This window comes from Hipposideros armiger, unplaced genomic scaffold (genome assembly GCF_001890085.2).
Source record: "Hipposideros armiger isolate ML-2016 unplaced genomic scaffold, ASM189008v1 scaffold_494, whole genome shotgun sequence".
NCBI lineage: Eukaryota > Metazoa > Chordata > Mammalia > Chiroptera > Hipposideridae > Hipposideros > Hipposideros armiger.
This window is the reverse complement of record NW_017731844.1, coordinates 1,109,225-1,178,399: the sequence shown is the minus strand read 5'-3', so window position 1 is coordinate 1,178,399 and position 69,175 is coordinate 1,109,225. Positions and strand designations below refer to the sequence as shown.

The following is a 69,175-nucleotide window of genomic DNA, read 5'->3' as shown; positions in this document are numbered from 1 at the left end:
CCGGCCCAGCTGTCCACCCTGCCCTTCATCCTCATTCCATCGCCTGTGTCTCACCCACCACCCTCCTTTTCTTCCCCATGTGCCGCTCTGCCCCACTGGTGGGTTGGGGCTGCAGCACCCCCACGGGGTGGGCCCGCTCTCCCGGCCCTGGGAGCCGGGTGGCTGGGCGGTTAGGCTGGTTCCTCAGCCTCAAGGTCTCCACCTCAGAGCAGGGCAGCGCTGACAGGGAAACAGGCTGGCGAAGGACAGAGCTTGTCCAGGGAGGCAAGCTGCCCAGAGGGCTCCTGTGCCTGCAGCCGCCCACAGCAGGGGCCCTTGTTGGCCCTGACCTATTTAGCCCTGTACCCAGATCCATGTCTCTGGAGACTCTGGGGGGCCCACTGTGGGACCCAAAGCCATCTCCCGTGCCCTTCTTCAGGGAGCCTGTACCTGGGGAGCCCAATCTGGGACCCTAGCCCATCCCTGGGCCCCATCGCCAGGCCTCTCCCATGGGTCTCCCTGTGCTCCAGCCTTTCCCAGCATGCTCCTCCCATACTGGGTGCTGTTGTCCAGCGAGCTCAGTCCTAGAGCCACCATAGGGGGTGGGTGGAAGCAGCGGCCCTCAGGCACCAGGACAAGAGACCTGGTGGCCATCTGGCCCAGGGAGGGGAGGCGGAGAGGACACATCCACCTTAGACAGGCCTTAGTGACAGCCCTGGGGGAGCAGCCCCCGCCCTGCTCCCTCCCCCACACCAGCCCGCTGCCAGTACCAACAGTCCCAGGCCCAGCCGCGGGTGGCAGAGGGTCAGAAGGGTGCAGCAGAGGCAGGGTGAGGACAAGTAGGTGGCCAGCACAGACCATGGCCAGAGCCCTGGGCTTCTCAGCTTCAGAGCGTGTGTCCTGAGCCCAGGCCCGGACACAGCAGAGGGAGGACCGGACAGGCTCAGGGCGCCCAGAGGGCTGGCTGGTTTACTGCACAGGAGGCCTCCACTTGATGCCTGCATCCTGAGCCCCGCCCACTCCAGGCTCCACCCTCAGATGAGCCCCGCCCCACGTTTGACTCCGCCCTCTGCTCTGAGCCCCACCCCACTCCAGGCCCCACCCTCTGTTGAGCTCCGCCCCATTCCAGGCTCTGCCCTTCTAAACTCCCCATTACACTCCAGGCTCCAGTCCCTGCCCTGAGCCACAGGCTCCGCCCCTCCGGGCCCCGCCCCACTCTGGGCTCCGCCCCTCCCCTGTTGAGGGCCTGGCCGTGTGGCAGTGCCCAGCTGAGGTCCTAGAGGTCCTAGCGGGAAGCCTTTTTCACACGTCTCCCTCCCTCTCTCCGTTCTGTGCTCCAGACACCACTAACTGTATGGAAATGATGACGGGGAGGCTTTCCAAATGTGGTAAGAACCCCTCAAGATCACCTGGGCCCTCAGCCTATCACCCCAACCTGTGACTTGCTCCCGGCCGGGTGCTGCTCCGCTGCCCCTGGGGCTGTCCTGGGGTCCCTGTGTAGCTTGGGGCCCAGACACACACAGGGGACCCAGCATAGGCTCCTCACAAGTCCAGCCACGCATCTCTGCCAGGAGCAGCCTCTGTCACTCACCCACCAGGGCAGGCACAGGCCTGGCCCTAGGATTAGGGCAGGCCAGGGAGGGACCCCAGTGCTCAGAGCAGGAAAAGGTCCCCGTGCCCCGAGGCCAGTAAGGGTCGCGGGTGCGGGCTCTGGCCTGGGGTTAGGGTGGATTCTAGTCCTGGACCAGGAAGCCCTCACCAGGCCCTCTGTCCACTGGAGGGGTGCGAGTGGGGGGGACGTTCCTGCGGAGGCCTCGCAAGCACTCCCCTTCCCCTGTACCTGGCAGGGAGAGGAGGGGCCCCACATGCTCCGAGCTCAGGTGGAGCTCAGGCTTAGGAAACAGCTGAGGTGGCCCCTAGCAGTGCACCTGGGCCGCGAGCACTGGGCCCCCAGGTTCCTGCCCTCTTCCTCCTGACCTCAGGACATTCCCCACTCTGGCTGCCTGTCCCCAGCCCCCCCATACCCGAGCCCTCCATGCCTGTCCACCCACCCATCCATCCATCTGTCTGTCTGCTGCTGACCTCCATGTCCACACTCGGGGCTAGCCAGGGGGGGAGTGTGGCGGGCACGCTGGCTCCAGCCTCCCCAGGCCAGAGCAGGCCCCGTGGCCTTGTGCGGTCGGCCGCCAGTCCTCGGGTCCTGCTCAGCCCCGGGGCTCGCGGCAGGGGTCCTGATGCCTTGGTCGGCACTGTTGGGCTTAGCAGCCAGCAAGGCCCCCGGTGCCGGAGCTCAGCGCGTGGCTGAGGTGCAGGGGGGGGCGGGGCCTGGTGCCGGAGCTCAGGGCGTGGCTGAGGTGCAGGGGGGCGGGGCCTGGGCCGGGCCGGCGAGGGAGGCGGGTCTTCCTCCGCCCTGGGCTCCGCCCCTCAGCTCAGAGGCCTCGCGGTCCCCGCTTCTGGTCCCCGCAGCGCCGCTCCCGCCCGCCAGCCCTGGCGCCCAGGGACCCCCGCCGGCCGCCTGCCCACCCTGCTTGCTGTCGCCTGTCCCCGCGCCCCTGCCCATCTCAGACCTCACCTCGTTGGGTTTTTCTTTCTCTAGTCGAGGCCCTTTTGTTCATTTGTTTGTTTGTTCTTTCTCTCTCCTTCCCTCCCTTCCTCTTTCTCTCCCTTTTTTTTCTTTTTTCTTTTCTTTTTTTTCTTTTGTCTTCTGTTCTGTGTACCCAGGCAGCCCATTGAGTAACTTCTTTGACGTAATTAAACAACTTTTTTCAGACGAGAAGAACGGGCAGGCGGCCCAGGCCCCCAGCACGCCCGCCAAGCGGAGTGCCCACAGCCCACTCGGTGACTCGGCCGCTGGCCCTGGCCCTGGAGGGGATGCCGAGTGCCCACCGGGCAAGGACACGGCCAAGACGGGGCCACCCGCCGCCCGCCGCGAGCAGCCTTAGACACATAGCCCCCCCCAGCACGGCCCTGACAGTGGCCGCCAAGGCCGCCTCGCCACCCGCCCGCCTCCCGCCCTGAGTGGACCCAGGGCCGCGCCCGTCTGTCCATCTAGACTGTTGCGAAGCCGGGGAGGAAAGGAAAGGGGGCGCCAGGGCCACTGCCTGCGGCTGGACCTGCCCGTGCCCGCTCTCTCTTTCTCTCGCTGTCTCTCTCTCTGCCTGTCTCTTACAACGTCACTGTTTCCACTCTGATACCAGGAATTATCCCGAAAAGTTAACATGTCACCTCCACGAGGCCATCCCCCGGGCTCCGCGCCAGACACCGGCCGACTGAAGGCAGCTGCTGTGGACCTGCCCTCTGCCCTCCTGCTGCGGCCCGCCGGCCGCAGGCCCCGCCCACCTACCGCCGGTCCCGCCCGCCGGCTCCGCCCACCCGCCCTCGAGACGGCGCTGTCCGGTCTCCGCTCCGCATGGCCACCCGGAGGAGGACCTGGCTTCGAGGGGAAGCCGCCTCCGGCCCCGCCGACCGGACTCGCAGTGACCAGAGCCCTCGGCCGGTGCAGCCCGCTCAGGCCGGCCTGCAGGGCGGGCCCGTGGCGGGCGAAGCGGCCGCTCCTCGGCCGTGTCCCCCCTGCCCACAGCCCCCCCTCGTCCCGCAGTCGGCGCGGCCCCGTCTGCTACTCGTGGCACCCCGCTCCGCAGCTCGCGGCGCGCAGCGCTCCGGGCCCGGACCTGGAGGCAGCCACCCGCCCCCGGCTGGCCGCGGAGATCAGTATTATTTATTTGCTGTTTTAACTTATTGCGTTTCTTTACTTCTCTGTTCAGGGAAGGGGCGGCGGCAGCGTCCTCCTGCCGTCTGTCTGTGTCTCGGGCTGGGTGGGGCCCCGGTGCCCGGAGGCGGAGCCGTGGGGGCGGCGGGGGCAGGCCGGTGGGTGCAGCGCCGGCAAGCTACTGTAAACTTTAAAGAATTCCTGCAAGATATTTTTATAAACTTTTTTTTCTCAGTTGTTTTTGGAAAGGGGTGTGGGGGTGGGGGAGCCGCTGGGCAGGGTAGGTTCGTGTTGGGCTCTTGCTTTGGTTCTTTCTATACACACACACATATATATATTTAAAGAAAGGCGCGGTCCGCTCCGTCCCGGGCTCCGTCCCGTTACTGGGGAGAAGCAACTCCAGTCCTGTGGGGCGCGGGGTGGCCCCTGTGTGCCAGCGGGACGTCACCGCCGGGCCCCTCCGCCAGGCCCGGGATGGAGACCGTCTTGTTTTGTGTCTCAGAGCGGGGGTGGGAGGAAGGCCTCGAGCTGGCTCCCACCCACTCACAGGACAGCAGGGGCACCGCGGGGTTTTTGTACTAAAATGGCAAAAAGTAAAAAAAAAAAAAATACATAACCAAGGACAAAGTCAGCGGCGTCCTCCGCAGTGTGTGTTCTGTACAGCGAGGTCGCCTCGCTTTGTCTCCGTCCCCAGCTTCTGCTTGTGTTTCTTTCTGTGGGTGTGGCCCGGCGCAGCCCCGCCCAGGCTGGCCCAGGCCCCGCCCACAGTGTCCAGGGCGCCGGCACCTGCAGCCCGGAGGCTGGGGGCAGGGCGGTTCTGATTGCATGCCTTTGCTGTAACGAGTCCACTTTGCTTTTGGTGTCTCGCCCGCCCTGCCGCCCCTCCCGTCGCAAATAGATTTTAACGCTTCTGTTACACTGACCCCACCCCACAGGCTGGGATTTCCATACATAAGAAAAAAAATTAAACACCTATAACAGCAAAAGCCACGCGGTACAAGCGGGAGGGGCTGCTCTAGAGGCAGAGGACACCGAAAGCAATACCTCTTGTTAGCCTTCCTCTTTTGTACTTGGGACACACGCAGACGTCACGGAAACGGACAAGCCCCACCCAGTGTACCCCTGTCAAATAACTGTGAGCAACTCTAGTTCTGGAACAATAAATTCCTTCCGTAAAGACACCGACGCCGGTCTCCATCCAGGCGGGTGGGCAGGGCGGGGGTGTGGGACAAGCTGGGACCGGCCCTCGACCCGAAGTGGGATGTGCGCTGCTCTGGGCTCTGCCACATGTGGATGGCGCCACCTTCTGCCCCAGCCGAAGAGGACAGAACCCCACAGGCTGCCGGCCCCCACCTCCGCCCCCCCCCCAGCCAGGACCACCTGTGGGGCTGGGCTGGGTTGGGGAGGAGAGGCCCAGGGAGGGGCCCAGGGGAGCACCCCAGAGTTGGACAAGACGCACTGCCCCTGCCACTCTGCTGCCACCGAGACCTCGTGGGGTCACTCCGGCAACTGGGCTTTTCCCTCAAAGATGAACCTTCTTTCCAACCCTTTCCTGGGAAGAGGTGGATGGGTCGCTGTGGTCCAGCCCTGGAAGCGATGGGCCAAGGCCGGCAGGGAGCGCCCCTGGAGACCACAGGCTGGCCTCGCACGACGGGGGAACAGTCCCAGCCGTGCCCACCACGCCCGCCAGCCAGGGGTGTAGGCACCTCGACCACACACCAGCCAGCCGCCTCCTGCAGCTCCAGTGTGAAGGATGGGCCCAGCCACGAGCGCCACCAGGCCACCCAACCCCATGCGGTGAGGGCAGCATTTGGGAGCCCACCACATAGCTTGAGGACAGGCAGCAGCAATCCTCGACCAGGGGCCTGGGCAGAGGCCACGGTGCCCAGGAGGTGGCCTGCAACGCGGCATGCAGGCCCCGTACGGGAAGACCGGGCACAGCGTGGCCACTGTCTCCAGAGCAGAGTTCTGCCATGCCGGGTAGCTGGCTGTGGTGGGGTGTCCTGAGCACTGTCCTGGTCTCCACCCACCCCTGCGTGACAATCACATCTGCTCCCAGACAGTGCCACGTGTCCTCTGGGGGCAGAATCCGCCCTCGAGTCTGCGCCACCTCTGCTGGAGAGCCAGGCGTGCCCCGTGCTGGCCTCTCTGGCTCAGTGGGCAGCTCAGGGACTCTGCTCGAGGCCCAGGACGTGACTCTGCTGACACAGAGCTGGGTCTGCCTCCTCTGCCCGGCCCTGCAACCTCGCCCTGCCTTTGGGGGACGTGGGTGCCCAGAAGGCACTTTGGAGAAAACTGAGGGGACCAGGCTCTACTGCACTTGCAGGCCTGCAGAGCGTCCTGTCAACTTTGGCTTCAAAAACGGTGGAAGAAATTCGGCTGCTACGGTTCAGCAAAGGTTCAGGGCGAGTGGCCCTCGGGGTCCCAGATGGCTGGCCACAGAGAAGCGTCCCTGACCTGTGGTTCTGCCTTTGCCTTACTGGAAGTGCTGCTGATGCACGCAGGCCTCGTCCTCCCCTATGTGGGCCTCTAAACGTTTGTAGCCCACAGTGCCAGCCCCAATGGGCATGTGGCTGGACATCCAACAGGCAGGCCTGCCAGCTTGCCACCTGCCCACCCCCACACCCTTCAGCGGGAAGGGCCGCTCTGACACCAAGTATCAGAAACCAAGGCAAGCTAAGCCCCAAGCTGTTCATGCCAATACTTACTAGTATAAAATTACAAACATGTAAAGTAAAAGCCACTACATGAAGACCTGCTATGTGCCAGACCCTGGTCTGAGCGCTGGATACTGAGCTTTAAGCCACATGGTCCTTACACACTTGCCATGAAGTAGAAATTAAAACGGGTACTTGACAAAATGAAAAGGATATGGTGCGAAGGTGACCTCTCGGGCCCAGTTCTGTTCTCAGTGCCTGGTATCACCTGGACTGGTGAACAGACCCACTGCGGTATGCCCACCAGTGCTCGTGGGTGGTGGTGGGACAGCCTGACATGCGTCCCCTTGGGGGGGCTGACGGCAGGTGGCACCGGCAGGGGGAGGCAGACAAGGGCGGTGGTGGCTGCCCAGCCCTGGCTCCTGGCTCTGCTCTGCCAAGAGCTGCCCCTGGCTTTTGTCCACGCTCTCAGTGGACAATGGAGGCAGAGGGCCTCACAGGCCCGAGCTGGGAGGCGGAGCGGTTCCTGGTGTCGTGAGGCCTCTGGACGTGGCGGAGGAGGGAACCCCGTCCTAAAGGCCAGCTTCAGGGTGTAGTGCGCCAGCAGCCACGCTCCCACGGCTCTCACAGGCCTGTGGGTCAGTGCTCCCCGCCTTGCCAGTACGCCGGGCCACCAGAGTTGTCACCAATCCAGTCCCCCTCCTTCACTGACCCCTCCCTGCTCACACTTGCCTTCTCCTGGGCCACCCCCTCCCCGCCACCAACCACCTCTTCCGGTGTGGTTCAGCCAGGGGTGCAGGTCAGCAGGAGCAGAGAAGGTGACCAGTGACAGGAGAAGCAATGGTGGACTGCAGGGCAGTGATGTCTGCTGGAGGGCAGGGCAGCTGGGACTGGCGGGCGAGGAGGGGGCTGAGCGCCAGCCCTGGGTGGGGCTCAGGCAGCACCGCAGGGTCCCCGAGGTTGGGTGTGAGGCCAGGCCAGCACTGCTGTGCATGGAAGTCACCCCGGAGCCCTTGTTCATGTCCCCCCATCTTACAGATTCGTGTCCTGTTGCTGCTCTAACAAGTCACCACAAACCTAGTGGCTTCACACAACACAGATTTATCTCACATCCTGGAGGGTGAACACTAGGTCTCAGCGATAAGTCTCACGGGGGTAACATCAGGGGTCGGCAGGGCTGTGTTCCTCTGGGGAGTCCACTTCCTGGCTTGTCCATCTTCCAGGGCACTGCAGGCCTTGGCGTAGGGCCCCTTCCTCCACCCTCAAAGCCAGGGCCACCAGGCCAGCTGCCACCTCTCTGGTCCCCTCCTTGGGTTCCCTCTTCCAGTTTCGAGGAATCTTGTGATGATACTGGACCCAAATCATCTCCCCATGTCAAGCTGAGCTGACTGGCGACCTGGGTTCCATCTGCAACTCTAGTCCCCTTTGCTAGGTGACACAGTCATAGGGTCCCGAGATTAAGATGTGGACAGTTGGGGGGCGGTGGCACTGTTCTGCTTACCTAGCAAGTTCCACTCCATCTCACAACAAAACACACCTCATCCCAAGGTCCCAAAGTCTCAACCCATGGCAGCAGGAAGGCCCGGCCCAGATGTCCCGTGAGCGTCCGAGTCAGGTGGCGGTGGGCCTTTCAGCGCCAGCCGTCCCAGCGCAAACCCCTCTGACCACGTGGACCTCTGAAGGTAAACGCTGCCTGCTCCCAACATACAACGGCAGAAGAGGCACGGGATGGACAGGGAGAGAACGGAAGAGGCAGGCGCTGCCTACGTACCAACCCAGCCGGGCAAACTCCACAGGTGCCCAAGGCCTGGACCTGATTCCCTGCGGCTCAGGCTCTGCCCTCTGGGGTCACAGCCCTGCCCTCGGGTCCTCCTCCCCTCTTATTTTATTTATTTATTTTTATTGGGGAATTGGGGGGATGGGAACAGCACTGGGGAATTGGGGGAAGGGGAACAGACAAGTTGCTGTCCTTTTGTTCTTCAGTCTAGTTGTGGAGGATGTTGCTTCACTGGCCCAAGTTGGCACCATCATTGCGCTCTTCCCAGGAGAGGCAGATCAGTCGCCAGCTTCTGGACGGCCTCTCACCGCGGCTGCTGACCGTTCACGCTGGCTGCTGGCTACACACGGTAGCCCATGGCAACCCACTGCCACAGGGGCTGCAGCCTACACCGTCGCCGGCGACTCACGGCAGCCCAGCTCCAGGCTAAGCTGTTGTTCAGCATCTTAGCTGTAGAGGGCAGTGTCACTGGCCCTCACATGTGGGATCCGAACCGGGGTCCTCTGGTGTCCCAAGCCAGTTCTTAACCATTGTGCCACTCAGCTGGCCCCCTCCTTCCCTTTTAGAGACAAGGTAGCAGGTGTGTGCAGCTGAGGTTTCACCAGTCTGCTTCCCGCTCACAGAACTTTGGGGGGTGGGGGATGGTCCAAGCCTTTCGGTTCCTCCGCCCCGCGCCCCTTCCAGTCTGACATTCTCCAGAACCCGGGGCGGGGGTGGGAGGGGTCCTCCTGTGGGTGGATGGAGACCTGCTCCCTAAGGCCAGAGGTTCCTGATCTTCCACGGCAATCTTGTTCTCGGTGTTGGTGGACGCCTGAGGTGTCTGTCAGTCCCCTGCGAAGAGCGTGTGCGTGACGGTCCCTGAGCCTGCTCATCTCCAGGCATTAGCTAGGCTGTGCAGACACCCAGCTGCTGCAGGGCGCACGCTGACCGTGGCCGTCTCACCCCAGCGTCCTGCGCCGTGGGATGGCCGAGATGCCCACACCAAGTGCCCGTTAGGTCCCTTCTTCAGCTGCGCTACCTCCGGACACCTTTCCTTTGGGGCCACTGGAAGCAGCAAGAAAGCAGGCTGCACCTTCACCCCTTTCCCGCAGACCTCGGTCAGACGCCCAGGCCGCTGCGGCCCACGGCTGCAGGACACAACCCCACCGGCTTCCTGCTTCCCGGCTGCGAGGGGGCCTCCCGTGACGGCCTGTCCTTCCGGGCCTCCCCAGCAGTCCCTGCGTCACCCACGCTGGTGCTAACAGACTCGGTGGTGACTGGCCCAATGGAGACGGGCCGGTTTCCTGGCCGTTCCCCCCTTTACTGCTGAGCCTGCAGCATCCGCACGTCTACCAGTTACGTCTAAGGAAACAGCACTTTTCCTCCCACGCCCTTCTTCCAAACGCCCCCGCCTGGGCCACTGCAAATCCCAAAGCTGCGTCTGCACACACAGCAGCACCCACTCCCGGAGACAAAGCCTGCATTCGCCTCCTGTAACAAGGGCCACAAGTGTGGTGGCTTACAACAAAACGATGCGACGCAGGTGTCACCTTACTGTGGCGGTCTCACAGGGCTAAAGTCAAGTCAGCAGGGCCGGTTCCTTTTGGGGATCTGGGAGAGACGCTGTGTCCTCCCTTTGCCAGCTTCCAGGGGTGCCCACAGTCCTCCACTCACAGCCCCTCCTTCCGTCGACACTGGGCCAAGTCCTCAGGCCCCCGCCTCCCTGGTCCTCCCTATTCCGCCTCCCTGTCCCACGTACAAGGACCCTGCAGTGTGATGGCCCCCCCCACTTCAATCCGGCTGGATAAGCCCCAATTCCTTCCGCAGCTTTGGTTCCCCTCTGCTAGGTACGGTGACACATTCACAGTTCCAAGGGTTTAGGACGCGGACACCTTTGGGGAGGCTGCAGCGCTGGGGGAGCCGACAGGGTGGGCAGGTGGGTGGCTGTGCAGGCCGGGACTGATGCAGAGGAAGGCTTCCCGAGGCCCCCGACGGCCAGGGCTCTGGGGCGCACAGCAAGAAGCCAGCGGCTGGTGGAGCACAGGGCACTGCCCTCACCCTTGGTCTAGCAGGCGGCACCCCTGCACGACCAGTGCGGGTCCTCATCCTGGCCTCCTGGCCCTTCCTGGGTGCAGGGCCTGATGCCCAGTGCTGCACCCATGAGCCCCATGTGCCCAGCAAAGTCCCTTCCCTAGTCAGGACGAAAGGACCACATGTGACCTGGGCACCTCCCTGCAGATGTCCTGTGGCACTCGTGGAGGTATCAGCCCCCCACACACGCTCTGTATTGTATCTCAGGCTCCGCCCAGCAGCGTGAGCTGGAACCCGTGTCCTTCTGACACCCCCAGTCCCCACCTTGGCCTCCACCCGGCAGCCAGGCCTGGCTCCCTGTACCTCCTCTGGGGGCTTTGCCCAGAAAGGCCGGTCCGGCCAGGCCCTGCCCCTTCTGCCTCCCCCAGGAGGTCCCGCTGGTGCCCCAGGCCTGGGCAGGTCCCTTCTTCAGCTCCCATACCCAGTCCTGTGGTCAAGTCCTGAGACCTCTAACTAAAGGGTCCATGCCTAGACAGGTGGGGAGACATGTGGGAGGGACACTGGGTTGCGGGGGGGCTCATGCAGGCTGGGGGCCAAGGGTCCACAGCGAGGCCCAGACGGCAGAGAGGAGGGAGGGATAGATGGAGACCAGGCGACCAGGTGGCTCCAGGGCCCGGCAGTGCCCAGGACTGGCTCTGCCCTCCCGCCTCAGCTGGCCACAAACCTCTTGGCTGCAGGGTTTGGGGAGCAGTGGGCGGTGGGCTGCGCACCGGTCAGCCAGGAGCCCGCCTGCAGGGAATGGGTGGTGGAAGCCAAGTTACCGTCTCCCAGCCTCACTGTGAGGCTCAGGGCTGAGGTGACCCGTGAGAGGTGCGTCCAGTGATCTGGGGAGGCTGCCCCGAGCTCTTGACCCAGCGGGGACAGAGGTACAAGCCCCAGGGAGGCGGCAGTGGGCTCCGAGGGGAAGGGCAGGGCCCAGGAGCCTGCATGCAGGACGGGCAGCATTTTCCCAGGGGCTCTGAGCACGAGCAAGTCCAGCGGGCGACCCGGCGGAGCCTGGAAGAGTGCACGTCGCAGTCACGTGACAATCCTGCCATCCACCCTCACACTGAGTCCATGGGCTGGGACCGTTCAAACACCTGCAGTTTGAAAGTTGCCCCAGTTGGCACGGCGTAGCCGGTGGGGACCGGGGGATGGGCGGGGCTCTGTAGGGAGGCCGGAGTCGGGCAGTGAAGATGAGGTACCCCAGGGTGCACTTGGGCTTTCTGGGGAGCCCCAGGGCTGTAAGGTGGGGGGCAGGTCTTGGGCAGGAGGAGAGGCCATCGCCAGGGGCAGCGAGGAGGCTGCTGAAAAGGTCAGGGGCAAAGGTGGGTGGGGGAGGGCTCTGCTCTCCAGCTCGGCCTGGGCTGGTGATGGTGCCCGGACAGCAGAGCGAGGACGGTTCTGCTGGCCATAGGGCGTCTCCGAAGCAGCTGAGCTCCAGGGCCAGGTGGCCATCAGAAGGGCAGGAATGCAGGACCCCAGGGGGTGACTGACGGCCAGGGGGCGGGGAGGGCACAGGCGCCCCAGGGAGCTGGGAAAGAGACCAGGGCCCAGGGCCTCCATTTAAGGGGTGCAAGGGGGTGAGCATGACGGCAATGAACAACCAGAGAAGACTGTCCCCACATCACCGGGGGCGATGTCAGGCAGGGTAGGGGACCTGGCCAGCCCTAGGGCTCGGTGTAGGCCGTCCCCGCCCATTTGTCCCCAAGCCCTGCCCTGTCCCCGCTGTATGCACCCGCCCCCGGCCCGAGCTCTGTCCAGCCAGGGGTGGGCCCTGCAGTGCGGCCCCCATGTCAGGCCAGCTGGGGAGCCCCAGATACGTCCTGCCCACTCTAGGGTCCCTGCCACCTGCACGGGGAGCACAGCACAGGGAGAGTGGTCCTGGCCCCGGGGACTCAGGACACAAGGTGTGTCCTCCTACCCTCAGCCCCCAGCGCACGGCCCTGCTGTGGACACTGGTCAGCGGGGGAAGTGGGGGGGGGGGCTGCAGCTGGCCAGCAGCCAGCACAGGCCCTGTGTGTCAGTGAGAACCTCACACCCCCAGGCCCCATGCAGGGGCCACCTGTGTGGGGCGACGGGAGGGGACAGGTTGTGGCTGCGTGGCTGGGCCACCTCGGTCTCATGTCGGCCTTGGCACCCTCAGCATGGGCCACCAAGACGCTGAGGACACACACAGGCGCTCACCTGAGAGAATTCTCTTTATTACGACCGGACAGGTGAGCAGAGCGGGCGCTGCTCTGCCTTCTGCCAACAGCTGTGCCTGTGCACAGGCTGCCTGCCCCAGGAAGCTCACCTGAGCCCAGCTCGTCCAGGGCTCCCTCCTGGGCCGGGGACAGGGGTCACGGGCTTGGGGGCCCTACAAGGCACCCCCGCCCCCCCACGCCCAGCTGGCAACAGCCAAGATCCAGGCAAGGCTGGGAGAGGAAGGGAGACAGGAGAATCTCTAAGATAGCCCCCCCCCGAAACAAGCACACGCAGTGGAGATGGGAGGTCTGCAAGCCAGTCCTCCCAGGAAGGTGCCACGTCTGTCACGTGTGACTTCTCTTGAAACGGCAGAGACCCCAGAGCAGGTGGGGGCGGGGGCCGCGCGCAAGGCCAAAGGAAGGAAAACCCCACAGAAGGGAACAGAGCAGCGGTCCCGTAAATGTTTGCTGAGCGAGCGAAGGAGTCCATGGTGCTTCTTGACACGCGCACTGGTCCATCCAACAGGAAAACGGCGGGAGCCGGGCAGAGCGCCGCGTCCCGCCGCGTCTGGGGGCCCACGCCCGGCCCGGCCCGGGGCAGCGTCGCCTCCACACCTCCCGCGAGCGCGCCGGCACGTGTGCGCACACAGGCAGACACACGCAGGCACACGCGCCACCGTCTCCGCACACGTGCACGCCTGTCCGGCCGGGCGGCTCACCTCTCCTTCACGTGGTTCTGTGCCCCCGTGCCCCCCCCACCGGCCCCGCCCCCGCCGGGGCCCCCGCTGCTGCACAGCACCTCCGTGAGGTCGTCCATGACGGCGGTCTCTTTGGGGTCCAGCAGGTTGAACTCTCTGGCGAACAGGATGAAATGGACGTACAGTGTGTTCAAGTGTCCATGCAGCTCGAGAGCCAGGGTCTCCTTGAAGTGGGACGAGTAGATGTGCGCCAGCACGTGGAACAGGTACCTGCAGATCTTCTTCACCAGCGACTCGAAGGAACTGGGGAATTCTCGGCCTGTGGACGAGGCCGGGCCGGGGTCACCCTCCCTATCCGCAGGCGGCCAGGCCACGCCCCAGGCCCAGAAGCCGGCACCGTCTGCAGGACCCACTGCCCACCCGCCCTGTAGCCCTCCCTGGGCAGCACGCTGGCAGACACGTGAGTGACATGTCACCGTGGCCCGGCCCCCGAGAGCGGCGCCTCCCAGGCTGCCCAGAGGGTGGGTGCTCGCCAAGCATGACTGGCCACCTCTGTCCCGGGGCCTGAGACCCCGCCACACGCTGCCCAAAGCTGGACCCGGCCCTGGGATGGAGTGTGCGTCCCTGGCAGATGCTCTAGGGCTCTGTGTCCTGGGCCACAGGAGGCGCACGGGTACCTCCTGCCGGCCAGGCTCAGCCCCCGGGAGCCCCCGCCAGGCCCTGTCCAGCCTGCTGGACACACCAGGTGGCTGCCCGGCCTGCAGGTCCCGGAGCCCGGGGTCGGGGTTCCTGACCCAGGCTGGGCTGACCCCTGCCAGAAGGCATCCGCCTTGCTCTGCAGCCCGGCCCCTGGGCTGCCCGCCCCTCCTCGCCCGGGGCCGCACCGTATTTAGTGGGGAACACGTCCTCGTCGGTCACCAGCTTCTGTACGGAGCTCATGACGAAGTCGACGTACTGGGGGGCAGTGCACTTGACCTTCTTCCCCCGCTCATCATACCAGTAGTACTGTCTGTGGGGACAGAGAAGCTGGTCACCACGTCACCCCCAGGCACACAGCCTCCGTGGCTCAGGGAGTACGGGGCCTGCAGCGGCCAGGAGGTGGCACCAGGTGGGCGGCCACCAGTGGTGGAGGTGTGGCAGGCACCCAGGGTCCCCCGGGAAAGATCGCGGGGACCCACAGCTGCGTCTGACGAGGGGCCTGCTTGTGCCGATTCCGACCAGCGTGCAGGACAGTCAGTGGGGCGCCCTCACGTTCTCTAGTGTGGCTCGGAGGTTTCTTCTTTGAAAGAAACACGTGCTCTACGCTATCTCGAAGGGCGTCGCCAGCTGTTCTTAGCGGCTGCAGTCCTTCCCCGTCTCTCCCGGGAGGCACTGCAGCCAGGCCGCCACCCCCGGGAGCACCCTTGCCTCGAGCCAGCACTAGAAGCCAGACCCCCTCCAGAGGCCCAGTGGGGTGCTGTGGCTTCTGCGGACAGGAACCCAGCTGCTGGGCGCCCAGCCCCAGCCCACCAACCTGCTCTCAGGCGCAGGGCAGCCAGTCCTCAGGGGAGAGTGGGCCAGAGCATTTGGGGCCACGGACACCCGGGATGGCCTTCTCGCTGGAAGTCCGGCCAGGAAACAAGCGAGGCTCCTCGCTCCTTGCCTGCACGGACGTGAGCTGTCCTCCAGCCCCGACAGCGCTCGGCCCCAACAGCTGCCGCCACCCGTAGGCTGCTCGGCCGGCTGCCCTGCTCCTGCCCTTGCTGCCCAAGGCCAGGCCCAGAGCCACGGGGCGGGAGGGGGTGTGGGGGTAGAGGGTAGGCACCTGTCTGGTCAGCAAGTGACCCTCCTGGGGGTGGGGTTACATCTGGGAGTGAGTGAGCACCCCTTCTGCAGCCCAGACCCCAACTCACTGCCTCCCTGGCCCAGGCACCGGGCCCCACACAGACCCCTCCCGCTGCTGCGTACCTGGTCTGAGGACTGGCTGAGACGAGGAGTCCCCCACCCCCTTGCCCCACGCTGGGACTCCAGGCTGGTTCCGAGCACCGTGACCTGACTTCCTGAGCTTACCAAGTACTCCTGGGTGAGAGTCATGAGGACTCGCCCACTCCAGCCACCCTGCTAGGCCAGCAGGGGTCCCCATTTTTCACAGCCAGCCTCACCCTGGCCAAGTGACCTCGGGACAACTCTGCCTCCATCTCCAATGCCCCGGCAGCCCACCACCCAGCAGCAGCCAGGCGCTCTTCTGCACCCCAGGATCAATTAGCTCACCTGGGCTGCAGGCAGGGCTGGGGGGGCATAAGGCTGGGAAAGCAGAGCCCCCCCACTAATGGGCAGACCTCTGGTTAGGACGGGCACAGCCCTAACTGCCACTGGGGCACCAGACCCCGTCCACTTGAGGTGGAAGGTTTGGGGCACAGTAGACGGCAACTGCACCTGTGTGCCACCTCAGCATGGGCCCCCTGCCGAGCCTGCGGGGGAAGGGGGCTGCCAGGCACCTCTGGGCACCCACAGGGAGTCCAGATGCGTAGAGCCCAGCACCAGCACCCCGAAAGGCCCGGGTACGTGGGCAGGCAAAGGGGCTGGCTGCGACAAAGCCTTCGGCAGCTGCCAAAACTCCCTACTTGCCCAGAAGTAGAAGTCCAGCTAGACACCCCCCCGCCACATGCCGGGCAGCCCTGCCTGACCGTCCTACCCCGGCCCGGGCACTGGGCATCGGCAAGGGCGTGTCAGACCGTGTGAGGAAGTGGGGACAAAGCCCGATTCAGCGTGGCTCTGTGGGAAGACAAATGCGCCCCCCTCCAGGGTGGCCCAACGTGGAGCCCCGGCCTCCGGGAGCCAGGCCGAGACCCCTCTCCACAGGAGGGCCCAGCAGCATGGCCCAGCACCCGCAGGGGTCAGACACCTGCTCCACCACTTCCCACATGCTCACGTGGGGTACACCAGCCACAGGTGCCGGAGTCTCAGAAAAACACACGTGCCCACAAACTGGGACACACGTCTCGGTGACGTGAGGCCTGAGGACAGCTCCTAAGGGACACTGGTGCCCCACTGCTGGAAAGACAGCACTGTTGTCAGCATCCTCCTGGTTTTCAGGTCACGCTTAGCTCACCCTGTGAAGCTGCCCTGTCTGGCGTGCGTCCTGGGCACTCCAGCCCACACATACACCCTCCTCCACCACCACCACCACCACCGGGCGCAGCTCGGCTGCCCCACCCCGGCCTGGGCACCGCATGCATCTGAGCCGGGCTCCGCCCTCTGGCCGGTCACACCGTGGTCCCTCCTCCTGACTGCCAATGCTCCTGCCCAGAAGCTCCGCTTTGTCAGGGGAGCACCTGATGAGGGACACCTGGGCTGTTCCCAGTTGGGGGCAACTGTGCCCAGCCTGCCGTGGGTACTCCTGAGCGGGCTGCTGTGCGCAGACCCTCGTTCTGCAGGGCGACTGCCTCTCCCCCCAGGGGCCGCCACACCGTTCTCAGAGGGGCCGTCTGTCGGCACCCGGCCCTGCTGCACACCCCGCCGGCAGGCACGCCCACAGCGGGGTCTCCGTGTGCCCGCTCCCCACCCCCCGCCCACGGTGTGGACCCTCTGGGGCCACCTGCCCTCCTCGTGTCCTCAGGGGACCTGTGTGTCCAAGTCCTCTGCCCACCCACCACGAGCTGTTTTCCTGCTGGCGGGCTGTGAGTTCTTTGTAGCTCTGGGTGCCGCTCCTTTCTGGCCGTGTCCTCCGGCTGTGGTGTGCCTCTTCTCCCTGTCTGTCAGGGCCAAGTGCCACACGTCCATGAAGTCACATGTGCTGACTTCGTCAATACACTGGGCCTTGTGTCACCACCAAGAACTAACTCCCCGCCTCATGCTGTCCTGACGAGCCCCTCCACCCACGTTTTCTTCTACACGTCCGACACGTCCACATTTTGATACAGGATCCGTCTGGAGTTCACTCTGGCAAAGGCATCAGCTTTGGGTCAAGATCTGCTTCTTCCTGCACAGACAGCCCGTTTTCCCAATGGAAAAAGACTAGTTAGAAGAATGCCCTTTTTCCACTGAATTCTTTTGCGCCTGTCAAAACCCAAAGGGTCTTTTCCTTACCAAGGAATTCGCCCTTTATCCTAAGCTGTCGAATTTATGTTTGCAGCACTTGTAACATTTCCTTATTATCTGCTGGGTTTATAGTGTCCCCCCCCCCATTCCTTATATTGATAATTTGTTCCTCTTCTTTTTTTATCTTTCTCGGTCGTGCTAATGGTCTATCAATTTCATTGATATTTTCAGGACTCAGCGTTCGGCTTCATCGATTCTCCGTTTTCAGAAACCGCTTCAGTGATTTGAGCTCTCGCTCATCAGGCCTTGTCGTCTGCTCACTGTGTGTGGGTTTATGTGACTTTTCGTTTTCTAGTTGCTTAACATGGGGGCTTAGATGATTGATTTGAGATCTTTTTTTTCTAAAACAAGCATTTAATGCCATAAATGTCCCCATAGGCACTGCTTTAGCTGCATCCCACACATTCAAATATGCTGCATTTTCATTTGTGCTCAGCTAAACACATTTTCTGATTTCCCTTCAGACTTCCTCTCTGAGCCACAGATTATCTAAAACTGTGTTCATTTCCAAATGTTAGGAGAATTTCCTATTATCTGTCTGTTATGGATTTCTGGGTTAATTCCATTACGGTCAGATAACTTACTTCGCAGGACGCTGATCTTCAGTTTGTTCAAGGCTGTTTCGTGAACTATGACAGGGTCTGTTTGGTGACCTGGAAGAGTGGGCATTTTGCTGCTGAGGGTGGGGTGTCTGCGAGGGTCAGCTCGATCCGTTTGGCTGGTGGTGGTATCTAGGTCTCTGCATTGCTGGCTTTCTCTCTACTAGTTCCATCTGCTTCCAAGAGAGGAGTGTTGAAGTCTTCAGCTATAATGTGAGTTCCATCTCTCCTTTCGGCTGGTCCTGTCCATTCGCTTTGCGTGAACGCTGCTGCTTGGTGCACATGCCCCTAATCAACTGAACCCGTTGTAAACATGCAGCCTTCTTCCTCACCCCTCGCTATCTGCTTCGCTATGAAGTCCACTCTGTCTGGTATTAATTACAGCCACTTTAGCTCTGTTCTGGTTAGTGTTTTGTTGGTATATCTTTTTCTATCCCTTTACTTTTATTAAGCTGAGTCATTGCATTTAAAGTGAGTTTCTTGTCGAAGTTGTATAGTTGGCCCATTTAACAATTAAAAAACCCATTCTTATAACCTGTTTTGTCATTGGCATGTTTCTACCATTGGCATTGACTGTCACTGTTTAAACTTAAGTTCACTATGACTTGGTTACTATTTGTTCCCTTTGTTTTTTTCATCCTTATTTCTTCTTTCCTGACTTCTTACAAGAAATAAACTTCCTTTTCACATACCTATAATGATTTCGACGGTGTCGTTTACACAGCGTTTTTAGAGGCTGCTCAGAGCCAGTGCTGCCACACCCACCACACAGCAGGTCGCCCCACAGGTCCCTGTGTCCCTGTGCTAACACCGTGTCTTCCACCTGCACGCACTGAAACCACCTTTTGCTCGTTCACCAAACCTGTTTAAAGAACTCAAGAGGACAGGAACGGTTACTATGGTTCCCATTTCTGCCGCTCTCCCTCCATGCCGATGTCTCACGTCTCCTCTGGCATCACCTCCCTTCTGTCTGGAGGGCTCCCTGTCGCGGTTCTCCTGGAGAGGTCTGCTGGCTGCCATTCGCATGTTCTCCATCATGTGAGCAGTTCGCTGGATATGGAGCACTCGGTGACCGCTGTCACCTTTCAGCACTGGAGAGACGCCACGGAGCCCCCTCCCGGCCCTGACGTTCCTAACAGGCGCGTCCCTACAGGTGCTGTGTGGGCCCTGCTGCCATTTAGGTCTCTCGTTTTCAGGAGTTTGGCCGCGATGTGTCTGTGCAGGGAGTCTTCAGATTTTTCCTCTTTGGAGTTCGTTTGGCTTCTTGAATCTGTAGATTTGTCTTTGCCAAGCTTGGGAAATTTGCAGCCACTGTTCCTTCAAGTACATTTTCAGCATGGCCCTTTCTCTTCTCCTTCTGGGCCTCCAACGTTAGCCCCTGACTTCTGTCCTACAGACACCGGCAGGGCGGGGACAGGCCTGGGCCCCACTTTGGGCCTCAGGTGGTCGTGCTGGTCCTGGGACAGCAAGTAGCTCTGTGGGCCTCGGACAAACCCCCTTTTCCTCTGAAACTATGGTGAGTTTCCATCCCTTGACCTCATGCGACTCCCAGGGAGGCAGTCTATGCGTGTCCTTCATCTGAATCCACGAGAAGCAGGCAGCAGGCACCGACGACAAGGATGAGCAGACAGGTCTCCCAGTCACATACGGCAGAGTCCGTCTACACGCAGGGCTGCCCAAAGCAGACCCGACACCCTCGCAAGGAGCCTCTGCTCAAACACACTGACGCTGAAGGGCACCTGGGAACACAGCGGCGGGCAAGGCCCGGCTCCCCATCGCCTGCGGCGGGCCACTACTGCCACCGTGTCCGCTCTGCACAGGCCAGTTCCATCCCATGTCAACATGCTCCGGGCTGAGCTCACCTCGAGCCTGTGCCCCGCTTGTCTCGTCCTCCCTAGGCTACGCCCCACTGTGGCTGGCTGGGGACACACATGACACCTCAGCCTTCCGTCAGTGGCTCTTCCTAGACGAGTGAGTAAGGAATGGAGAGCTGCTGTCATCTGCACTTGCTCCCGCGTGACACAGCCCTGAGCTGCGACCCACTGGGGCCATGAGAGCAGCGCTCAGAGGGCTGAGGGCCAAGGGGGGCCCCTCTGCCACCTGCCTGTGCTGAGGGTTTTGGTGGGCTCCAGTGAGAGCAGAACTCAGCTAATCTGGTCTGAGCTGCGGTTGTGCCAGGAAGCCTAGCCAGCAGTGTCTACGGGCAGAACGAACTCAGGGTGGCACGCACAAACGTGGTCACCAGCAGGGACTAGTGGTTCGCACGCTTGTGTCAGTCCCCTGACCGTGGACAGGAGCCATCAGAGAGAAACTCCCGTGCCACCCCTTGGCCACCTGGCCTCCTGCCAACACGTGCCCACTGGCCCTCACTTCTGCTACTTAAGCTGGAGGCAAGCCCGTGCCACAAGGTGGCTCTCCCACCCGTGCTATGCTCAGGAGCGGCTGGCAAGCCGGCAGGGAGCCCAGGCCCCTCAGGGACGGCTTCTCACTGAGGACAGCTTCCAGACAAGGGTGACCAGCACCAGGCCTGTCGGGGCCCCAGACCCATGCACCCCGCCCACAAGGGACCGCCACATGCCACACCTCACCACCCTGTCACCCTGCCACTAAAGCAGGGGCTCTGAGGATGACCCTTTCCTCGGCGGACAAGAGCCAAGGCTCCTGCGGCTCCATGGGGCTTTGCTGTGATAGGAAGCTGACCGTGTGTCCTGTGAAAACGTCCCTGTCCCTAGGAACACGGCCTATTAGCCTCTGGCCAGCTCCTAGCGCCTGTGCCGCCGGACACCGTGAGAAGATGGGAGCGCAGTGGCAGGGTCCGTGGCCCCACAGCCCACCCGAGTCCAGGCCCCACAGCAGCCGCCACTCACGTGCTGCACACGGCCATGGTCTGGCAGGCGTCTCCCGTGCAGAACTCCGAGATGGTGCTGTACTGCAGGTTGACGTGGTGGAAAAACGTCGTGGCTGCGAGAGGAGAGAAGGGCAGGGCGTGAACACCGCCACACTGGACAAGTCTGGTGCCCGGCGACAGTGCTGTCCTTGGACCCTGGGGCGGCAGGCCCTCACCAAAGACCAGGGACCAAGGCCCGGCATGGAGCTCGGGCGCTGGGAGCGGGTCTCCAGCCCCCACTATACAGGCGGGCACAGGCCCCGACTGCGCTGGGCTGGGCAGAGGGCCGGCACTGTCTAGGCTGACCCCGTCCCCAACTGGTGGGGCAGACACCCCACCCCGATGAGCGGCCAGGCCCCTGAACCCACACCCCTGCTGTTACAAACACTTGGGATCAGGGACGCCGCCTGGCCGCGGAGAAAGCAGAAACAGCTGCAGCCACCGCCCTTCAGAGAAGAACCAGCTCCCCGTGGAAGCCACCATTAGCACAGGCGACCCTCGTGTGCTGTTCGCATTCTGTGAGCCCCGAGCCCCAGGCCTGCCCAGGGGTGGGTCCGAGATCCGCATCTCCGCCACGGGCCACAGCCTCGCAGCCACACTCCCATCCTACAGTCTCCCTGGCACTGGTGTCCCCGCCTCCCGTGCGGCCAGGACCCACGCCGAGTCCCCGAGTACACTGCGGGGCTGGCCACCCGCCTCAGCTTCCGGCTGACTCTGGGGTGCGCCGGTTGGGAGAGCACACTGTCCGCAGACGGGGCTCTGGGGACCCCGAGGACCTGGGGTGGCAGCCCCGCCCCGCCCACGCACTGTTGCTGGCCAGCCACTCGTTCAGGTCGATCTCACGGGGCAGCATCACCAGCTCCTTGAACTCGCAGTCGGTGATCCTGGACTTGGCGTACTCCGGCTCCAGGTACACCTTCTTCTCCTCCGCCACGGGCTTCTTCCCGTTGGGCTTCGCTTTGGACTTCCTGCCGAGAGAAGGGAGCACGGGTCAGCGGACGTCCGACGCGGACGTGGAGGCCACGGCTGGGCCCCCGGAGACGAGCGGGGTGTCCCTGCCAGTCCAGGGGGGCTTCAAGGGGGCCTCCCAGAGACACCGCAGGGGATTCTGCTCCCACTGGGAGCCCGTGCTGTCCCTGCCATCACCAGGGGCCTGTGGCCTGACCAGCAGAGCTGTCCTGCCACTGCGAGGGGGACAGTGGGGTGCAGACACCAGCCAGAGGCCCAACATCAAGGAGCCAAGCCTGGAACTCTGGGCCCACGGAAGGGAGGGCAGGGGAGGTGGCAGTCCCACTAGTTAGCTTCCCCCAACATGTGACACCTCGGCCCTTGGCCTGGGCTCCCCAGGTAGGACCACCAGGCGGCACAGGGCCAGGCGTCACTCACCCGGACCTCTGAGCAGAGCCCGCCGGGTGGGTGGGTATGTGTTCTGTGCACATGATCCGGTGGCCCCCCTTATGGCACCTGCCGTGTGCCGACACCCTGGAGGCTCACCACACAGGCCTCCTGCCATCACCGGGCTCCAGGTTCACCTGCCCAACACCTGTCCTGCGTGCCCACGGTCCCTCCCGAGTGCACGGTGCCGGTGTCCAGGGACAGGCAGGTGTGAGCCTCTCACTATAATTTTTTTTGTTTGGTAAAACAGTTGTTTTCCATAAAAACATGCTGCTGTTTGACGCAGAACGCATTTGTTGTAGCTGTTTCTACGCTTATAACACAAATGTTTTTGAAATGTCTGTTTCCATTTGAACACGGTGAACATGAGGAGCTAAACCCCAGGAGCCAAAGCTCTTTGGTGCTGAGGGGGCCTCATTCTCTGGGGGGTCGGGAGGGAGGGAGTAGGGGGTGGCCCCAGAACCAGCCTCCCGCCAGCTGCCCAAGGCCGGAGCTGGGGCCAGGGTGCGTGTGGCCGAGGCAGGTCAACGAGATGGCATGTCCCCCAGGAAGGAAAGCTGCCTAGCCAGAGCCACAGCTGGGAACACAGGCCCAGGCTGGGTGTGACATAGGTCAGTGCCTCTGTCACACAACAGAGCCTGCCTGGTAGAGGCCCCCAAGCAGAGGCCCCCAAGCAGGGCCACACACTACCTGCACACGTCCAGGCGCGGAGTGCCCAGGCCTGTGCCCGCCTGTCACCCTTGGGGCCAGGGCCAGCACGGGGCAAGGCCACAATCCTCCCACACTTGGGGACAGTCACCATTTTAAGGTTTGGACTTGGGTTCCGGGAGAGAGTTGGAGAACCTGGGGAAAACCCCTCGCAGCGCAGACTAGCGAGTGTCTTGGTTCTTACCGGATGCTCTAACGGCACGCACGAGGGCTGAAAACAGGCAGCGGGCCAGCACTGCCACGAAGCCTCACACTGTCCAGGGGAGGCCGCCTGGGTGACACATTCGGGTCATCCAGGAGGGGCCCCTTCCCCTGGATGGAGGGACCCCCCAGCCGAGCAGCAGCCTTGCAAGGAGGCGTGTGCTGCCCACCTGCCTACCTCTGGTGAGACTCGGACGTCCCCAGGTGGCACACCCCGTGGGACAGAGCAGCGTGGCCATGGTCCGTGAGCCGAGGGCTGCAGCCAGGTGCTCACACTCGCAAAGGCCTCAGACCACAGGAGACGTAAACCTGCTCACCCCTGGCTTCTGTCGCTGCCCTGCTGCCCAAAGCCTGGGGGAAAGGGGACAGGGGACAGGGCCATCTGAGGGCTCTCTGCAGCCCCTCCCTCCAGCCCTGGTGAGGCCCACACGGGGAGAGGGGGGCGAAAGGTCCCTGCAGCTCCCTGACCTTGTCCTTTTTTTGTTCTGTTTTGAAAAGTTGCTGGTGGTTTATTTAAGAGAAACAGGAAGGGTAAAGCTCCCTGGCCGCCTCAGCTTCTCACACAGATCTTTCCCTTAAAAGGCGACATGCGCTGGGCTGCAGCGCTGGGAGGGGCCCGTGCCAGGCAGGGCAGCGGCGTCCTGGGAACAGGCGGGACAGACCCCGACCCTGGGCTCCCGACCCCACTTGGGCGGGCTGCGGCTGGAGCACAGGCGCAGACGCCACACACAGTGGGCACTTCAGGAGGTCCCCGTGGGATGGTGGGGCTGCTCACGGGGGACAAGTGTGGACAGGAGCTTCTCAGGGCCCTGTGGCCCCTCAACCCAGGACAGGGAGGCTCCCAGCCTTCCCTGGGGCAGAGCACACAGGAGGCGGCAGCCCCAGGAGGGGCCGAGGACATCCAGGGGCTCTGCTGACGCCGCCCTTGGGCCTTGCCCCTGAGCGGGGTGTGGGGTGGGGGTGGGGGGGGTGCATGCCATTCCCTGCCTGTAGCCCTTCCGATCTTGGGTCTCTGCTGCTGAGTGATGTGCCAGCCTGCCAGAAAGCCACAGCCAGACTGGACAGTCCCTGTGCCCTTGGCCCCAGGCAGGAGGGACCAGCCGGCAAGAGGCTCCTTGAACCCCGCGCCAGCCTCTGCTCTGGCGACGCACCGAGTGTCCATCCGCCGGGCAGATTATCAGCATGACCGGGGCCAGGCTGACTGACCCCCTCCCCAGAGGCGGAGTGCACACGGTCCTATGCTCACTCCTGGGCCAGCCACACACAGCCTCAGCCTCCAGGTTTGGAGGGTCCCATGGTCACATGGGTGGGGATGGGGCGAGGCGGGGCCCGGGCTGCAAAGCCGGCTGCCTGACCCACCTACCAGCTTTGCCATTTAGAAGCCATGATAGCTGGTGACTCACGGAACATGCACGAGCATCAGCCCACGGGCGGCCGTTCCACAAGCCACCACGCGCAGCCACCTATAGTCTGCGAGCAGCAGCCATGTGAGTGGCCATGGGCAGAACACCAGCAGGAGCTGCCACCATCGTGGGGCACCACACACTTCCTGTCTATGAGACCCTGTCCAGTCACGACACCCAGTCCCACCAGAAAGGCCCCTGCGGTCGCTCGGTGTGACCCTGACAGACATGTGACCCATCTGTGCCGAGTGAGGTAATTTCAGCAGGAGTGACACCTTGGGGGAGCTCCCTGGAGGTGCCGTGAGGCTGCTGTGCTTTCGGTCAGCTACAGGAGAGGGGTCGGGCCCTAGGAGCTCGGCCACACGTGCAGGGGATCCCCCACCTGGGGTCAGCCGGGGCTGAGGGAACACTGAGGACCAATCACCTAGGAGCAACAAGCAGCTTCCAGGTTTTGAAAACAGGATGAAGCCTGAAAGCCTCGGTCATGCTGGGTGAGGGGCTGGCAGTCTCCCGGCGGCAGAGCAGGGCCAGCCGTGCCCAGTGAGGTGGCACCGGACCAGGGAACAGGCGGGGCGGAGGGTGCGCCTCTCTGCCTAGGGTCCCACTCAGCCTGCGACCCCCCGGCCTCCATGGATGCTGGGATAGCTCAGGCCACCGCTGGGAGGTTGGGGAGAGGGAGCCTGGGGGAAGGGAAGGAAACGTGGAGAACCTGGAAGCAGGCAGGGAGGAGGTGGCGCATGTGCAGTCAGGCTGGGGGCGGGGGGTCTGGGCGGGGAACAGGGTTAAGGAACCTAGGGTCCGTGAGCAGTGGACCCCCAAGTGCCACTCCGTGGAATTGGGCACAGTTGGTGCTTTGAGAAGGACACCTGGGGCTGAGAAGACGGCCCAGCAGGGCACCACTCCTCACTCCGGCCACCTCAGGGCAGGGGCCCATGGGGCTCCAAGCCCCAGGACGAGCTGCGTGGGTGGGCAGTGTGCGGGCCACCTGCTCCCGGCTGGCAGCACCGCCCAGCGTCAGGCCCTATGCCCTCCTTCCCAGGTGCTACAGGGACATTGCTGATGGGGCCGAGCTACGGGGTCAGCCCTATCACCCCATGGTCCAGGCACAGACACACAGGGAACTGCTGGCATGGGGGGCTCTCAACCTTCCATGAACATCCTGTCCCCCAGGGCTGGTGACACATGGGCTGAAAATGGCCCTTATGACACTCAGAGGCTCCTGGCCTGGGCCCAAATGGCCTGGAACCACCACAACCCCTCCTGTCACGGAGCCTTGGGAGTGTCGGGGGCTGGGAAGGCCCCATGGGACCCTTGTCAAGTCCCATCAAATCCCTACGGGCCGCAGCCAGGTGCTGGGAGAGGGACACCAGGTCACTTCTCCTGGCTTAACCACCTGGCGGTCAGCACCCCAAACAAAGCAGGTTTTCACAGCCTGTGAGTCCCACTGGGAGGGTTACCTCCCGGGCAGACAGAGGACGCAGGCGGACCCGCTGCCCATGTCCACGCGCATCAGGCGCTGCGGACCCTGAACTGTGATCCCTGCATGGCCCCCACGTTCTATGCTCACCTCTCTACCTGTGAACAGGACACTCTACCTCTAACACCTGGCCGATGGGCTGCCTTCGCCATGAGGTCTTCCCAGGTTCTGCAGAGGGAATGGCCTCGGCCTGTCGCCCAGAGCCTGCTGGCATCTCTGTGCCCACGCATCCCGGCCAGAGGGTCGGTCCTGCCCTGTCTTCCCGGGAATCTGTCTCAGTGTTCCCTCCTCCACCACGGCACACGCAAGGGCGCACACACTCACACACACACACACACACACACACACACCCACCCAGAACACACATGCGTGCCATCCCCGGCACTGTTCATGATGCCACTGTTCCCGATTTGAACCGCCGGCCTGCCCACAGTTCCAAATCTCACACGGAACATGTCAAAGGCATAGCCTTTGTGAGCCGGTGGGCGCATCTCTGGTTTATACTTGTAAGTCATCATGAGCCCTCCCCGTGTGGCACATAGGTGACCTGCTGCGGGCAAGAACCCTATGGAAGGGATAGGTGGAAACCAGGGGTACCCAGAGACGGTCGCAGGCAGACACACACGGGGGTCACTCCACGAGGACCGATACCGACTGGCCTGGCCCTCCTCTCAGACCCTCCCAAGGGTCTTAGTTTGCTTACAATTAAAGACAGAACCAGGAAAGCAAGAGATACTTTCTTTTTGAAATTACAACCCACTGAAACTACAGGCAGACATAAGATTATTTCATTAAGGAAACCTGGCTTGAGTCTATACTGTGACACTCTGAGATGTTGGCAGCGCTCCCAAGACCCCAAGGGCCCTTCCCCTCACTGGTGGGGCTGAGCCGCGGCCCCCACAGCACAGCACAGAAGTGCCCACCTGCAAGGGCACTGCCCGCCCCCATGCACACACGCTGTCCCGAACACCTGGCACAGCTGCGTCCACTCTGGGACAGAACGGGCGCCGGACTGGCTGACCCTAAACCCGTGTGGGGGACCCTGGCGTCTCTACTGCAGCAGGTCAGCACACAGGTGGGAAATGGTAGGAACTGGCTTCTCTGGCAGTACCCCTGCAGCGGCCGGCCAGCTCGCTGGGCAAGGACATTCATGGACAGGCTCCGGTGACCGCCTGGGGACAACAGGCCAGGCATCGTGTCGGTGGTGAAGGGCCAGTCCAGCAGGCAGGACTGCTGTGGTTGCCTGCCAGGTGCAGAGGTACCCGCCGCCCCTGTGGGGGGCGGACTCCCTCCCGCAGCAGCAAGGTGTGCAGGACTTAGGGGACATGTCGCTGCAGACGAAGTCCGACCAAACCCTGCGCCCTATCAGCCCTCCTGGGCCAGCAGAGGGGCTGCACACCAGGGCTCTGCTTGGGAGGGTGGCAGACATGGACGACACAGCCTCTCCTCCCCAAACTGACACCAGGGGCAGGGGCTAGGGACACCAGATGACAACCCCGCCCCCTTGCTCACCTGAGCACTTTGCCGACGGCCTGAAGCACCATTTTGCAGCTGAGTCCAGTTTTGGGGGGCTGGCTGAGCAGAGCCCGGTCTGAGGGGAGCCCGCTGTGGTCTCCCAGCATCGTGGGGCCGTGCAGAGGTGGACAGGGAAAGCGGGAGCCCGGCAAAGACACTGCTCCCTCCTCCCCTGTCCTGGGCAGTCGGGCTGAGCCAGCTTACACCAGCCAATGAGGACGCAGAAGGAAAGGAGGCTCCGGCCGGCAGACACAAACAGCTGCTCCTTTTACAGGCCGAGGCCAGCCAAGTCTGGTTCCACGAGGGCGTGTCTCAGTCCTCTTTTCAAACTGGCGCCTCTCGGGCGCTGCTCTGGGGAGGGCACAGAAGCTCTGCCCACGAGCTCCTGGGCCAACAGCACCCCTGCCTGACCCCAGCCCAGCTGAGACAAGAAACCCGCAGGCTAGTCCTGTGAGCAGTGGGCACAGGCTCCTGACACCTGCAGCGCAGACAGGGCTCCTGGTTGGTATGCCTCCATGCGGGCAGTCTGGGGAACACAGGCCGCCAGGGCAGGTGCGGAGCTGGCGCTGGGCGGGAGCTGCCCCGTAGCCGCCAAGGGCAGCAGGCCCCGACGGGCATGTCCACAGCACCTTCCCGTGGGGTGCAAGAGCTGTGTGGCCAAGGCCTTCTTTCAGGCTGGCCTACAACCAGGAGACCAGGAAGTACTGAAAAATCAAACATTTGACCAGTGACAGTGACAGCTCACGGCCAACACACAGCGGTGTGTCCCCACACTCACTGAGAGGGCCCACTGACCAAGGGGCACGACCACGGGTCTGCTAAGCCCGTGCCCGCACGCCGCCTCAGCCCCGCCCCACACCCCCAGGCCACACCACACAAAGGACCCCTGACCTTCTCACCACCCAGGTTCACACAAGTCTGCACAGCGGCAGCTCCAAAGCCGCCGAGAGGACAGTCAGCAGGCACCAGGAAAGACGGCCTCTGCCCCAGGGACACCACCCAGGGTGCCAGCTGCCCGTGAGAACCAGGGCAAAGAGGCCCCTCTGCCCTCGCAGGACGCCGTCCCCTCGGCCACCCTGGCGTTGGCACGAACTCCAGCACCACACTCCCCACTGCCTGCACGGGGACAGACGCCCACAGGATGGACAGCCACATAGCCCCTGGCAGCCGGAACAGCTGAGCACTGCCAGGGCTTCCAGGCCCATCTTGCTCTGTTCCGGGCCCTGGTCCTGGAACCAGCACTTCTCCAGGGACCCTGGTTCCGTCTCCTGGGAAAGTAAGCAGTGAGACCAGGCACTGGGTGCAGGCGCCGCTCCTGGGCTGGCGCATTTCCAGGACCTGTCAGCTCAGCACCAGCAGACGGGTATACACCACCTATACACCGCAAGTCCCCACCTGCATCCCGGTCGGCCTGATGCCTCCCACTCGGGCCTGGCACCCATGGGTCACTGGGGTCCCCTCCCAGCTTGTCCGTCCTGCCCTCCAATGGTGGCGAGACAGCTGGTGGCTTCGCATGCTTCGTGGAAACCAGAGGAGCGAGCTCAGGCAGCGAAGCGATCGCACGCTCATTACAGTGCAGGAAAACTTGGTCCACTTCAAAGCAAGTGAAAAACGCTTCCTGTTGAATCCAATGGAAATGGAAGAGAATAAAGAAGAAAGGAACATCCCCACTGACAATGAAAACGCTCCAGAAACACACACACACACACACACACACACACACACACACACACACACACACACACACACACATATCCAGGTGAAAACTGTAACCCAGAAAACAACAAAACCTCAGCGGAAGATTTGAAAAGGGAGGCAAAGGGATGCAAACAAAGAATAAAAAATGAGAGCTCTTGAAATAAAGGGTGAACTGGAAGAAACACAAAGCCAGCATGGGGGAAACATGGGGGGAGTTTTATTCCCACTTCTGCGATGATGCAAACTGGTACCGATGTGACCTCCACCACCACCAGCCGGCACGCAGGCCAGGCCGAGGGCAGCATGGAGGCACAGTGGACACACCTGCCCGACGCAGAGTGCAGTGCAGGAAGGCGAGGCCCACAGTCTCGGCAGCTGTGGGGACAAGGGGCATACAGGGCACCGGACAGGGCAGGGCCGCCAGGGAAGGGACTCCAGGCGTATGGCTGTGCCCCCTAAGCCTTTGGCCAACCGCGTGACTGAGGGCGTGCAGGGCCCTTCTGCAGGGCGTGCAAAGAGCAGCTCCAGGGAGCCGTGAGCTCAAGGGGCGTCCGGAGGCTGGAAGGGCAGGAAGCGACATCCGCACGCCCCACGCAGAGACCGAGAGCCTGCCTCTACTGAAGGCCTTGTGGGGGAGCAGGGCTGACGCGGCCCCGCAGGAAGGGTTTCTCTGCACAGGCCCTAAGAAAGCTCCCCCAAGTCGCAAACGCTTCCGCTGAACCAAAGCAAATGAGCTGCCTGCTGCAACAACCGTGACACGAGGACGGCGCCCAGGCCGCAACAGCTCTGCCTCCACGACGGCCAACATCAGGAAAATACAGCGTGTGTGGAAAGCCAGAAAACTCTAACCCATAACCAAGGAGAACAGAGAGAGACCCAGACACAACAAAGACGCAGGAGGTAGCGAAGACTTTAAAACAAGGACAATAAATACATTCAATGGCTCAAGGATTTAGAGGAAAGGATGAACACAGTGAGCGAAAAATAGGAGGGCTCTCAAAAAAGATACGGAAATTCCCAAAAATACAAACAGAAATTTCTAGAACTGAAGACTACAATATCTGCAATGAAATTTTATGGGATAAACTTAGCAGATTAAACAACGCAAGGAAAAGACAAAAGAAATATAACATAAGATTTGTAGAATGCAGCTAAAGCTGGGCCTGGGAGAAATTTATAACCATAAATGTTTACGTTAGAAAAAAAGACTTAAAACCAATAACCTACATAAATAAAAGGCATAACTGTGGGGAAGGAAAAGGTCATCTTGTTTGGGAAATACTATATTTGTATATACAGAAAACACATTCTAGAGCTAAAAAGCAAATTTAGCAACATCACAGGATACAAGGTCAACATACAAAAATTAATTTTATTCCTATATGCTAGCAACAAACAGAAAACACAATTTATGAAACTGCTGCTTACAACAGAAGTTTTAAAATTTAGGAATGAATTTAACTAAAAACGCCCAAAACGTGAGAAGTACAAAGCATTGCTGAGAGAAATTAAAGACCTATGCGAATGAAGCGATTCACCATGGTCAAGATAAGAAGACTCAATATTGTCATTTTTCTCACCTCAACACAGGTTTAACACAATCCTATCCAAATCCCAGCAGAATTTTTGGCAGAGACTGGCAGGATGGTTCTCACATGTACAGGGGAATGCAAAAGGACTCGGGAAAATTCAATCGTTCTTGAAAGAAAAACCAAGTCGGAGGACTCATCCATTTCAAGACTTGCTTTGGAGCGCCAGTGTTTAGAGGCCATGTTACTGGCGATACAAACAGATGCATAAATGGAACAGAGAAAGTTCAGAAAGAGATTCATGCTGACCTGGTAACTGGACTTCAAGAAAGGCGCTACAGTAGTTCTGTGAGGGAAGGGGTCTTCAGCAATGTGCTGGGGAGCGGGTATCCCTAAGAAAAAGAGCTGACCCTACCTCACACCATAAACAAGAGGAAGTTCAAGATGGATCAGAGGGCCCGTGGGATGAAAGCAGAACGCCAACACCCCGGGATGAGAACGCAGGAGAGGGTCTTTGTCACGCGCTCTGCCCAGCCCCACTGTGACAGTGCATTTGGCCAATGGTGCCCAGACCCGAGGGCACTCCGCACAGTTCTGACAGCGGGAGGGGGCGTCTGCACGGGCAGCCCGGTGCCCCGTGCGCTTCCTCGCGTAACTGGACCAGGCCCAGGGCCACCAGGCCAGAGAGCACAGAGCGCAACAAAGCTGCCTCCTGACGCCCTGTTGTCTAGACACACAGTGGCCTCCCCGCCGAAGTCCAGCCTGTGCCGCGCCAGGAAGGAGCAGAGGCAGCAGCAGGGCCTGGTCAGCTGCAGGAGCCACTCGCAGCCTCGGGCCCAGGGAGCCTGTCTGGGAAGAATCCAGAATGAAGTGCTGAGGGCCTGGGCTCCAGAGGAGGAAGTGCCTGTGGGCTGGACCTTTCTGAAGGCGGCTCCCTCCCTCCTTCCCGGATGTCAGAGCCTGCAGGAAAAAGGGCGTGTCCCAGGCAGAGAGGGGGTGGGCACTTCCAAAAACACCCCGCCTAGGACCTTGGTTCTATGGCAGCCAGGGCCCCTGATGCAGGCTGACCCCGACGTCGGTGGCTAGAGGCTGGGCACGGCACGCTGTCCAGAAAGGCGCAGTGAGCAGCTGAAATGGGCTCTTACGCCCATGTCTCCTGGGGGCAGAATGACCGAAGGAGGGAGCGGGCAGCCCCTGGCCCCGTCAACATCCTCTCCTGGCACCTCAGGCCTGGCACCGCGGGCAGGCTTGCATTAGGAGAGAAGCCGGGTACCCCGAAGAGAGGCTGGAGCGCCCCAAACCCGTGCAGGCCTGGGATGCGGGCAACCACAGACGGCTGCGTAGAGTGCTGCTCCCAGGGCAGCCCCTAGGAAGGGGTCCTCCCGTCAGACTGAGGGCCCCGGGCCCTGCGTTCTGCATCTCAGCAGGTCCTCCCGACCCTGTGAGAGGAGCAGGGCGCACTGTCACTCCGTTTCCCGCCCAGGAAAACTGACGATGGAAAACAATGACCCTCAGGTAGTCACACAGAGCAGCTGCCACGCACACACATGCAAACGCATAAACAGGCTTCCCCGAGCGAGCGAGCGGGCAAAGCTCCCAGCAGGTGAGCCACCTCATTCACCACTTCCCTCCACTCGACACGAGCGGCTGGACCGTCCACCCCCACATGGACTCCTGCGGCTGCACACTGCAGCGTGTCTGTGTGTGAGTATATGGGCGAGGTGTACGTGTGTGTATGTAAGTGGGTGTACGTGTGTGTATGTAGGTGTGTGTGTGTGTGCACGTGTGTGTAACTGCTGGGCAGCGGTGCTCCTTTCTTCCTCCCCGCTTCCCAGCCCGCCCCAGCCCGTGATGGCCAAACTGCCCAGCTAAGGCACTGCTGCCCTTCCTGCAGACACCCCTGTCCTCCGGGGTCTGCTCTGTCGTCAGCCCGTCACCTGCATGGCCGAACCCCGCTGCTATGCTGGTTTTCCTGCTGCCACCCCTGACTTCCCACCAGCACCACCAGGTGTTATGTCAGGGACATGGGCGTCACCTGCTTGGTTGCCCGCTGCATCTCAGCACCCACGACAGTCCTGGGAATGTGCAGGGCACCCGAGTCCTTCCTGACTTCTCAAATGAATTAGTGTCACACTGTCGTCTTCCCTGGGGGCTCCTAACTCCTTTCAGACATGTGTGGTGACATGCCCTTTCCTGGCACAACTGTCTATGCCAGGCACAGCCTTCAGCCGAGGTGAAGGGTCACCTCCGTCACCTGTCGCTACTGCACGAACTTCTCTCTACGGTGAAGCACGCCTGTCACACTGGCAGAAGAACCAATGAAGTTTCGAAACACTGTTTGAGCTCTGATGTCTGGGAGAGCCGAGAGGCAAGCACAGGCCCCTGGCTGGGACGGCATCCAGTGGACAGCTAGAAACGTTTCCATCACTGTGTGATGGGTCCACAGAGGGTGAAGAAACGTAGTTTCAGAGTGTGGATGCACAGAGCCCAGGGGCATCCCGGTGAGACCGCTGGACGCTGAGTGTCAGGACCACGGGGATGTGGCTGGTGTCGGAGTCCGTCTCTCCTCGTGCTCCCAGCCTCAGCTCCTTCACACCTGCCAGCTCCAGTGAAGGACAGAGACAGACGGGTGCTCACGCCCAACCAGGCACCCTGCCCCGAGCTCCCAGGGCGCCAGCCCCAAGCACACAGAAAAAGGCCTGTCCCAAACTGGAAATTCTGCTCAGTAACAACAGGGCCAAAAACCCAGTCTTGTACATGAAAAAGCAAGTGGCCCAGAGGTGATGTGTGACACGGAGCATTGTCATGATGGAGGATGACTGACACACTTTAAAACACACCTTTTCTCAACTGTGGCTCACACCCGACCGACTGCACCGAACAAGTTGAAACTTGTCACACACACACTGTTACTAAGGTTTGACACGCCGCTTCCCATATTGAAGATCCTGCCTTTCCACTGGATGGCACTGGGCAGCAGCGTTCACCGTATTTTGTGATCACAACAGAAAGGCTCCATGTCACACAGCGCTTCTGGTGCGGCAATTTCTGTCAAATAAAAACATTACAGTGTGTCCTCATCCACCTTATTCACTGAATCTGGTACCATGCGACTTCTGGCTCTTCCCCAAAGTCAAAATGACTCAGGACATCGAGGCAGCTACGACAGTGCAACTAAAGACACTCACGAAAGAGGACTTCCAGAACTGCTTCAGACAGTGGCAAGAACGACGGGATAAGTGTGTTTGAAGCGAGGGGGGATGTCTGAGGGGGATTAATGGCAATGTGTCTTTTACTGCAATAAATTTTTGTATTTAAACACTCACCGTATTGTTTGATCACACCTCATAAATTACACTCCACAAAGCTGACCGGAGGCAGACGCACACGAAGGTCACACACCAATGAGAAAGCAGCGCTCCTGCGGCACCCAGTGGCCCCGGCCACAGTCACTGCAGAGAGCTGCAGTCTGCCAAGCCCTGCTGCCGCGCTCCCGGGGAGCCGGCGTCAGGGGTGGGAGCACAGCGAGGGCCTCAGGGCCTGTGCAGCAGCCAGCGTTCTGGTTCCAGGGTGTGGGTGGTGACATGGTGTGTCAGTCGGGACACTAGGAATTGCAATGAACTGTTTACTGAAACAATGTAGACAAGAACACGATGCCACTGTCTGGTGTCTCGCTTGCACACTGGATGGTGAAGGCGGTGTTAGTTTCCTCAACTCCTTTTTGTATGACTGACCTACTTCACACAATAAGTAGCTTTGCCTGTTTTCAAAGATAAAAGGGAGGGAAGCGTTTGGGAGGCTGGAAGGGCCCCACAGCGGCCCCTCCAGGGGTACACAGTCCTGGGTGCCTGGAGAGACCCTGCCCACAGACAGCACCTGCTCCCTCCTCACTTCAGCCCCAGTCTCAGCCCAGGGCTCCCCACACTGGGCACCACTCCCCAGCGAGACCACCCCATGTCGCACACCGGTGATCTACACAACCAGCGCCAGGCAGGCAGGCAGGCGCGTCCCTGGAATGTGGAAAACAAACCCTTCCCTTGGGGTAAAGCCACTGTTCCCATTGATGGATGTGTCCGGGAGTGAGCTGGAGAAGTGGCTTCCTTATTTCGGACAGTCAGAAGTGCCGGACTCCCTGACCGGGGGGGCCCAGCTCATGGTAGCTCAGAGAGAGGGAACAGCTAGCGCTGCCACGCAAATAAAACGGGGCTGGCACCAAGGAGAGGGCACTTAGGAAGCACTCGCAGGGTGAGCAGCGAAGGAGACGCAGGCAGGAGGAAGGGGTGTGGGCTGTGGGGATCCCGGCTCCAGGGCAGCTTTTCTGCAGTGAGAGCTCCTGGCACAGGGACTGAGACAGCCCCTGGAGGACAGAGGTCCCCATCCCACGTGGTCCAGCGGGACAGAGGACCCCAGTGCCCCTGCAGGCCAGGTCCACTAAGGCGGGGACCTGCGCCAAGGCTCAGTGTGGACCGGGCCACCCAACCCAAACTTGGCGTGTCCCGGGCGGGGTGCAAAGAGCCTCTGTGTGCTTCCCTGAAACCTCGCCAGGCCAGCAGCCCTGTGTGTGCAACGGGGAATGACAGAAAGGCGCTGACCGCCTGGAACCCCCAAGGCCTGGGCCTCGGCACTCCCACCCCATTCCCATCAATCTCTGCTGCCCAGGGTGACACCTGCGTGGCTCTAAAGACCTGCCCCCCCAGCACGCTCCAACACCTTCCTGGGTGTTTGCTCACTCAAACCTAAACATCCCCACTTTATGGAGGAAACTGAGGCACAGATGGAGAGGAACTCAGGTCCCACACAGGCGGCCTGCTCCAGAGTCTGCGCCTAGTCATCCCCCAACACACATACTCCCCCCAAGAAGGGAACAGGAGCATTTCCAAGGGGAGGAAGCTTATCTCTGGGCTAGGCCAGAGCTCAGCTGTCCCAGGAGGAGCAGAGCGGGCCCGTGGGAGCCCTGTCCCAGCAGGCTCGGGGGGCACGTCAGTTCCAGCTCCCATGGGCAAGCATCACTCTGCTTTCCTCCCAACCAAAGGCAGCAGAGGGAGAGATCAGGAGAGGCCACAGTCTGAGTCCAGCACAGTCCCCGCAAGCCACCGACACACCTCACAGCGAAGAGGAGACACGCTTGCATGTGCCACCAGCCCTGTGGCCAATGGGAGCGGTGATGGCCGTGCCCCCGTCCAAGGCTCACCTTGGCTCTGACGTCTGAGCAGGACCAGGTCTGCTGGGGGGAGCCAGGGATGGAGACCCACCTGGGGCTCGGAAGAGAATCAGAGTGGGACTCAGGCTCCTCGCCCTGCACACCTCCCGCACTCATCCGACACCCCTGTGCCACGAGGCTGAGGACATCAGGAGAGACTCCTCTGGGGGGCAGGTGAGAGGGCGTGCAGGTCAGGCTGGATGTCAAGTGCCCGCCTGAAGCCCAGCCAGCAAGGTGCCATGGGAACGCCTGGACGTGGGAGAGCAGGGCTGCGGTCAGGCGAAAAGTCACCGGACTGGGGGAGGGAGGCAGGCTGCACAGTGCACGGGGCCAGGGGCCAGGGTTTCTGTACAAGTTTAGAAGGCACCACCAAACTGTTCTGTTTCAAGTTCAAGTCAAGCCAAACTCCAAACAATTAACACGGCTGTTGGAACCTGCCTAGTCATCCAGCCTGGCCCCTGGCCACTGCTGACCCAAGAGGGCAGAGGCGCCCAGGCCACATGGCAGCCACCTCTGGCAAGTCTCCGCTCCTAACCCCCATCCCGGTATCTGCCAGACAAGCGCCCCTCTGGCTCAGGCCCTGGCAAGGCAGAAGGCTGGCCGAGACCCGTTGAGTCAAGAGCACCCCTTCTTTAATGTGGCAAAGCCTGCATGCTGCCCAGAGATGGGGCCCCAGCCCCCACCCCCCAACAAGGCCGAGGCAAGGACGGACATGGGTTATACACGGGGCACCGGCGCTCACTAACCCCTCCATGAGGCCCATGGGCTCAGAGGAGCCAGTGGGCCCAGGGAGGGGACAGGTGACGCTCTGTCTCTCCACCCAGGCAGGCTGTCCAGGCCGCCTAAGAAAAGGGCAGTGTGCGTCCTGCCAAGCTGTCCCGCCCTCCCCGCTGGTATAAAATCCTCGGCTGCAAGATTTAGCTCAGGCTCAGTCCACAGGAAGGCAGCTGGGAGCACATGGAAGGGAGCAGCGCCCGGGACACAGCGCCCGCCCTGTCCCATGGGGCCTGCAGGGACGCAGGATGGGAGACTTCACTCCCCACCCCGTGCTCAGTGCCACCCCTCCCCATATGGGCCTGGCAACCTGCAGGTCCTCTAGCAGAAACACTGGGAATCTTTTTTCCCAAAAAAACACATTGAAATCCAAGCAAGAAAACAGCCTCGCACTAGAAAAAACCCAGGGAGAAATAAAGGGCAGAGTGCCACTATGCTGTGTTGGGGCAGTGGGGACACTTCCAGTGGGGAGGGAACCTGGAGATGCATAGGCTGAGGAGCGTATGGGTGCAGGAGGACTTCCCACCCCACAGCCCTTCCCTGCTCTGCAGGCCCATGGGAGGGGGCGTTCCCTGGGTCTCACTGCCCCTTTAGCTGCACCCAGGGCCCCAGGTTGTCCACTCACAGCCCTTACACCCCCAGAAAGGCCACCATCCTGAGTCTGGAGGGAATTCAGAAAGTACAGACTGGGGGTGACCCGTGTGCCCGGTGCACGTGCAAGTCCCAAGCAGCTTCCACGTGTGAGGTGTGCACGCACACGCACAGAAACCCAGTGCCCTGGGCTAGGGCGCCACAAAGGGCGGGAGGTCAGAGGCCACCAAGGAGAGCTCTGCCCGCAGCCACGCTGCTGGGTCGGCCTGGCCTCTCGCTTCCTGCCATGGCATCGGGCCTGGTGGGGCCTGTCCCTGGCTGTTGTGTTGGGAGAACGGGACACAGCAGGTCACCCACAAGAAGACTGAGGCGGTGGCCGCCCGGCAGCTCTGGGAGAAGGGACGCTGGCCCCCGTCCTGGACAGGATGACAGGGCACATTCCCCTCTAATTGGAAATGCTTTAAAACGAGAGGGAGGCATCAGATGTGGGAGCACCCGAAAGGGAGAGGCATGCCAGGATGCCAGGCTCATACTTCAGATTCCTGGAGGGGGGGCCCAGCTGGCAGAGGGCTCAGTGCTCAGGCCCAGAGAGGCCTCGTGAGAGGACACCCAGCACAGAGCGCTGGTGTCTTCCAAGTGACCCCGGAATGGAAGTCCTGGCGAGTGGCGGGGTGACCCTCACTGGCAGGGGTGGTCCAGCATGGGCAGGGCTGCGCTCGCCCCTACAGTCCCCAGAGACGCTTCCGGAAAGGGGGTCACTTCAGTCCCGCACAGAGGGAAGGTCTGTATTCCACCTCACACGGGCTGCTGGGGGCTGCTGGGACATCCCTGCCGGGGGTCCTTCTCCGACAGCACCAGGAGACTGCTTTAGCTTCTGGGTTGGAGTTTGAGTTCGGGCTGCTGTTCTGTGTTGTCCCTGTCTCTGGAAGTTCCTGTCTCCCCTTCTTCACAGCTGCTGTTTTGACATGTCCCTGGTGTCCCCTGGGACACTCGCTGTGTAGGGCCCTTGTGAGCCTCAGTCTGAATGCCTGCCTGAGCCCGACAGCCCCCTCCCTCCCGCTTCTGGCGCTTTCTGGGCATCTCTGCGCAGCAGCACCCCTGCACCGAGGCTCTGATCTCATCCGCACTCCGGTGTCTACACCCGGCTTCCTGTTCTGCTTGCTGGGAAATGCACCCACTTTTACGTCCTGTCTGTCCCTCACCTCAGGTTTCCGATTTGCTTCCTTTTCTCATTCCCCCTGTTCTCTTTAACTCTCTGGCTGTCCCTTCTTTGAAGAACCTGCTCTCCTTTTTGGGGCGCTACAGTCTCAAGTCTCTGAGGACACTGACAGCTGTTTCGTTTGCTTGTTCAGAGCTGCGCCCTCTTCTCTTACTGGTTTGGTCTGTCTGTCTCATTCTGGTCTCCTCAGAACACCTGTGAGCCCTAGCTGTCCCCCTCATATTTAGAAGTGGGAGCTATAGAGCTCCCTGGCAGCTCCATGTGCACAGGGGGGGCTTTCTGGGGAACTTCACTGGGGGGGCCATCTGGCTCCCTGGCAGCTAACATGGAGGATATGCCCCTGCCCCCACTGTCAGTGTCTGCAGGTTTTTCTCTTGGGCTGTTCAGACTCCCATTCTGCCTGGGGGGTGGACCGCAGCCACGGGGGTCCTGGGAACTGAGTGGGTAGGGGAGTGCCAAGGCGCTGGATGTGGGGTGCTGCATTTGCACGAGGTGCCCCCAGGGCAAGTTCCCATGCTCTTGAGGGCAGACAGGGCGGGTGGGGGTGTCTAGCTGCTCCTTAAATGCACCTGCAGACCTCCAGCTAGCCCCTCGAGGAGACCACCCCCCTCCTCCAGGAGCTCCTTTCCTGAGTCTGCACCTCGCTGGCCTGTCCATCAGCTTTCCAGCTTCCAAAACCTGTCTGCCGCTCCCCTCTCCCGCTCTCTGCTCCAGGGGGCTCCGCCCTTCCAGAACCCCTCAGCGCTCGTTTCAGTGGGGCTGGGAGGGAGAGGCAGGATCAGACGCCCAGCACACGCGATTCAGGCAGCAGGGCCACGGGCAACACGGGATGTGGGCACACGGCCCCCCTTCCCTTCCTAAAGGCCCTCACGCACGGCTACCAACCGACACCCAGCCCTCTACCTGTGTGAGCGTGAATGGCGAGATGCCGGCGCTGGCCACCAGCGGCCTGGCTGCCGGGTGCACGCCCCTCACTGTGTCCCGTGTGGGAGCCGGGGTCTCTAGCACGTGAAAGAGCCGCTGGCGACGTCAGGAGCGCTGCTCAGGCAGGACCTCTCACGCAGCTCAGGCGGCCTCACCAAGGGCCCTGCCTGCTTGATGTAACCACACTCTGCTGTGAGCCTGGCCGGCGTCCTAAGCCTCTGCCACCTGGCTCAGCCTCTGCCCCACTCCCCGGCCAGTCCCTCAGAATAACCCCTCCCTGCACCCCCTCACCCCATGCCGTCAAACGCCAACCAGTCAGAAAGCCACAGCCTTGACCGAACCCTGAGGGTCAGTGTGCAAGGCCATGGGCGATACCTGAGTCTCAGCGTAAGGCTTCCAGACACCACTGTCTCCACGGGAATGTGCTCAGAGGCCAAGGACAAAGCACAAATCTGCCACCCACTGGACTCTCAACCTGGAACCTCATCTCTGCACAAGAAGGGCAGGGCACGGGACACGGGCGCACACACGCCTGCTCAGAAAAGGACGTGACGCAAATGGGCACCCTTGCGTTTGTGGGACCTACCGCCACCCACGCCCACCCTCGCGTGAAATTCTGAAACCACTTGGAGAAGGCTTGTGTGGCTCAGAGAAGTCCCTACCCCCTCTACAGGGGCTACCGGCAGGGTCCCTGATCCTGGCAGTGACCCAGGTTCCAGGGTGCCGTGGCAGGCCGGGCATTTACATTTGTGGAACGTAAAACATGCACAGGCGTAGGCGGGCACCCCGGGGCCTCACTTTGCACTTACACGTGCACACACCTTAGGCAGGTCTGGCCAGTCCAGCCTTCAGCGGTCACTCGGTGTGTCCCCGTCAAACTGTCCTTGCCTAGCACTCACCGGGCTGGCATCCACAGCCGGACCCATCAGCGCCCCCGGCAGCCCACGACTGTGTCTGCGGTGGCGTGGAGCCCATTCCACACCCACGTGGTCAGGTCCAGAGGCGGTGCTCCCCACCGCTGTGACCCTGCGGCTTCCTTATGATGTTCAGAAGCTCATTTTCCCACGACCCACGACCACCGGCCCCAGGTCCACGCTGCTTCTCAGCCTTCCTGCCCGGTCGCGGCCCCCCTGGTGGTCCATTCCATGGGCAGCGTGACAGAAATGTCCTCTTCGTCACGGGACAGGGAGAAGGTGGCTCTCTCAAGCCCTGGAGTCCAGACAGAAATTCCCTCTTGCCTCCTGCGAGGCCCGCTTTCTGCACACTCACACTCCTCCTCGGCCCTCCGGCAACTGTGGCAGGTGTGCCTGCTTGCGAGCCTGTGTGGTACTGAGAGGAGTGGTGACATGGGGGCACCCGGACACACCCCAGAGGCCTTCGCGAGTGGGCTCAGTGGGCTCGGGCAGAGAGCAGGCACACCAACCCCGGCACCAGCATCCTGGCCTCAGGACCCTGGCCAGCTACCTGACCTCTCAGCATCGCTTGCCTGTCTGTGAAACAGGCACGCTGACCTCCAGTCCAGTGTGTCCAAGTGAGCAGAGGACCGCAGCCTCGTGCGGGAGCCCAGCACCAGCTCCTGGATACCCTTCAGCACACCAAGGTCAGCTGCTCGAGGAGCACGCCCAGGGCCCCAGGAGCGGCCGAGCACTCTACAAGCCTCGGGACACACACTCTGAGGTGACAAGGACAAGGCAACACCGCTGCAAAGCATGCATGTGGGCAGCCATAGGCATGGCAAACCCCCTGCTGTGCAGTAGCAAGAACGGTGCAAAGAGAAGGCGCCAAGCACTGGCTGCCTTCAAGGTTTCACCACATCTGTGGCAGTCCTCCTTGTGTCACCCCTAGGGAAGTGCGTCTGCATGGTGAGTGCAGTTGAAGGAATGAGTAAGAAAAAGCCCTTTCTTAGCAGGGGTCACATGAACCCTGGCACAGCACCCTGACACTGTCACGGGCAGTCCAGAGGAAGACGTACTTGTACAGAAGGTAATGAAGACAGAAACAGGTGCTCAGCCCCACGAAGAAATAGATGCAGACGGCAGTAGAGTCACATTATACCTGTCAAAAGGAGGACCACAAAAAAGGGCACCCCTGGCCAGGCGGGCCCTCAGCCAGCCAGCAGTCACAAGGTAACAAAAAGAAGTGACAAAATGAAGGTTTTTTTGTTTTTGTTTTTGTTTTTAGCTGAGCCATCCTGCTACCTGTTGGCAGCTCAGCGGCTGCTCAGCTCAGGCTGGACTCGAACCGCTGTTGCTCAGAGCTCAAACTCTTGAGCCAGCTCTTAACCAACTGAGCCACTCGCCCGGCCCAGAAGTGACAAAATGTATCAAGCAGCAGAGGGCCACGGGATTCTCCTGGTAAAAAAAGAAACAAGTGGCAAAGACAGAGAGGGGTGGCCCTGCGACATTGTTTCCAACCCACACAATGGCAACAACCTAGCCAACCTCCCCGCAGGAGGTCCGGTCCACTATCTCCCAACCATGAGAGAGCCCCCCACCAGCCAGGGAGAGGCCCTCAGTAAGCTTCAGCAACTTCAGGACAGAGAATCACCCACTTTTGTTTCAAAGAAAGAAACAAAAACGAGAGAACACTACAGGTCTGGGCCTAGGGGCCCCCGTGTCCCCCAGAGGGAAGCAGACGGGGGTGGGGAAGAAGGGAGAGTGGCCCGGTCCCTTTACTTTGAGTCTCTTCGTACAAGCAGCATTCCACACCAACCACACTCAGACCAGAGCACCAGGGCACCCTACCCCATGCCTCTGGCAGCTTCCTCTTCAGTGTGGTCCCCAAGTCCAGCCACACAACATGCAAAGGACACTGGGAGAGCAACAGGCCGCCGACCCAACACGCCACACTCTCCGCCCTTCAGAGCCCAGCTTCTGGAAAGCACTGTCTTCACTCGCTGGCTCTATCTCCTCGCCTCCCACGGGTTCAAAGGCACGCCTGCCCCTCTGCCCCACCGCCCACGCCACAGCTCTTGCCAAGGTCACGGGTGAGTGCAGGGGCACTTGTCCAGCAGACCACGCAGGCCTCCCTGGTGAGCACACCGTGTTCTGGGACCCTCCCATCTCAAGGCCAGCTCCTGCTCCCGGGCCCTCCCGCCCCAGAGCTCTGGGCTGGCCCGCTCACAGCACATCTCGCATCACGGTTCCACTGGGAGTCTCACAGCAGCGCACGTTCACTGTGTCCGAAAACACACCAGGACCCCCAGGCCCGCATCTGGTCACGACACCGTCCCTGCTCGCTCCAGTCCTCCCCACTGCAAAGCCCGCTGTCAATTCCCTCACTTATTTCTCAAATCTGACCAGAGGACCCTGGACGGGGTCTGGTGTGGTGCGGCCTGACTGAACTCAGGAGTTTCGGGACCCCTCTGTGCCTGTTCTGTCTCCCATGAGACACTGTCACAGTGGGCACCTTTCGTGGTGCGCAGGAGTGCGGGACAGTTGGAGCTCAGACTAAAGGCCACATGATCCAGCCTCCACCCCAGTCACCCCGAGCTGGCACTGCCGTGTCCTGACTGGCCCTCTTCACAGGGCCCTGCAGCACCCAGAGGGCTCCTAAGAAAGCACACCTGGCCCCACTGAGCCCCCGTCTCCCACATGTGCTTCAAACACACCTGGACCCCACGAGGCTACCCACCCCTGCACCCCCAGCCTCATGGGGGGTGCATTCACTCAGGTTGCCCCTTCTCATCACCCTGCACCATGGCCTTCATTTGTCCTTCACAGGGGAGGTCTCAGCTGGCACTGGCAGGGCTGGGACAAAGTCCAGGTCCCAGGCTCGCCTCGCGTGAGCCACATCCGCCTCCCCACCCGCGGGAGCACCGACTCACCGCCGAGGTCCCAGCCCCGGTGTGCAGGCCAGCGGGCTTGGAGGTGAAGAAACAAGCATGCCGGCCTGGCTGCACCCATGGGCTGAGGTGCAGCAGCGAGGCCTGGGCGCGGCTGCAGGGCCACACAGCCGAGGGTCCCTCGGCTCACCCACGTGCATTGTAATGAGCACTGTCAACACTGCGCTCGGCCCTGCTCCAGTGCCAGGCACAGGGCGAACTCATGCCACGCAGCCCAGATCCCTACCTCCAGGACGGTAGCGTTCCCGAGGACAGGGACACACCGAGAACTCAGGTACCTCCCTCCAGGTGAGTGAGTGCGATGGAGGGAAGAACGCTGGAGGAAGGGGCAGCTGTGACCGGGCAGGGAGTGAGTATACCGGAAACAGGAGGTCAGGGGTGACCTCTCTGGTGACGGAACATCAGTTCTGAGACCTGACCAGTGTGACGCGACAAGCCAAGATATGGAGGGAACAGCAAGAACAAAGGCCCTGGGGCACAAATGAGCCTGCCCCGCAGACTGGCAGGTGGCGGCCACAGGGCAGAGGAGAGGTGGTGAGGGCCTGAGAGTCACAGGCTGACGTGGGGGTCTGGTGCAGCAGAAACCTCCTGGAGCGCTGCAGGCCCATCTGCTGCTATAGAAGCCGGCTCTGCTCTGGCGTGGGGCACCAGCCAGATGCCATGGAGTGGCCCAGAAGCAGGTGCCACAAGCTCACGAGGCTCACGTGCCTGACCAGAGCCTGGTGGACTTGGGGTGTGTTTGGGAAGTGCTGATGACCGACACTGGGCTTGAAGGAGAACAATGAACCCACGGAGACGCGCGCTGCAGCTGGCCAGGCTGATGGCAGCATTTGCTGAGAGGAGGCCTGCAGGGGCACGTGTGCTGAGGAAGCGAGGGGCTCACTGAAGACCTGCCAACATGGGAAGGGGGTGAGTGGGGGGACGGACAGAGCTCCGGACGCGTGGGCAGCTGTGCTCGTGGGAGCAGTTCTGGCTGGGGCACAGGCTCACAGTGGGAGGACCAGGACCAGCAAAAGTACCCAGAGCACTCTCCGAGCCCAAAGCGACACCTGTAGAAATGTCCCCTAGCAATTCACTCCTAAGAGCCTAGGAGGCGAAGGGGGCGGCTCCGACTCTCCTGTCCTCTGACAGCGCTGAGAACACCTGTGAAGGTCTTCCTGGAGCTCACCACTAAGACCTGCCACCCAAAGGGGGCATGAGGACTCCTTCCTGCTGCTCGGCTGTCCTCCATCGTGTTCCCGCCACAGCACCCCCAGAGGACAGGCCGCGACCGTGCTGGCTGCACAGGCTGCCTTCCAGCCCGACCTCGGCGTCCTCAGCAAGGCCAAGAAAGAGGGGCTGCCGCCGCCACCGCAGAACAGGTCATGGCCCTGGTACCCTGGCCACCCGCACCTCAGCTGCTGCCAGGACCGCTCTAACCTGCGGGCTGGACGTCTGGGCACCCAGAGCACCAGCCCCCTCTGACCCCTCGGCTTCCAGATGGGGCCACAGAGGCTCAGGGGAAAGGCTCGGACAGAGGACGGATGCAAGACAGGACTTGCCTGTTCTGCAAAGGCCTCTGCCCATTCGTGTGAACTTCACGTTCTCAATAGAGATCACACCTGCACAAACAATCTGGGGACCTCATTTCCTCAAAGGAGCCTCAGGTCTGGCTCATTGCCACCACCTCCGCATCCTGGGTCCCCCAGGAACAGAGGGAGGGAACAGCAGGAAGTACCGGGCCTGCCGAGCCCAGGGACGAGGCTTTATGGTGAGGCCAGGAGAGGGGATGGGAGCTGCAACCAGACCTGCGAGGGAAGCCCAGACAGCAGGGGGACACGGGCGACCCCCATCCCCAGGAAGGGAGAGAGAAAGAACAGGGGACTCGGAAACCCAACATGCACGCTGAGGCCAGGCCAGAGGCTGCACTGGCAGAGCGGGAGCCCCAGTCCTGCCCTCTTCTCTCCAGACAGAACCAGGGATGAGGGGGAAAGCCCAAGTTCGGGGACCCTGAGCACCAGGGACCCCAGCCCCGGGCTGAGGCTCTGCGGGGTTCACGCCCCTACTGATAGCACCAGCTCAGGACCATGTGGGGGCCAACCAGCTGCATGGCACAGAGGTGGTCACGCCCACTGTGCTCGGCAGGTGCATGGCCCACATGCCATGCACACATACGTGCACACAACATGCACACCACATACACACACACCACGCACGTGCACACACACACAGCATGCACACACCACACACACTCACATGCACACACATACCATGTACACACACCATGAACAAGCACACCCCATGCACACGCACACACCACGTGCACACACTGCATGCATACACCATGACACGGACACAGCACATAGCACGCACACACATACATACACACATGCTGCACACACACCAATACACACATACCCCAGGCACACGCACACACACCCCCCCCCATGGAGCAGCACAGGCCCTGTGAGGGCGCCCCATTCCCACGACAGTTCCCCATTCTCTGTCTCCTTCAAACCACGATTTCCCCTTTCATTAGGAAAGCTTCTGAGTTGGTAAACCTGGATTTGCCACATTTTAAGCAGATCTCCTTGCACATGATTAATTCAAAATGTAACTATTCCAGAACTGGTTCTCGGCCTGCCCGCTGGACCCACTAATTTGAGCTGTAAAATCGGTTCAGTGGGTCAGACTAATCTTTTGTTTTTAAATAAATTAGCATGGAACAGAAATGATCAGTGCATGACATATGCCCATGTTGGTCGGTCTATCAGTTACACATGCACACAACACATGTGTGCACATGCATGCATGCATGCCCCCCCCACACACACCATGTACACACACATGTTCACACACACAGTGTATTTTAGGCCACACTGTAAAATACATTTCTCAGTATGGGTCACGATCCCAAAGTTTTGGAACTTCTGAAAGACTGTTCCGGAACAAACGCTGTCTCTGGCCCTTCAGTTGGGATGGTCCAGATGGCGCAGGGCCTGGGGCAAGCCCACCTGCTGAGGGGTCTGCTGGAGGGTCCTAGCTACACACCGACGGGCACAGATCACACGTCTTGGAAACAACTAAAACCTCATCTCTACTGGAGAGAATGCTCCAGGCGGACAGAGCTGTGAGTGCTTGGGTCTGCAAGTCCTGGGAGACAGAATCGCTGATTAACAGAAACAAAGCTGTGCCTGAAGCAGTGCGTTCGTTCCAAGGGCAGTGCACGGAGGGCATTCAACAAATGTGTTTTACAAGCTAGCCATAAACTTCCAGTGACAGCCGCCCTACAATGCCGCTCAGTCCGTCAAAGCTTCCTTACAGAGCTGATACACCAACACCCCAATGTCCTAGCCGGTCTGCAGCCCAGGTGCCCGGGGGCCGCTTCCTGCGGCCACTGTGGCCTCCACCATTCACCGTGGCTGCGTTTCCCACGCTGGAAAGCCTGCCGATCCAGTGGGTTTCGGCGGTGACAAGTGAAGACACTGATAGGAACATGTGCAGCTATGGGAGCCAGCACCTTCCTCCCAGGTCCCAGGTCCCTCTCAACAGGAAGCACGACCCTGCTCCCCTTCAGGCTCCGCTTTGGGCCTGGCCCTGCCGCGCTGCGCCGGGCGCCTGGATGCAAGCTCTTTCTGTCTGAGCCCGGTCGCCAGCTCCTGGACCCTCGGCCCCGAATCCCTGAACCAGTGTGATCCTGCCGGGGCCTCCCCAGCCCACGATCAGAGACCTTGATGCCCTCAACACAGGGCCCCGTCATCAGGTTAGGGAGCTGTGCCACCAACAGCCGCCCTGAGCAGACAAGGGTGAGAAACCAGACCATGGTCCTTGCGGAGAAAGGAGGACGCTGAGGAACGAAGGGACAGCAGGGAGCGAGGGGACACCCATCCCGGGCTCGCCGGCAACGGCTTCACTGGCCTGTCCTGAGAGGGCCCCTGTGAACACAGCACAGGGACATCGCGGGGTGGACCACGGCCGTCCACTCTGCACATTCCACTGTGTAAATGATGGACAACTGGCCCAGGCTGCTGTGGCCAGTGGCCACCCTGCACAGAGCAGACCCCGGGGAGCCGCCCCACTGCAGGTGCACACCGGGCCTGGGCGCTGTGACGGGGGGCCATGAGCCTCTGGATGTGGCCCACTGCCATGTGGGCTCCTAGGCGGGGTGGAAGGCAGAGCAGCCTGACTGGCCGCACCGAGGAAGCAGGCTGGGTGCTGCTGGCATGCCGCCTGCACAGCCTGGGCTCTCAGAGGCCCGTGAGCAGCGCCTACTGGGCCCAGCCATCAGGCCAGCGTCTGGGCAAGGGTCCCACGATGCAGCAGCCCCAGCCACAGGATGAAGAAGGGAGGGCAGACGGGCTTTCTGAATAACAAGGAGCCCACCTGGGACAACAAGGAGCCCACCTGGGACAGCAAGGTGGGCCAACCTGGGAAAGGAGCCCTGACTAATGAGCGTGCAGGCCCCAGGCCGACCCCCACACACCAGGCTGACGGTGTGACGGTGCGGGGCAGGCTGACGGCCACTGGCCACCACAGCTCCTGTCCAGGTCAAAGCCTGGACAGTGGCCAAGGGACACACTCTCAGAGAACCCTGACTGCAGATGGGCAGAACGGGGTGTCCTTTTCGACAACTGGAAGGGAAGTACTGCGGAAGCAGCGGAGACGGAAAGCAGGGATCTTACCAACTTCCATTAGCAGCTGCTTTCCCGGCCTCTCAGTGGAAGTCTAGGCTGGCACTCACTCGACGGGACAATCTGCTGTCAGTGCATTTTACCCTCCCTCTGACCCCAGGGCCAGCGCCAAGCTTCTCCAGTAAGTTAATCAATCACGCCTGTGCACTAGAGCTCCGTGAAACCCAGGACGTGGTCTAGGGGGCTTCCAGTGGGTGAACACGGGAGGGGTGGGGAGAGGGGTGCCTGGAGAGGGCAGGGCAGCTCCACGCCCTTCCGCACACCTGGCCCCACGCATCTCGGCATCTCAGCCGACGAGCCGTCCTCAGTCACAGCCTTTTCCCATAAACCAGCCACCCAGTGAGTGTTTCAGAGTCTGGGAGCCGCTCCAGCAAATGAATCGAGCCCAAGGAGGGTCCTGGAAACCCCCGATCTACAGCAGTTGGTCAGAAGCCCAGGTGACAAAGTGGACTTGTGACTGGAGTGTGAAGGGGCGGGGGGAGGTGGGGTGAGACTGTGGACTGAGTTCCCCCCTGCGGGATCTGATGCTGCCTCGGGTGGACAGGGTCAGAACTGAGTTACGCTGCAGGGCACCGAGCTGGAAACCGGCGAACTGCTGGACGGTGTGGGGGATGCCCCGACACACACACCCGGGTTGGAACAGGGTCCAGATAACATCCGTGAAGAGCGAAGGCAGATTGGAGGCATTCCCGACAGTCACAGGCAGGGGGCTCCCCGCCAGCGGACCTTCGTGGGAGAAAATGAGACGGATGTCCTTTGGGTAAACTGGCCACAGAGGGAGGTCACGGCTCCAGGACCACAGAGCAAGAAAATGCTAAATCCACAGAAACTTTATGTAAAGAAAACGTGCAAATTTAAGAAAATATCAGTGAATAAAACAATGACACCGGGGGCTCAACTACATGAAACTAGAAAGCACGTCCCAGCCTCACAGCACAGGACCCAAGGCGGCGGCGAGAGCCCTCATGAACTTCAGGCCCCGGTAAGGTCAGGTTCGGGTGCAGGCCTAAGGTAACCTCCAACGGGGTGCAATCCTGGGCCTGCAGTGGCCGCTGGCCCCTCGGGCAGCCCCGTGCTTCCTCTGGCCGGGGGGCATCTGCGAGTCTGCCCATTTCCTACGGGCCGGCCCTCGGTTTCTGACACTTGCCGACATGTGCCGAGGTCTGGACGTGCGCCTTCTGTCAGCACACATGCGTATGTCCTCTCTCCGAGGGTCTCTTCTGATGAACAGAGCTGCTTGCTTTTCATGTGACCAAATTGTCTATCTTTTCCTTTCCAATTAGATCCCTGTTTAAGAAAACGTCCTCAGCCCAAGGGCAGCAGCAGCACCTTCTATAGACTCCTACGACCGTGCTGTCCAAGAGAAATGTCACACGAGTATAAATGCGAGCCATATACATCATTTCAGGCTTTCTAGCAGATGCATTAAAAAAATTAAACGAGGGCCGGCAGAGTGGCGCGATGGTTAAGAACTGGCTTGGGACGCCAGAGGGCCCCGGTTGGATCCCACATATGAGAGCCAGTGACACTGCCCTCCACAGCTAAGATGCTGAACAACAGCTCAACCTGGAGCTGGGCTGCCGTGAGTCGCCGGCGACGGCGTAGGCTGCAGCCCCTGAGGCAGTGGGTTGCCATGGGCTACCGTATGTAGCCAGCAGCCAGCGTGAGCGGCCAGCAGCCGCAGTGAGCGGCCGTCCAGAAGCCGGCGACTGATCTGCCTCGCCCGGGAAGAGCGCAATGATGGTGCCAACTTGGGCCAGTGAAGCAACGTCCTCCACAACTAGACTGAGGAACAAAACAACAGCAACTTGTCTGTTCCCCTTCCCCCCAATTCCCCAATTAAAAAAAAAATCTTAAAAAAAAAATTAAACGAAACAGGTGCAATTAGTTTTAATAATGTATTTGGTTCAACCCAAACTGCCATGCCAACATGTAGTCAATAGGAAAACATGAGTAACATTTTACGGTATTTCCTTCAAAATCCGGCGTTTTAGGTGTCAGCTCGCCTCCAGCACTCAGCGCCACGCAGACGGGACCCGGGGCCAGTGCCGCTCTAGAAAGCCTGGACCTTAGGTCTGCAGTCTCCCTGGCGCCATTATTCTTTGTATGGTATGCGCTATAGGCCAAGGCTTCTAAAAAATGCTCGGAGACCCGCTGAGCCAGCACGCCTCTCCCACAGGCTGGCCAACCGCGCCTTTGTTTTCTTCCCCTTCCCTCCTCCTTCCACAGAGTCTAACCACTGTGGCCTCGGTGACTCTGGAAGCCTGACTGCCTCGTCCGCTCTGCGCCATCTTGTTCTCCCTCCCGCTCCTCGGGGTTTGGGCCCCTGGGAGGCTGAGACTCAGACTCTGCTCCGACGCCCACACTAAAGGCTCTGAGTTACTCTCAGGTCTGTCTGCATCCCACAAGGCACTGTTTTTGTTATCTTTTGGCCAAAAATCTCCTCTGATTCCCATTAGGATCCTTCTTTGTCCCACTGGTTACTCAGGAGTGTCCCCTAATTTCTCAACGAGGGAGTCCGCTCTGCTGCTGGTCTCTGGTTTGAGTCCACGCGGGCCAAGAGCATGCTCGGGAAGATGGCAGTTTGCTGCAGTCTGCAGGGTCAGTGGCTTCCTTCCTGTGAATGTCCCGTGAGTACTGAGATGCTGTGCGGTCAGCCATGCTGGGCTCACTACTCTCCAGTAGGTCAAATGTGTGAATTATGGGTTTCCACTCTGCTGGCTGCCGTGCACGGTTGGGTACAGCTGAGCTGAGTGGCTATGACAAGGAGCCCTCCCCGTGCATGAGGGCAGGGCACACGGGAGGGCTCAGCCTCCCCACACCTTCCTAGGTACCAGGCCAGCTCCACACCCTCCTAAGGCGGTCCAGGGACCCGAAGAGGAGGGGCAGAGCCAGGGTGGGCATCTTTTTTCTTTTTTCCTGCAAGTTTGTACCCTTTTACCAACCCTATGTCCCCACTTCCCAGCCCTGCCAACCACTTTTCTACTCTGCGACTAGGCGTGTGACTCTTATTTTTCAGAGTCCACAGCTAAGTGAGATTAGGTGGTATCTGTCTTTCTCTGTCACTTATTTCATCAGCATAACGCCCGCCAGGCCCATCCATGGTGTCGCATATGAAGGATTTCCTTCCCCTTTAGGGCTGACTAATCTCCCATCGTGTATGCATACATTTCCTTTATCATCTGTCAAGGAACACTTAGGCTGTTACCAGGCCTTGGCTGCTGTGCACGACGCTGCAGGGAAGAGGGGTGCAGACATCTCCTCGGGGGTTTCCTGTGGACACAGACCCGTGGTGGGACTCCTGGGTCGTATGGTGGCTCCAGTTTGGGCTTCTTGGGGGAACCTCCACACTGGTCTCCACGGTGGCTGCACCATTTACACCCCAACACTGCACACGGCCCCGTTTCCTCCACGGCCTCACCAGCACTTGTTATCTCTTCTCGATGACAGCCGTCCAGGCGGGGAGGTGGGTGATAGCTCATTTTCTCCCGTTCCCTGGGCTGCCTTTCATGCAGTTGGTTTCCTTCGCTGTGAAGGAGCTTTGAGTTTGATGGAACCCCACTCATTTACTGTTGCTCTTGTTGCCTGTGCTTTGGTGTCACATCCCCCAAAACTGCCAAGACCCACGTCCACCTGTGTTTCCTTCTAGGAGTTTTGGGGTTTCAGGTTGTATGTTCAGTCTGTATCCATTTCAAGTTCACTTCCATGAGTGGTGTCAGACAGTGGTCCGGTTTCATTCTTTTGAATGTGACTGTCCAGTTCTTCCAATACCATTTATTGAAGTGACTGTCTTTCCCCCATTATATATTCTTGGCTCCTCTGTCGTAAATGAATTGACCACATATGCCTGGGTTTATTTCTGGGCTCCAGATTCTGGTCCATTGACCTGTGGGTGTTTTTCTGCCAGTACCATGCTGGGGTTTTTTGTTTTTTTTTAAAGGATTTTACTGGAGAATTGGGCAAGGGGAACAGCCAAGTTGTTGTCCTTCAATCTTAGCCGTGGAAGGCGCAGCTAGCTCAGCTCCAAGTCCAGTCACCATCCGGCTGCCTGTCAGCAACTTGAGGCTGCTCAGCTCAAATGCTGCATTCAATATTACTTGCCGGAGTTGAACCAGCAACCTTGTTGTTAGGAGCACGTACTCTCACCAGCTGAGCCATCCTGCCACCTCTTAGTAGCTCAGCTTGGGCGCTCACTGGCCCATGTGGGAATCGAACCGGAGACCCTATTGCTCAGAGCTCGCACTCTTAACCAACTGAGCCAGTCGGCCAGCACCATGCTGTTTTGATGACAATGGCCTTGTAGCACAGTTTGATATCAGGAGGTGTGATGCCCTAGCTTTGTTCTTCTTTCTCAGGATTGCTTTGGGCTCTCTTGTGGTTCCATACAAATTTGAGGGCTGTTTGTTCTAATTCTGTGAAAAGTACAATTTTGATAAGATTGCACAGAATCTGTAGGTCTCTTTGGGTAGTCTGGACCTTTTGACATTAATTCTTCTAATCCGGGAACACAGACTCTCTTTCCACTTATCTGTGTCTTCAATTTCTTTCATCAGTGCCTTCTAGTTTCAGTGAAAAGATCTTTCCTTGTTAAATTTATTCCAAAGTATTTTATTCTTTTTGATGATATTATAAATGGGATTGTTTTCTGAATTTCTTTTTCTGACAGACAGAACTATCTTTAAGATGCCTGGGAAGCTCCGCCCTCACTCTCATTGTGTCCGGGTCCTGAGTCTGGAGTCCAAATGTCCTAGAACTCATGACCAGCGAAGCCACACAGGAGTCAGCCGGGCAGACGGGGGGCCCTCCAGGCCAAGGAGGCAGCGGGAACACAGGTCAGGTGTCCCGGCTGAGAGCATACATCAGAGCGCCTACCAGGCTGCAGTGCGACAGATGACCACAGGGTGAGCGTGGGAGGGAGATGGGGGACTTGGACTTCATCCCACAGGCAAGGGGGTCCGAAAGTCCTTTGACAAAGACTATGACGTGGTCAGCTCTCTGGTTCCTGTGGAAGATCTGAGTCAGAGATAAGGACATACGCCCCCATCCCACCCCGGGTACCTGCGTCTGGACAGCTTGGGGGACCGGGAGCCCAGCAAAGCCAGGGCCCTGATGTGCTTGTGTATCCTGCGGTCAGCTTCTGGGCCAGGCCCTGCAGCCAGAACCATGGGCTGTGTGAGCAGCCAGGACACGGCCTCCCTGCACAGGCTCCAGGCCCAGGCACACAGGCCAGGGAATGAAGTCTTCACCCTGGACCCCGACAAATGTCATTTCAGGGGACATTTTGTTATTTTTATTAAAAATCAAGTAGCCCAGATTTCTGGGAGGGAAATCACACAGGGAACTGCAGAGCTGCCTGTGAGCTGCTCCTGGAAGGAATGCTCAGGTCTCAGAGGGCAGGCGTGGCCCCAACTGCCACTGCTCTCCCTTCCGCTGTGTTACCAAGAGAAAAGCAGCAGGAAGCACCAACAGGACAACTGGGGACACCTGCTGGTGCCATGTCCTGATCCTACATCTGAGCCATCAGGCTGAGAACAAGCCACCAGAGCAGGCTCAAAGCCTGCGGCCTGCAAGCCTGGCGCTGGCCCTACCCTGGCCCGACTGTCCCCATGGCCTCACTCCCCAGGGGGCAGCCAGCCCAACTGCTGCAGGTGCCAGTTCCCTGGAGGCCAACAAATGCCGCAGAAGCACAGCCGTGCGCTGCACCCCCACAACATCCCCCACCCCCGCCCGGTCAGCGCAGAGCCAGGACCCTTGGAGGCACCGGTCACCAAGTCCCTCACCGCACTGCCTGCTCCTATGATGTGGCCACCATTGCTGGCACAACGGGGAAAGCAGCCACCAGGAGGCAGACAGCAGAACATCATTGCCTGCAGTGAGGTGACACAGTCCCCACACAGGTTCGGGGACCGAGGCTTGGAGACCTGACACAACAGCTGCTGCAGATGGGCACTGGGGCCTCTGACCCTCACACGCACCGCCAACGCCAGCTCTTAGTCAGCCCTGTCCCTCGGGTCCTTGCTGTGCGGGCAGGAGGGAAGAATGCTGCTCACAAAAGGCAACAGTCGTGAGTGGGGGGGCGCTGACAGCAGACCCCCTGTCCGCGGGTCCCCCCCCCCCCGGGCTCAGCCAGCCCATCCGCTTGGAACAGGACCACGAGCACACCTAGCTGCTCCTTCCAGAACAAGACTGGCGTGGTGTCTCCAGAGAGCAGTGCACCGAGGTCTCCACCTGGGAGTTAACGCCCCTCACTGCCAGCCGCCCGGCCTCAGTGAGGTGGCCTTCTGAGCCCACACTGTGCAGTGCCCCCCACTATACCCCCTGCTGTGCAGACCCTAGTCCTCCCGCCCTGCCTGGGGCGCAGGGTGGGAATCCAGTTTGAGTGACGGGTGTGAGCTCCACAAAGGCCCCAATGGCACTAGCTCCTCCATCAGGGCGATGGGGCTGTGCCCTCACGCGCCATCTCAGGAGACGGAGGACACTTTGCTGCCTTCCTGATGACGACTCAGACCTCAGGGACCAGGAAGCCCCAAATGCTCCTCTAAAACCACAGGCCCAGTGAGGCGGCGGCGGCATGTGAGAAGAAGCGGCCCACAGCCCAGGGCACCCCGACAAGGAGCACAGCTGCCCCAACAGCCGCCTTGCTCTGCAGGACCCCTCCAGGGAGAGGTCGCAGTGAAACCTGGGGCGGAATCACCCACCTGCTGGCCTTGGAGGAAGTACACTGAAGCCAGCAAGGTCACAACAAGACGACATACTTATTTTTACATGAATTACAAAAGCCAGGAACGCACGGCGGAAGTCCGCTGAGCCCAGCATTTCTTCAGCCAAATAGGTAGGAGGCCTCCCCGCAGGAACAACAGAATGTGCTTGAAACAAGGGTTTTAATCACAACGCCTTCCGAAGCCCCTGCCCACATCCAGAGAGGGGTCTGGAGCCCACTCCACCAGCAAAGGTGCAAACGCCAGGCTGCACAGCACTTGGCAAACAGCCCCCCAGGACCCAAAGCCCCAGCTGGACACCACTGCCCTCTGGCCATGACAGCAGGTGCCCTGCTCCCCGGAGGGCAGCACAGGCCGGGTAGGGAGGCAGCAGGGGCAGCCCGTGTGCTCGCCACCGTGGCCCACAAGACCCACGTGCCCTGGGTGCCTCAGCGCTCCCTGGGGCTTATGCACACAGTCTCTGGGGCACTAGTAAACCCGGCTGCGATGATGGCACAGCTGCCACACACCAGGTACCTTCCAGAAACCACATACCAGCCAAAACCACTCTGCAGTGCAGGGGCTATGAGCCCCCTTCCCAGATCTGGATGCCAAGCCTCAGAGAACAATCACGACCCCGAGACCGCCTGACCTACAGATGGCATGCCAAGTGGGCACCCAGGCCTCCCTGCCAGATGCCCCACCGCCAGCAGTCACTGTGGCCAGCGACCACAGGCAGGCTCGAGGTGCCCTGGGCCTGCCTTCTCCCACCCTGGCCACCCCGAGTATGCAGAGGCTACCTGTGGGTCTGGGGAAAGGAGATGAAGCCAGCCCAAAAGGGACACACTGGTGACGGATTTCGGTACAGCGAGCAGGACACGGGAAGTCAGCAGACAGAAAATGCCCTCTCGTGCAAGAGGCACTGTCCTGGGAAACAGCGCTGCCTGCTCTGCTCTCCCACTGAGGCAGAGGCCCCCAGCTGCACCTCATGTCGGTGACTCAGAAAAAGCACGGTGGCCTCGGGCCCTGCACACCCGAGGTCCCCTGGGCCCCTGGTCACACTCTTCGTCCAGGATAAGGGAGGAAAATCACTGAATGCACAAATGCCACTACGGGGACAAGGAGTAAACGCACTTCCAGAAAGAGGATACCAGGCCCTCGGGGGAGGGCTCCTCACTGCACCCCCACCAGCAATGGGGGGGGGGCAGGTTGAACAGATGGCAGCACAGCCTGTGGGTGACCCTCGCCTTTCATTTCTTTGGAGCCCTTTTCTGTTCATTCATCGCCTCCAACAGCTAAGAGAACAAAGGCAGTCAGAGTGGGAATGGGGCGGGGGCGAGTGTCCCGAGCGGACAACAGGTGGCAGAGGCCAGGGACTGTGAGCCGCTGGTCAAACAGTTCCCGCCGTCAACTTCTTCGAACTGCTCAGCCCTAAGCTACTGCCGTCCACTCTGCTTCCCTTTCCAGAGGACCCAGAGTTTGCCCACAGCTGCCTCTGCTCATCTGGGCATCAGGGGACCAGTGTTCCCTGAGACGCACTTGGAGAAACACTGCTCTAGGCGCTCCGCGTAGCCCCCAGCAGGGGTTCCTGAACAGGTCATGGGGTCAGCGCAAACTCAATTTCTTCCCAACCAAATGCACTAAATGGTCACACAGTCCAGACACATGAGGGGAGTGGGCAGGTGGTGATGATGGTGAAGGATGTAAAAAATACGGATGATGAAAAGATCACCCCTCGCCACCAGCCAGGAAGAACGAGAGCAAGCACCGCGCACACCATCCCCCGCTGTGGCCGCTGTCCTGCACCTCTCCTTGGGGTCCTGGCACACAAAGGGCCCCTGACCCTTCTGGGTCCCCTGGGCCAGTCCCTGGACAGCAACACACGGCTCTCTGCCCAGAGGCAGAGTAAATGCCCACGGGAAACACAGCCATGGAGACACCATCCCCTCAGCCAGGTTCCTGTACCGCCCACAGTGTCTGTCTCTTTAAGAACAAGCTTTAAACTCTTCCCACGGGGGATCAATACCCTTACGATAGACAGAGCTTGGGCACATGACTCACCAGAGAAGGCCTGCCCGGCACACCGGCAACCACCCCGGCCCTCAGGCAGGGAGGCGGACGGACCAAGCGCCCTGCCTGGCCTCTGCACGTGTGTCTGTAAAGGACCATCAGGCAGCTGGCAACAACGTGTGAGGTGAGCCGTGCCAGCATCAGCACGCGGGCGGCAGCAGGAAGGCCCTGGCAGGCCACCGATGGAGCCCCAATCCCCTTCTGACAGCCTAGCTGAGGAAGCGCCCCACCCCAGGAGACATGCTCGGGACCAATGACAGGGAAGTTCCTGGGGTGGCTCACCCCAGTGGCTCACTGCAGGTACAGAGTGAGCGAGCCGGTGGGCCTCCTTTGCTTGTCGGTTCCCTAGAAGGGGCAGGCGAGACGGAGCTCCACAGGAGCGCCTTCTGCTCCCTAACAGCACGCCAGCTGGGACACTAAGGACACGTAGTGGTGCTCAAAACGCAGTGGGTGGGCGAGCAAATGTCACCACTGCCACACTCAGGAAGTCCTGCAGCGTTTCACCTGACTTTTCGGATTCCTTACGAGCAGATGCTCCGGCATCCAGCCTGCCTCGCCCTCGCCCTGCCCAAGCCTGCCCGGCACGCTGGCCCAGCACCCAGTGCTCCTCTGCTCCTGCCCCTCCTGGGGCCTCGAGCACTCCACAGATGACACTGCAATGGCTCAAAAGGACGCAGCCATTCAAAACAAATGCACATGCGTCCACTCTGGTGGCTCTGGGGCCAGCGCCCAGACGGCCCCCAAAACACATGGTTCCCCAGTGTATCCCAGCCCAGGACACAAGGGCTAACCCTGCATGACAGCAGCACTCTAAGAGCGGGAAAGAGGTGACAGTGACAAAGTGAAGTGACATACAGACGACAGCCGGACAGTGAGTTCTCAGTGAGGACAGACTGAGAGGGAAGGCAGCTGGGGCAAGGAGAAGAGCCGAGAGCACCTGGCCCACAGCTGGCCTGGCCACTGCCACCTGCTGCTGCGCTGGCCACCTGGCAAACACTGCATGTGCGGAGGGGGGTGAGGAGAGGGACAACTGCCCCCTGCTGTTTCCAAGAGGGAATTACAGGCAGGAATGAGGTCTCACCCCAGGGCTGGTGCCAAGCCCCATCTCGGCCCAAGGGGACAGAGGGCCCCCTCCACAACGGCCGGTGCTCAGACTGCCCACAGGCATCTCACAGACTCCCATGGTAACCTGCCAGGAAGGTTACTATTCAGATCAGTTCGCAGATGAGGAAACTGAGGCTCAGGGAGGTGAAACAGGTTGCCTAGCGAAGCTGTAGAGTCGGCATTCAAACCCCAAGCCACCTGGCCCCTTCTGTGCAGAAAGGTCAGTCCACCTGTGCACTTCACCTTGGCTATCTCATCTGCCACCTGCTAAAAGGCCGAGTAGATAAGGACACAGACTCACGGTCGTAACAGACCCAGTGCCCCCAACCCGTGTCCACCTGTCTGCCAGTGGAACTGCCAGCAACCCTCCCCTTCCCGCCACATGAGACCCCTCCATGGAGAGGCAGTGTGTACCCTGCCAGTGCACCCTGCCTCCCAATCTGGGCAGCTGTGTGGCATGTCTGACAATGGGCAAGGGCAGAAGTAACGCTCTCGGCTTCCGGCAGCTTCCTCTGTGACTCTCCTGCTGGAGTGAGGCCACATGGGGAGCCTAGAGCCAAGTGTCCCAAGTGTGGTCCAGGGGCCCTGGGGCTCCCCAAGAACCTTTTGGGGGCCTCAAGGTAAAGACCCGCTCATAATACCATGAAGACATTACTGGTCTTTCACAGGGCTTTCCAGAGGCTACGTGACCCACCAAATCACAACAGGATGAATACACGCAGACAGACTTAAGGGTCCAGCTCATAAGGTCTGCAAAACACAACGCTGCTCTTCTCACTTGTTTTTACTCTGCAAAGCATAGTTTTTCATTTTAAAATACGTTAACATATGCTGGGTTTATAATGCTTTTTAAGTGAATTAAAGAATTTCTAAAATGGTAAATACCGAGAGTCGCAGCCCATACAAACCCAGTAGTTTTTCGGAAGGTAAGGGGGTCCTGAGACCAAAAAGCTGATGCCCTGCTCTGGGCTGTGTGAATCCACGTGGGCAGAGGCTGCGTGGGGAAACTGAAGCTCTGACTCGGCCACGAGAGGCCGTGGTCCTCGTCTGGAACCTGTAAGATCTGGGGTTGATTTTGCGGCAACAGACACGGGCCAATGCCCCAGCCGAGCAAGCTGCGAAGCAGCCGGGGTGAGGCGCGAGCATGCAGCTCAGTGGGGCCGAGCCTGCGAGCCCCTCGCCAGGACCGACGTGAGCCACACGCCTGCACCCAGGCTACGCACCCACGCCGATGCCCCCACTGCTGCCTGCTGGCCACTCAGTGAGGCTGGGCGAGCTGCGCTGACGGGCGGGCACGTCACACACTGCGGGGCCGACAGTGCCATTCCAGCACGGCTCTGCACACAGAGAAACGGAGCTAGGAGACGCCTATGTCAGGTTATGAGCGCGCAGTGGTATTTCCAATCTAACGTTTCAGAGTCTTTGTAACTTCACACTGTGTCTCTTTTTAACATCAAACCCTCGGTTACTCAGAACACAGATGTACTATCTGTTTCAACGTACAATTCTCCCCAAGTCGTCCCCAAGTCATGAGGCAATGCTCCTCGTAACGCAGCCCTACTTCCTTTGTCCTCAGAATCTCTCCCAATACTTGCACACGCGTGTGTGCTCACACATGGACGCAGTCGCAGCTGAGTCCAGGTGCTCGTACAAAGTTCTTCTCCTTAGCGGCCGTCAACACGTTATTTGTGAGGTTCATCTGCTCCTGCTCCCTTGTAGGATTCGCTCCCCCCTTACTCAGTGACACAGAAGACAATTTAAATGGGCTCCCATTGATTGAATTTGGGACAATCCAGTCACTGAAAACAAGAAAGACTATAATCGATAGTAAAATACTAGATGAAAAAAAAATTTAAGAGGCCTTGGCGATACTGGGGGGCACTCTTCTTTCAAGAATGCAACTAGTCAACACCCCCCCCCGCCCCCTGCAAGTTCCCTCACCTCTCCAGGTCTGAGCTCAAATGGCGTCTTCTCAAAGAGCCTTCCAGGACCCCGTACTAGAAAATGGCCGTCCCGCTCCCGCCTGGCATCACCCCCACTGCCATGTGCTCACTCCTTACTTCCTGCCCACCTTCAGCAGACAGCAGCTGCTCTCTGAGGGCTCAGAACAGCGCCTATATGAGTGGGCACTGCACGTCCCAGGTCAGCATTTCTGGCTCCCACTCTGCTCCACGGCCCCATTCGTGACAAGCTGCCTCATCGCACGTGCCACAGAACACGCTGCAGCAGGCACTCGAGGCGTGCCGGGAGGCCCCAGCACAGCTCCCCACCAGCAGCGCCCTGAGCCCAGGGCCGCTCATAATTAGACCTGACACAGACAAGCCGCGCCCGAGCTGATCTCACACCCCTGAGCTCACTGCCAGGCCTGCCCAGGGGTTCAGACATCTGGCTCCCGCAGGCCCACCTGGCACGGGCAGGCCTTTCCACAGTCTGGGGCGGAGTGGGGGCTGGGCACTTCAGTGGGTGCAGCGACGCAGGCCAAACCAGAGACCAGGGCTCCAGAGGGCGCCATTCCCCGGGGGAGCACAGTCGGCTCAGGGCCAGCCCAGTGCAAGGCTGGGGGGCGGAGGGTTTCTCCACCTGGAGAAAGATGGTGGAGCACCGCCCACTCTCCAGCCTGCTCTGCTCTGCAGCCGGAAAACCTTGGGCCTCTGTGGGAGCCATCTGCCTTCACGCACACCGAAATGCTCAATGAACACTCACCCAAAATCGCCCCCGCGACCCAATACAGCAGCAACACTTCCAACAAGCATAAAGGTGCGAGCGGCGCCCCACGTAATGGCTGGGATGGACTCGCAAACAGTGCAGGTAGGGACGGACGGATATTCCACCCCAGCAACTGTACACCTCAGCAGGCCTGTGCTGGCACAAAGACAAGGAAAGCAGAAGCTGACAACACGAATGCGCCACAGCCCAAAGCCACGTGGTTCCACTCAAAACAGCACCCGAGCTCACACGTGGCCGTGACACCCCTGCCAACCGCCTCCCCCTCTTCTCTGTAAGCGCCACTCTTTATCCTTTGGTTTCAACCCTTCCTACATCCATGTTCCAGGCCCCGTCCTGCAGAGGCCTGGACACCAGCGGTGTGCTGCTGCCAGGAGAAGTCCTGTGGGAAGGACACACAGACACCACGAGGACAGAGGCTGAGGAAGCCCTGCCAGGCAGACAGGAGCAGCACGCTCTACCTCTCTTCCCGGCTGGGCCCACATGGCAGGAGGAACAGGACCCGGAAGTTGCCGTCGGGGACCACGACCACCTCCCAGAGTCGACAGGCCCAACACCAGTACAGAGGGCATCTCGTCAAGGACACCCACACCTGGACTCAGCGTTCCACACGTACCATGCAAACATGTCGACAACAAAACCAAGGACTTGGGGTGTGGGCGTGTCTACATTTCCAGGAGCGCTGCAAAGATGACAGGAAACGCTGGGACAAGGGAACACTGCCATGGGCGTCCCCACCGAGGTGGCCTCCAGTATCCACCTCCCCAAACCGGACGACCATGGCTCCCTTACAAAAGGAGCTGACAGCAGCCTCGTGCACCAAGGGAAGCCCTCCCAAGCACTACAAGCTCTTGACAGCAAGGTCTGGCGGCCAGCCCCCAGTGTGACCTGGCTTTTCCAGGACCCTGGGGAAGAGGTTTGGTAAGCAAACACCAGGCTATGGTGACACGTGATGGTGAGACCACCAGGAAAAAGGCTGGAAACGGAAGGCTGACAAGGGTGAATTCCAGCCCTCAGGCCGAGGCGCGTCTCAAAAGCACCTGCCAGGAGCGAGGCGGCCCTGCCCATCACCCCCGCAGCCCTGCCCACCACGGGCATCACTCCCCCCTAAACATACACACGCACACCCCATGGCCCCGCACACTGAAGCCCCCTGTCCACTCCCTGGCAGAGCCTTTCACCTCCTGTCTGTCTCCTGCCAGTAGCACAACTTCAAGGATACTTTGTGCAAGGGTTCCCAGTAGACGCTCCAAGCAGGAGGGCAAGTGAGAAAACATGCTGCGTGTGCAGGGGCTGCTTACAAAGGACTCCAGTTGCCCCTGCTCTCTGTAGGGGAGTCTGAACACAACACCAGCCCAGGCAGCACCAGGGCAAACCCAGGCCCAGATGATGGCTGGGTGGAGCCCTCATGGCAAGCGGCTACTCCCGGAAATGTTCCCCAAACCACCACTCCCCTGGGGCCGCCGGCTGGAGGACAGTCTCTGCTTTCAGGCCTCTGTGCCCATGCCCATGCCCATTCCCTGTTCTTGGCCACAGTCTTCCCTCTTCTTTACCTGGAAAGTCCCTGTGCACGCTCCCTGACGACAGGGCTGAGCTCCGTGCTGTCGGCCGCTGTGCCAGCCCGGCCTCCCCAGCCCAGCTCCACCCCGTTCACTCCTCCACGCGCCCATCGCCCTCACGGTGTCCACAGCCTCCCCCCACAGCCTGAGAAGACAGAGCTCTGACACTGGCACAGGGACGGAGGTCTCCACTGCTGAGGATGTGGGCCCGCGCGCTGTCAGAAAGGGCCGGGTCACAGCAGCATTGTTCACGATCGGCAAGCAGGCACCATCCAGGTGTCAACGAACAAGCCCAGTACGAGTGTGCACGCCTCCATAAACGGAGCGGCACTTGGCAATAGAAAGGACAAACTGTTAACACACGCAGTGACATGATGCGCTTTTAAAACGTGACACTAAATGAACCACTCACAGAAGACCACATGTAAGTGATGGCACTTACACAAAATGCCCAGAAGAGGCAAATCAACCGAGACAGGAAGTAAATTAGTGGTTGCCCAGGGCTGGGGGTGGGAATGGGAGTGACTGATGATGGGCACAAGGGTTCTTTTGGGGGTGACGACAATGTTCTCAAATTAAACTGTGGTGCTGGTTACACAATACTGTAATTTTACTAAAAATTACTTAATTGTATACTTAAAACAAGTAAACTTTATGGTATGTAAATTATACTTCAATGAGACTGTTAAAAAAAGCCTAGAGACTCAGCTGAGCTCAGTCTGGGTCTCCCCTTAATCAGATCCGGCTGTCAGCCACCAGCAACACCCTCCCATGAGGCCAAGTGTGAGCAAAAACAAAGCCATCAGCACCCCTCACACCCCCGTGGATGCAGGTACACAAATTTGGGTACCGGGGTTTCTCCTTCACCGTGCAGGGTTCCTGAAGACAGGGCCACACGGGCCACAGAGCCCACGGCCGGTTGGCAAACACTGTCACCTGGCTGAGAGCTCCATGGGCCCGGCACTCTGCTGACATTCTGTCGCCAACACTGTGGGTCCAGGAAGCTCTGTACCCCACCTTATCTGCTGAAGAGCAGGAGGGCACTGCCGTCAAGGGGCCACGCGGCCCCAGGAAGGGGCCCAGGGCCCAGGCTGGAGGGCGGGCGTGTCCCTGCAAACCTCACCTGCAGGCCCCTCCCAGGGCCAGGGTGGAGAGGCACGTGTGCTCCCACCAGTCAGAAGAGGCGGGTAGAGCGTTTGTTTCTCCTTCTGCATTCCCAGAGGCTGGGAAGCTTCTGGATGGTACTCTCTGTTGGGTAAAACTTAAACTGCACTTTCCTCGTCTGCTCACAATGCCCATCGTCGCCCCCTGAGGACAAGACAAGAGTCCTCCCCAAACTACCAAACACTGTGCGGGGAGGTGTCACAGACCTCCTGGGACCTGACCTAGCTCCTGCAGCTTCTCCTCTGGGGCTGGCTTCTCTCCCACTGGCAAGGCTGCTGCCCTGTCACCAGCTGTCCAGACAGAGCCAAGGGCTAACGAGGTACACGACACAAGCAGTGGTGACCGTCCGTCAAGAGAAAATTACTGTACACCTACTTCAACAGCCAGCTCAATGCAAGCAGAGGACGCGTACAGTGAAATGGGCGGACATGAGCTACACATCGCAAAACTCTTGCCCAAATAAGTGCCAGCAGACTCCAGCAGCAAGCCCTGACATGCTGGCGTTATTTCTGGCTCACGAGCAGGTTTCCTGCAGGACCTCCCTTTCCTGAGAGCAGAAGGGAGAGCTGACGATAAGGCTGCTGCATTACTCAGCAAAGCCCTTTCAGTGACAGGGAGATGCAGTTGCACTGGCACATCTGTAAAACGTCTAGTTATGACAGTGACACAGGGGAAGGAGGGACCATTATTTGCTACTGCAGCCCAGTCCATGCTGTCACTTGAGATGAACTGATGCAAAGAAACCCTTTCTTAAAAAAGAACAAACAACACTTAAAACATAAGAAGACAGTCATATTCTAAACCACCTGGCTGACACTGAATGGTGTGAATTAGTAAAACCAGCAAGAAAGAGTAAAAAACACATTTTCTGATGTCCGCCAGGCTGAACCCCAGTTAAAGGAGTAATGGCCAAGTCACGCCCCAGTCCTGAGCACACGCAGAGGTCCAGCACCTCAAGCTCCTTCACTCCTCGCTGGCTGGCCCTCCTTGCGGGAGGGCCGGGCTGGGTGAGGGGCGGGCCCAGGGGGAGAGGTCTGGGGTCTCCGCGGCTCGCTCACTCCGCAGCTGTTAAGTCTAGGCCTCGGCCTGTTCACGTTTAATAGCCGACACTCAGTGACACTCAGCGAACGTGTGGGAGGCTCGGAGGGGCACCCGGGCCCGCCCAGCTCTAGTCCTATGACACCACCTTGAAAACAAGCTCTTGAGGAAGGTGCGTACTCGACAACCGAGGGGGAGAGTCATAGCTAAGGAATTATTAAAGCACTCCTGATTTATTTACAATGTCCAATGCACAGCCCGCTGAATTTAAAAACACATACACAGACACCCAAGCTGCATCCTGACCCTTCTGAGAGCCCGTGTCCTTCTGGAACTGCCTACGGTATGGCCAGGCAGCAGCGGCTCCCCGCCTTGTCCCTTCAGAGCCGACCGCCCCCAGCACCTGGACCAGCGCCCCAGAGCCTGCCCCGCTGACCTTGCCCAGACGACTGCCTGGCTGCCAGAGAACAGGCCCTTAGCAGCCTAAGCGTGGCTAGTTTCTGGATACTCACAACGGTGGCGGGAGAGTCTGTAACGCACAGACCTCACTCAGTTTAAAACACTGACTGCGGTGGCTTTCCAGGCGCCGATGGAGCACCTGCTTCTTCCGGACACGAAGTACAAGAGGCAGCTTCCCCAGCCACGCACCCGAGGCTGGTCCTTCCCACGCACAGCCCTGAGTTCAACCCTCCCGTCAGCAGCTCTGCTCCCTGGAACAGGCTCCCTGTGAAGCCACTTGCCTCCAACACAGTCCCTCCCAATAAAGGCGGAAAGCACGCACCTACCGCTCGGAGCAAACCCGGCTGCCTCCCTCCACCGGGCGCCGCGGGCGGCACAGGCCTCCTGCAGACATCTCTCCCTCCAACAGCAGCCGGCTCGCCCTTCTCCGCATCACCTCAGCGCCCCCTCCCACAACCCCAGGCTGCAAGCCCCACAACGTCCACCTTACAGATGACTTCTGGACAGCGGGTCTGGAGAGGCGAGGCGACCGCCTGGTCACACCGCTAACAAGCAGCAAGAAGCCAGGCTGGCCGGCCGGACCCGGGCCTGGCCCCTGCGCTCTGGCGCCACGCCGACACCCGTGGCCGTGGGCACTTCTCTCTGGCCTCTCAGGTCACCCCTCAAGCTGCGTGTCCCTCCTGGCCCCCCCCTTCCCTAGACTCCGCCCAACCTGCGGGCAAAGGTGGGTCTCATCCAGACCCTCGGTTGTCCAGCAGCACCCTCCACTCTGCCCACGCCCACCAAGGGCCGGCAGACCCTGCAGCCAAAGGCGCAGCAGGCTTTCGCCTCGCTCCCAGGCCTTCCGCGGGCCTGCGGGACGGGAGGGGGGCTGCTAACATCAGGGCTGGGAAACGATGGAGGACGCCGCTACCGGGTGAAAACTGCCTGCCCTTCCTGTTCCTCAAAAAGGGGGAAAAACAAGTTTTAAAACAATCGCTTCAGCCAGAGCAACTTTTAGAAGGTGACGTGATGTTTTACCTTGTTTCCCTCGGTTCCAGCAAGCGAAACACAAAAGCCAACGGGAGGAAAGGCCCAGCCCGCCGCTCCGGGCCGACGCTTCCTTCCTACCCCGCCCTGCGGCCCGCCGCCCGCGCGGCATCGCCCCCCGCAGCCTCCCACCCGGGCCCGGCGGGACGGCTAGCGGGGTTGGGTCGCTTTCCTTGTCCCTCGATGTTTAGGGAACTACTGTCTGCCGGTGTTAACGTTATTTTTTCCAGAAGCAAGCTCCCCACGGCGACCGGCGACAGCAGCACCATCCGCCTCCCCAAGATGCCCAACACCCCGCGGCGAGGTGTGGCCGCCGTGACCTGGGCTGGCTCCCGGAGCCCGGCGGCGTAGCGCGGGCGTCGGCTCTGCCCAGGCCGGGCGCAGCCCCGCTCCCGGCCGCCGACACCCCGCGCCGGGTCCCTGCGCCCCGACCGGCTCCTGGCCCGGCGCCCCGCTCGCGTCCCCGCGGAGACGCCCCTCGCCGGCCCAGCCCGCTCCGCCCGCACCGGATGCCCTTGACCGGTGCTGCCCGCGGCGCGTCCCGCGGCCCCTCCCGCGACCCCGGCCCCCGCGCCCGGCCGCCCGGCCGCCCGGCCGCCGGACTCACCCCATGAGCCAGTCCATGGCTGCGCGGGACCCGCCGCGCCCGCCGCCCGACACGCTCGGCCCTCAGCCCGCGGCGGCGGCAGCGGCCGGAAGTAAACACTCGCTCGCACACTCCTACACGCGCGCCGCGGGCGCCGCCGGAAGTGACGCGCCGCGCGCCGCCTGCTGGGAATCGTAGTTCCGCGCGCGCCCTGCCCGACCCTCCCGGAGCCGGCATCGTGCTCCATCCCCTCACACCCCGGCAGTGCCCCCACCCACGCACTGTCCACTCGCACCGTGGGACTGACCTCTGCGCCCGGACACCCGGCACTGTGCGCCCACGCCCCGGCCACCCCCTCGCGCAGGAGGGAAGCAGCCCCTCCCCACGCCCCTGCTCCAGGTGTCCCCCTGGCCACCTCACCTTCCCTCCAGGCTCAGAAGTCTCGAGTATCAGGCAGGGCCTTCAGCTGCCATCAACAGGAAGGGCGAAGGTGAAGAGGGATTTGTGGACGGATAGTAGGTAGCTCGCAGTGCTGCCAGGGGAGCTGGCGGATGGAGAGCTTGCAGACCTTGCGCCGCTCACGGGGGCCTCTTCTGTGATTCGGAGCCCTGCTCTCCTGCCGTCCCCCATGGTAGAGACCAGCCCGTGGAACCTTTCGGTCCTAGCCTCCCTGGCAGCAGGAGACGGCCAGGGACATGGTGTGGTCAATGAGATAAACCACAAGTCCGCTGGGGAGGCCTCCCTGCGGAATGAAGGGACAAGCCTCTGGAAGAGAGGAGCTTGGGCTTCGGCTTCTGCTGGGGGCGTGACGCCTGGAGGCGCAAGAGCCCTCTTGGGACCATGATGGTGGAAGCCGCTGGCTAAAAACGAGGAACGAAAGACAGAGCTTGGGGCAAGGGTGCCTTCCCAGAGCTGCCTTCCTCCAGAGTTCTTGATGTGTGAGGAATGTAGACCCTTCTGCCCATCACAGCTGAGCCCCTTCCTACCAGATATATGAGCCACAGAACGGGGATGGTGAAGGCCGTCACTGCTGCCTCTGCCTGAAACCAATACCCCAGATGCTACGCTGGGATACCAGCGGGGCTGGGCTGCTGCTGCGGACTTGCTGGAATGGACTCTGTGCAGCCCCTGCCTCCCGTTCAAAGTTGGCAGGTGCTGCTGACGGGAAACCTAGGTCGGTTGCCTGCAGCCAGCTGGGCTGCAGGAGAGGTGGGCAGCACCTAGAGGGAGAGGCGGACCCTCCCGCTAAGGAGAGGATTCCTAGGGAGGCAGGTCAGACACCCGAGCTTGCTACTTCGCACTAACACGCCACTCTCCTCCCACCTACATTTCCAAACTTTACCGCCAACTACCACCTGCAATAAAAACAGTGAGGAGAGACAAAGGAAAGAAGACGAGAATCCACTTCATATATAATGTCTCAGAAAGGAAGGACCTACAGACACACAGAGGGTCTTTCTCACCACAATTGACTGACTTTCTTCTCCTTGTCCATGTTCACTTTGTCTTTAGCCAGCCCTCCCCAGGTTGCATCTCTGCCTAGTACAGTGACCCAAACCACCGTTCCCAAGGAATCGAGCCTTGGTGACCCTGCCAGCATCTGGCTGCTATAATCTTCCATTCACTGTCACCATGGACGTGCTAGTCCTAGGAGGTGCTGCAGGCAATCTCCCAGATTCCACCCATCTTCCTTCCTGTCCCTATTGTGTACCAGCCATCCTGTGTGCCCTGCGTGGTCTGGCGTTCAGGGCCCAGCTCCACCACTTACTGGCTGGGTGACTTGGACAACTTGTTCAACCTCCCCGTGACTCAGTTTATTAATATAACGAGACTAATGTTGTCAGACATGTCATAAGAAACTTCACGAGGTCACAGGTGCAGGCTGAAGGTGGGGAAACAGGGAGCTGTGACTGGGCATACTGGGAGTGTGCCCACCTGTTCGTGCAGCTTACCTGTGCTCAAGGTTAATCCCCATCCCCTTGACGATGGTGTACGGCTGCGCACACCCCACTTTGTGGTTTCACATCACTCAGTCTGCAATGGGCAGTTCAGATCACGTGGTCATGTGACATCCCATGGTCTGTGTACAGTCAGTCTGAGGTGGAGCCCAGTGGCAAGCCAAAACTCGCATCTCCAAATCAGGATTTATTTCCTAAGAAGATCTGGCTTTCCCCAAGCCTGGGGCCCTCCCACCTCCTTCTACAATATTTGTGCCTGCTGGTACCCACGCATCTCGTGGGGCACCAAGGCATCCAATGACTTGTAAGTGCCAAGGGGTAGACCTGCCTGGACTGCAGCCTCAGCTAAACCCCTTCTTGGTGGGAGGCGCTTTCTAAGCTGGTCTACTTTTAGGTCTCCTGCTAGTTAGATAAAAAAACGGCACAGTCAAGGAACCCTGGGGAGAGGTGATAAGTTACCTGCCCTACGTCCATATCCACTTCCTCCTCCTTTTAGCCAGCTTCCCATGGAGACAGGGTGGCAGGTGACATGTAGGTGGAAGTTGTTGGGTGGCTCCCAGGAAATCCTGTTTGTCCTTCCTCCCCACCCCCACCCCTGGCCCAGTCTCCCGGTGCCTGCCAAGAATAGGAAAATGCTGGCTAGAGCGCTTGCAGCCATCGTGGACATGCTGTTGATGGCAGAGCAGAAAGACAGGAAGAATTTCCTGCTGGAACTCTGGAACCTCCACAGCAGCCCTGAACCTCTTACCTCTGGACTTCTCTTAACTGAAAAATTCTTAAATCACCGTTCTTTCCAATTTCTGTTACTTGAAGCTAAAGGCACCTGACTATTTGATATACTCATCAAAATGTATGTATTCTTCCCAGGGTTAAGGTGCTCAAGGGGTAGCAACTTGTCCTTGACTTTGGAGGGGAAGTCTTGACATTTCCAGACCACTGAATGCCCAGAATTTCAGCTGGGTGTGGTGAGTTCCTAAATTTTCATGGGATATATCGCTTTGGCAAGCATGTGTATTA

At 60.4% G+C, this 69,175-nt stretch overlaps 2 protein-coding genes across 26 annotated transcripts in view; one reads left to right on the top strand and one right to left on the bottom strand.

Annotated features, from left to right (window-relative positions):
* Positions 1 to 4,867, top strand: part of BRSK2 (BR serine/threonine kinase 2) — a 54,822-nt gene extending 49,955 nt beyond the window's left edge. For 4 of the 19 annotated variants that reach the window (XM_019667348.1, XM_019667344.1, XM_019667345.1 and 1 more), the window contains 2 exons: positions 1,320 to 1,367; positions 2,701 to 4,867. In XM_019667348.1, coding sequence (XP_019522893.1) covers positions 1,320 to 1,367; positions 2,701 to 2,921 — 269 coding nt within the window. In that variant the 3' untranslated portion in view covers positions 2,922 to 4,867. The remainder of the gene's footprint in view (positions 1 to 1,319; positions 1,368 to 2,700) is intronic. The other 15 variants (XR_002126757.1, XM_019667358.1, XM_019667354.1 and 12 more) reach the window with 9 other exon arrangements.
* A 7,490-nt stretch (positions 4,868 to 12,357) lies between these two features.
* Positions 12,358 to 66,318, bottom strand: MOB2 (MOB kinase activator 2). 7 transcript variants are annotated; one of them, XM_019667334.1, is made up of 5 exons: positions 66,222 to 66,318; positions 21,429 to 21,589; positions 20,602 to 20,695; positions 13,940 to 14,064; positions 12,358 to 13,374 (listed from the first exon to the last, which is right to left on the bottom strand). In XM_019667334.1, exons 1-5 carry the CDS (start codon positions 66,236 to 66,238, stop codon positions 13,073 to 13,075), a joined length of 699 nt encoding a protein of 232 aa, XP_019522879.1. In that variant the 5' UTR covers positions 66,239 to 66,318; the 3' UTR covers positions 12,358 to 13,072. The 7 variants fall into 7 exon arrangements, with proteins under 7 accessions (XP_019522879.1, XP_019522881.1, XP_019522875.1 ...); XM_019667336.1 differs by lacking the exon at positions 66,222 to 66,318 and adding an exon at positions 65,298 to 65,463; XM_019667330.1 differs by lacking the exon at positions 66,222 to 66,318 and adding an exon at positions 64,912 to 65,033.
* Between the last annotated feature and the right edge of the window lie 2,857 nt (positions 66,319 to 69,175).

Coding starts and splice junctions, on each gene's coding strand:
- MOB2 (XM_019667329.1), bottom strand. CDS start 27,427: ATGCTGGGAGACCACAGCGGGCTCCCCTCAGACCGGGCTCTGCTCAGC. Junction 20,696..21,428: donor CGAGTGGCTGGCCAGCAACA/GTGCGTGGGCGG, acceptor CTCCTCTCGCAG/CCACGACGTTTTTCCACCAC. Junction 13,375..13,939: donor CGTGTTCCCCACTAAATACG/GTGCGGCCCCGG, acceptor CCTCGTCCACAG/GCCGAGAATTCCCCAGTTCC.